This window comes from Centroberyx gerrardi, chromosome 7 (assembly GCF_048128805.1).
Source record: "Centroberyx gerrardi isolate f3 chromosome 7, fCenGer3.hap1.cur.20231027, whole genome shotgun sequence".
In the NCBI taxonomy this organism is placed as follows: domain Eukaryota; kingdom Metazoa; phylum Chordata; class Actinopteri; order Beryciformes; family Berycidae; genus Centroberyx; species Centroberyx gerrardi.
In genome coordinates, this window is record NC_136003.1 from 31,049,595 (window position 1) to 31,119,512 (window position 69,918).

The 69,918-nt window shown below is 42.3% G+C and overlaps 5 protein-coding genes and 1 long non-coding RNA gene across 7 annotated transcripts in view; all 6 read right to left on the bottom strand.

Annotated features, from left to right (window-relative positions):
- Nucleotides 1–3,206: 3,206 nt before the first annotated feature.
- On the bottom strand, nt 3,207–6,343 carry LOC144539481 (uncharacterized). The gene is made up of 3 exons (XR_013504981.1): nt 6,191–6,343; nt 4,306–4,398; nt 3,207–4,214 (listed from the first exon to the last, which is right to left on the bottom strand). It is a non-coding gene; the product is annotated as an uncharacterized LOC144539481 (long non-coding RNA).
- Nucleotides 6,344–11,586: 5,243 nt separating this feature from the next.
- LOC139917394 (keratin, type I cytoskeletal 50 kDa-like) lies at nt 11,587–16,390 on the bottom strand. Of its 2 annotated transcripts, XM_071906508.2 has the most exons (7): nt 15,977–16,390; nt 15,125–15,207; nt 14,665–14,821; nt 13,623–13,784; nt 12,813–12,938; nt 11,987–12,207; nt 11,587–11,656 (listed from the first exon to the last, which is right to left on the bottom strand). In XM_071906508.2, the coding sequence occupies exons 1-7, from the start codon at nt 16,388–16,390 to the stop codon at nt 11,587–11,589; spliced, it is 1,233 nt and encodes a 410-aa protein (XP_071762609.2). The 2 variants fall into 2 exon arrangements, with proteins under 2 accessions (XP_071762609.2, XP_071762611.2); XM_071906510.2 differs by lacking the exon at nt 11,587–11,656 and having other exon boundaries at nt 11,983–12,207.
- A 4,117-nt stretch (nt 16,391–20,507) lies between these two features.
- LOC139917395 (keratin, type I cytoskeletal 50 kDa-like) lies at nt 20,508–24,542 on the bottom strand. The gene is made up of 7 exons (XM_071906511.2): nt 24,114–24,542; nt 23,636–23,718; nt 22,867–23,023; nt 22,548–22,709; nt 21,782–21,907; nt 20,973–21,193; nt 20,508–20,580 (listed from the first exon to the last, which is right to left on the bottom strand). The coding sequence occupies exons 1-7, from the start codon at nt 24,540–24,542 to the stop codon at nt 20,523–20,525; spliced, it is 1,236 nt and encodes a 411-aa protein (XP_071762612.2). The 3' UTR covers nt 20,508–20,522.
- Nucleotides 24,543–28,631: 4,089 nt separating this feature from the next.
- Nucleotides 28,632–34,036, bottom strand: LOC139917393 (keratin, type I cytoskeletal 50 kDa-like). Its single transcript, XM_071906507.2, has 7 exons — nt 33,556–34,036; nt 32,189–32,271; nt 31,347–31,503; nt 31,073–31,234; nt 30,319–30,444; nt 29,290–29,510; nt 28,632–28,854 (listed from the first exon to the last, which is right to left on the bottom strand). Exons 1-7 carry the CDS (start codon nt 33,970–33,972, stop codon nt 28,755–28,757), a joined length of 1,266 nt encoding a protein of 421 aa, XP_071762608.2. The 5' UTR covers nt 33,973–34,036; the 3' UTR covers nt 28,632–28,754.
- Nucleotides 34,037–36,860: 2,824 nt separating this feature from the next.
- LOC139917404 (keratin, type I cytoskeletal 13-like) lies at nt 36,861–42,122 on the bottom strand. Its single transcript, XM_071906522.2, has 7 exons — nt 41,586–42,122; nt 40,160–40,242; nt 39,574–39,730; nt 38,827–38,988; nt 38,588–38,713; nt 37,842–38,065; nt 36,861–37,108 (listed from the first exon to the last, which is right to left on the bottom strand). The coding sequence occupies exons 1-7, from the start codon at nt 42,030–42,032 to the stop codon at nt 36,985–36,987; spliced, it is 1,323 nt and encodes a 440-aa protein (XP_071762623.1). The 5' UTR covers nt 42,033–42,122; the 3' UTR covers nt 36,861–36,984.
- Nucleotides 42,123–59,950: 17,828 nt separating this feature from the next.
- LOC139917398 (uncharacterized) overlaps nt 59,951–69,918 on the bottom strand; it is a 21,075-nt gene continuing 11,107 nt past the window's right edge. The window contains exons 7-11 of the mRNA XM_071906514.2: nt 68,754–68,974; nt 66,263–68,194; nt 63,714–65,329; nt 60,170–61,884; nt 59,951–60,096 (exon numbers count right to left, since the gene is read on the bottom strand). Coding sequence (XP_071762615.2) covers nt 61,793–61,884; nt 63,714–65,329; nt 66,263–68,194; nt 68,754–68,974 — 3,861 coding nt within the window. The 3' untranslated portion in view covers nt 59,951–60,096; nt 60,170–61,792. The remainder of the gene's footprint in view (nt 60,097–60,169; nt 61,885–63,713; nt 65,330–66,262; nt 68,195–68,753; nt 68,975–69,918) is intronic.

Genomic DNA, 69,918 nt, shown 5'->3' on the forward strand with positions numbered 1-69,918 from the left:
GATTCCCCCCTCTCCCCCCCCCCCCCCCCCCCCCAACCACGGGTGCAGCGGAGCCCAAAAACTTTGAGTCAACCCACGCATCACCGTCTCTCGCTGCCATGGAGACGCCAACATGCAGATTTGCCAAGTGCTGCTTTAAAATGAAAACTGTTTCAGTGACAGGATCCACAGTTCATGTTAAGAACAACTTAAAACATATTTTAGGGAAAACAATACTTTGATGTTATTTCATACAAATAAAATATTTGCACAGTAACAGGTCCGTAAATAAAATAGATTAATTATTGTCTTCTTAGAGGAAATTTGTTTTCACAGCCTGTACACATACAAAAATTGAAAACAACATCCAACAAAGACAAAGACAAGGAGGGGCACAGAGCCAGTCACAAAAACAGAACAAAGCCCTAAAAAAGGGTGGGACACAGGAAAAAAGAGCATAAATAAATCACAAGGGCACAAGTCCATTATAGCTTGAGGGCAGAGGGCACAAAGCTCTTGCTGAAGCGCCTTTTTGCAAATCAGGGATCTGTATTTGCGGCCAGATGGGAGTAAGGTGAAATTTAGGGGGTGGCTGGGGTCATCACCGTGTGCTGTAAGTGCTTTACGGGTGCTGACATGTCCCCTCCAATATTAAAAGATGATTAAAATGTCCCCCTCAAAAAATAAACCACAACATTGTGTTATTTTGCCTCCGCATTGAAAAATCAACCGCGGGACTTTTATTTTGAAAAGCCTTTGACTTCGTGCAATGTGGAATGAAGTTGAATGAAGAGAGTATCTCCATATGAAAAAAGTGCGCCACAAGAAATAGTCTTGATAGGGCTTCATATCAGTGAGGAGCAGACAGCAGCCAAGGCAGCCCTCCAAACTGCAGCCAAAAACAAAGCTGCATAGATCATGGGAAGAGGTGTCACTCTGGCCCTAAATTAAATAACTTGTAATTACGTGTTCTGTTCTGCAATATTAAAAGCATTCCACTGACATTTTGGCCCGCAAAGGCAGATTGTAAAGAATATAATGGCTTACATTCTGATGCAGGACTCTGTGGGCAAAACGACAATAGAATGATATTAACTGTGTAGAAAAAATAAATACATTTATATTGTGAGCAGAGTGATGCCTCTTCACTTGATCTGATGGAGCAGAGCAGTCAGCGAGCACAGGGCCGTTAAAGTGTCAATCATAATGAAGAAATTCATGGTAATCAAACGGCAAGATGTCCAATCAACACTACTGGTCAGGAGCCGATAGAGAGAGAAAAGAAAAAAAGAGGATGTGCAGCAAATGAAACATATGATATTGCGCCAAGGAGGAATAAATGTGTAAAAAGTTATATAAAGCTAGTTTTCATGACTGTCAACAACAAAAGGGCAATAGCTAAATGAGGAATAAATGAGGCAGTGGTTCTGGGTTTATTGTGGACATTGATGAGAAGTTCCTTTGCCTTGGAGACATTGAGGTGTAGGTGGTTATCTGTACACCGCTGCGTGAAGTGGGAGATGGTGTGTTGATAGGCAGTGACTGAGTTATTGTCCTTAAGGAGTGCAAGTATGGCTGTGTCGTCTGAATATTTGAAGTATTTTGTGATGGGGGAGGGGCTGAGACAGTCATTGGTGTAAAGGGTGTACAGAAAGGGGCTCAGAACACAGCACATGTGCAAATGTATCTAATATCCGTTTTACACCAAAATTAGTGCGTATATGCAGGTTTTTTAAACTTTGTAAACTCGCTAAAATAGGCGATTGACTCCTTTCCCATTGCCAGTAGACAAGTTTGCCTTTCTGTTTTTTTTTCTGGTGTGTCACGTTCGACGTCACGAACGCGCCGGAAAACAGGGTTAGCAAACAGTAGAAAGCAGCATGGAGGCCAGTGACAATGTTACGGTGGTTACTTTTTTATATCTTTTACTTCAGCCTCTCTTTCAAACTCAACGCTGACTGAACGATGTTGGATGGAATTTGTGGCTGAGTTACCGACGGAGGCGACAAGCCTTCATTGCCTCCATGATAGCTTTTGTAGGTAGTGGGGCCCCGACCGGTCGTCGTATGTGGGTCCGAGATCGAGCACACTGGTCAACTATAGAACGTTTTGACGACGATCAATGGAAAGCCCACTTTCGAATATCACGGGCAACATTTGACTATTTGGTCGAACCGCTTGCCCCCCGCTATAACACGGCAAACGACAAACTTTCAGAGTCCTATAGAACCACGGCAGAGACTCGCCGTAGTTCTGTGGTGGTTCGCAACACCGGGAGAATACCGCACGATTTCTTGTTTGTTTGGAGTTGGAATAGCAACTGTGTGCATGCTGGTGCATCAAGTTACAAATGCATTGGTGAATACCAACGTCCGGAACTTCAACCCACGTCATAGCATCGCGCCGGAAAAGGGGCGAAAATTAGCGTGTCCACCCGGGTGTCATGTTTCCATCACTGCCGATCAGAGCTGGAGCCGATAAATACCCGGGAATAAATGCCGATTGTACCCTTTCACACTGAAGACAAAAGCCAGATGTTAGTGGGTGTTAGTGGGTTTTTTGTCCAGTGTGAAAGAGGCTTAATTGACTCAGTTTACAGAAGACTGGTTCAGTTACACTACAAGAGAAATAGTTCACCTCTACTGTCCTCCCACAGCCTCTTGTATGCACAGTACTTTGATGTTTTAGGTTTAGTTAATTTTTAGTTTCATTTTCATTTTGAGGCATACGAATGATAAAACACTGCCCTTTTTCTGCCTTTTAACTTACTTTACACAATCTCAGAGACATTTGAGTGAGCCAGAGGTGAGAAAAGGTCCAGCACTCTGAAGCAGTTTGAAACTACAATAAGAAGCATTGGGCTAATCTAAAAATCATTTGTGAAATAGTTGCAGACAGGACAGTGAGGATGCCACAGCCTGCTCAGGTTCCTGAGAAACACTGTGCTACAAAGAGACGTTCAGTATGAGAAGTCGTCTCCTCAATATTTGAACTTATCTACCTTTTCTTACCTGGAATGGACACTTCTGGAGGACGGCTGCAAACTTCAACTATCAAATATGAAAGTACGCTCTTTAGTTGATGCAGGACACTGAGTCATTTCCTGCATTCAAAAGAGAACATTTGTGGGCTGAATCTCGTCCTGGAGGCCCTCCCTCCAGACAATCAGACCTAAAATCACTGTTTCTGTTTCTTCTCTCACACACACACACACGCATACAAAGAGACTGATTCTGTGGATTTATTGAGTGTTTGAGATTTTACTCTGAAACAAGGTTTGAAGCACAGCACTGATAGGAAAATCGTCTTGGCGCTCTAACAGTGTTTTACATCATTCAGTCTAAATAAAGCCACACAGCATCACAGATATCATTACAGGGAACATCAGAGAATAAGTATCAGGCTCAAACAGGTTTTGTCAGATACATCATCATGTGTCACATCAACTCATATTTTTCAGTTTCTGAGGAGGATCCTCTTGTGGGAATTCACTACAGAACGTAGAAGCAAGGAATAATACAGTAAAGCAGACAGAAGGTATATTCTTGATCGTTGGTACTAAATCTGTGAAAATACTTATATATGATGATATATAGAGGATATGATATACTATATAAGTATAAATGCAGGAAAAAACATCTGACAGCCCACAGCTTGTGAACATGTTTGAGAGCAACGTTTGGTTTCTCCAGATCACTGTGAAGCTCTGACATTATATTCTATCAGCCCAGACTGTTAGAATCTGAAATCATACATTCTTAAAAAAGCAAAGCAGGATCATGTTGGAAATATATTCAGCATTTCTGACTTTCTCATATCATTTGTTGCTCAATTGCACCTTCATGACAGGTTGGCAAGTATCTGTCATTGTGGCCGTGATGGTAATATCATGACTTCTATAAGTCAGATAGGGGCCTTTTGCTTCGCCTCTGATGAAAGACCTTTGCTCATTCTTATACATCTCATGGAAAAGTTTCTCATTACAGTCTTTGCTCATGTCAAAGATTCCCACTGCATAAGAGTTAGAGTAAAGGTTAAAGTCAAAGGGCACAGAGAACATGACAGCCATCTTCTGAGAGACCTCGTTTGTGCTATTATTGAGGAGATCGTAAGTGATGACGCCAACAGCTCCGGTCAGTCGGAAAGGCGCCTTGGCGAACACCGCGCTCTCTGTTTTGGACGGGCCAACAGCAAGCGGCAAGGGTTTGGTGCAGCTGCCGCTTCTGTAGAACTCCCTAGGCATAGAAACAGCAGGAGAATTTTAAGGAATTGAGGATATTTGGGGACAATTCATGTTAATGTGAGAGAGGAAACGTTTACAGCTACCTGGGGTTACAAAGGACGTAGTTAGAACATCCATTTTCGATCTCAATGGTGCACTGCCGATGTGTTGCCATGATGACTGTGCTGCGTGTCGACCTGTTCAGACAGATGGAGCACAGAGAATCCCTTGATTTGTGTTCATAAAACTTTCACTTATTTTCACAGATAGGCATCAAGAGTTACATTCAGATTTGTCTTATCAGCCTAAACCACAGTGTGGCTGCAGCAGAGCAGAGCGTCCCATCCCCACTAACTGAGACCTTGTAGGTTTGCCCAATTTGCACCAATGAAATTCTGGTGTCGTGTAAATACTCTTCCCTGAACCCATGAAGTGACAAATAGAAACTTAAGAGTGAAATCCAAACTGTCTCCTAAACAGTTCACAGGATTTCTGGGTATTGAAGCCATTTCCTGTCAGTGTAGTGGCAGGAAGTGGCACTTCCTGTTTGTTTGCTGTAAGCTGGCCCGGCTTCCCAGTTGGGTGGAGTTTTCAGTTTTTAAGCGCACTGTGATTGGCCTGAAGATCCAACCGCCCAGCCGGCAAACTTTGGTGTAAAAAGTAACTGAAGCAGTTGTTTAAGCACCCAAAACTGGTACACCCACAGGTCTCACAAAGCGAGCTTCGTGGGTTAGAGAGCTAACTTTGGGTTTAGGAGTGAAATCCAAACTGTCTCCTAAACAGCAGCGGAGAAAGCTGGACTCGCCAACATTAGATCTTTTCCTCTCTCGTCCCTTTGGTATAAAACATTACAGACCGTCCGGGTGGGGAAACGGGTTTAATGACTCACTTCACAGGATTTCTGAGTATTGAAGTTCAAAGTTTTCAAGAAGTTACCTCTTGCTAGTGATGCGTGGGTCAGCACTGGAGCAACCCGAACCCGCCTGCAGCTTTTATTAACCCGCCCGAAGCCCCGCTGTTCACTAATGGATGGCCAACCTGTTATTTCAGGCTAGGGTACCGGATTGGTTATTTGCTTATTTGCTTTTCTTTAGGCCTATATTGTTGAAACACAGAATAGACTATAGGCCAGTTGTGTGTGTTTTATAGAATAACCAGATAAGATACTAATTTGATAGACTATGGAATAAAGAGACAAACCCTACAATGAAAATGTGAAATTAGAAATGTTGATTGAAATCACTGGAACTGTTTAACTTTGTTGCTCTAAACAGCGGCTGGAGGCCCAGCGTTGCACTGTGCGCTCCGAAGTTCATCAACAAGATTTTTTCCCCAACAGTGCAGCGGAGCCCAAAAACTTTGAGTCAACCCACGCATCACCAGCTCTTGCTGCCAGTTGGTGCCACCGACATGCAGATTTACCTCATGCTGCTTTAAAATGAAAACTGTTTCAGTGACAGGATCCACAGTTTATGTTAAGAACAACTTAAAACATATTCTCGGGGAAAACCTTTTTTGAGCAATACTTTGAAGTAACAGGTCCATAAATAAAATGTATCGACTTGACTCAGTTTACAGATTTCCCCAAAGACTGGTTCAGTTACACTACAAGAGAAACAGTTCACTTCTGTCTACTGTCCTCCAGCAACCTCAAATATATACATATATACATTTATGTTTTAGGTTTAGTTCATTTTCACAGGCATATGAATGATAAAACATTATTTTCTGCCTTTTTAACTTACTTTACACAATCTCCGAAATGCTAGAGTGAGCCAGAGGTGAGTAAAGGTCCAGCACACTGAAACAGTTTGAATGTAAACAACAATAAGCATTGGGCTAATCTAAAAATCATTTGTGAAATAGTTGCAGACAGGACAGTGAGGATGCCACAGCCTGCTCAGGTTCCTGAGAAACACTGTGCTGCAAAGAGACGTTCAGGGTGAGAAGTTGTCTCCTCAGTATTTGAACTTATCTGCCTTTTCTTACCTGGAATGGACACTTCTGGAGGACGACTGCAAACTCCAACTGTCAGACTTGAAATTATTTAGTTGATGCAGGACATTGAGTCATTTCCTGCATTCAAAAGAAAACATTTGGGGCCTGAACCTCGTCCTGAAAGCCCCTCCCTCCGGATAATCAGATAATGAGATGCTGGTACAGCTTACAACCTAAAAACATGGTTTCTGTTTCTGTTTCCTCTACACACACACACACACACACACAGTCTTACTTAAGTCACTTTTGGGGTATTTACACAGACTTACATTAATTGCCTGGAGACTTACCCTAACCCTAACCATAACCACTACTTGCCTAAATCTAACCCTAACCCTAACCCTAACCTTAACCCTAACCTTAACCACTGACCCAAAAATCAGCTTTTTACCAATTGGGGACACGGCTTTTGTCCCCAATTCCACAAACCGTCCCTAATCAACTGGTCTTAAGTCTGGTGTGTGTCCCTGAAAGTGACACACACACACACACACATTAGTAGTGGGTGTATAGTATTTCCATTCTACAGTACTCAGTTCTACTTTATATGTTGTTCCACTGCACTGCCTGAATGCACAGTGGTACAATGCTTTTTTGCATAAACTCTATGAACCAGTAAATAACCATACATTTACAGTAATACACCCCATAATTCATGTAAAATCCCCTTAAAATTAGTTATTATTAATGGAGGAGAACGCATCAAAACCACCTTAAATGCCCCTTAATTATGCCCTCCTTACTTTCTAATATAATGAAAAATTCAAGGGAGACAGGAACTTTCCATTAATAAATCATTAATAACCTGTAAACCTGCACAAAAGGCATAAGAAATCCCTTAATTTCTAGTGTCTCCACAAATCAACCCATGAATAAATCCCTTAAAAACTCATGATACTTACCTTACTTTCTTAAACCTGTGTAATTTTTAATGGATAATTAATGGATGTTATGGAGAAATTAAGGACATTTCAGGGGTAAAATGAAGGGGTTTGGTTTTGTAGTGATATGATTCCCTGTGTCCCAAAAGGGTGGATAAGATAAGATAAGATAAGATAAGATAAGATAAGATAAGATAAGATAGATTCCCTGGAGGAAATTCAGGTGCCACAGCAGGGTTAGCGCTGGACAGATGATGATTAATGAGTTTTATTTATGTTCACCTCAGACATTCAAGGTGCAGAATTTCTTAGACTATATTTCACTGTCTGGCTCCAGTGAGAGTGACAGCAGCAGGTGTTTCTACCACACACAGCGACAGGAAGCATGATCTGTGGTCAAGGTGCTGTGGTTTTACTGTAGAAAAAACCTGCCCAAGTTTGCAAAGTTTGGTGCAGCTGCATGCTGCATGGAACGGATCAAAGACTTTGCTCTTATGCTACAATTTTCTCATTCTTTCTTGGAGTACTTATTGCTTGCTTGCTTCTCTAATTTAGACTTTTGATACATTTAAATATGTACATCTTGAATTATTATTAATATCTTGGCATTATTAATTCATGATTGTGATTTCTGGTATTTAGACAAAAGGTCAATGACTTTTAGGTTCCTCTGTTTTTGATGTGATACAGATTCTTGTTATCATCTTCTCAACACACAAACAATTGATTATTCTTCTTGTGACTAGCTACTGATTGATAAAGATTTCAGTTGATTATCACTGTAGTGATTGTTCAACATGATGATTTTTGACAATTTATTGACTTTTTCATTTTTCATTTTTTGACTTTTTCATCAATGTTTATGATGAATTTTAGACTTTTATTAAAAATTGTTAAATCCCCCAAGTTGGTTGTTTTGCCTGGATCAATTTCCCATCAATTTGAATGAATGGAATTGAAGCTGCAAACTTGTAATATATTTACTCAAATAGATGTTTTTCCTTGAATATATTGAGCATAAATCCCAACATGCAAGATCTCATCTCTTATTTTTCTATAGTCTTCTATCTAACAAGAATCTGCACCAATCCATCTATCCTGTGTACATTTATTATTTTGATTCATGCGGTCAGAAACCATGAATAGCTGGTTTATGAGTTTAATGAAAGCTTTTTCACAGACGGTGTGTGATTGTTCCTCTGTGGGTCTTTTGCGTCCTCTGCTGCTGAACATTACATGGTGCATATTATAAAGACTGATGCAGGGATGAGCTGCAGTTCTCTCTTATGGCAGAAGAGGGCAGTCTTCACTCACAGTGAGGAAAACTGGTCCCATCTCAGGCTTCTAGCTGCTTTCTCAATCCTCAACTTCTTTGGAGGTAAAGAGATTTGTATCTTCTTCTTTCATCTTTAATCTTGTTAGGGACTCAAGCTCATATGGCTGAAACCCTATTGTTTTTGTGATGGTCCCTATTGTATTTATTAGAATTCTTCTTCTTTCTTTTTCTCCGCTAAAAGTGTCTGCAGCTCAGAAACTGTAAGTCCTACAGTAACCATATTTGTAAGGTGGGCTCCTACGGCCCCCCACTACTCAACAAAAACTGTATCAATCGGCCGCATGGTGGCGCTGTAACAAGCAACTTTACATTTTGGTGCTTTGGTGCTTACCTTGTGTTTTTCACTATGTCCTACATAATTTTGTTCATCACTGATTGTGTTTAGTTAGATCTAGCTAGACACATTCTCTGTAAAGTCCTCTGAGACATGCTTGTGATAAAGGGCTATATAAATAAACTTGACTTGACTTTACATTTTATCACAGAGAGAAAATTCTTGTGTCCCTAGATTCTTTGGAAGGTGCTGAGTCCAACTCATACATCACTTTCAATGTCTGCCATATTGGATTTTCCACCATTTTTGATTACAAATCACTTTTTTCACGACTCCTCCTGGGCCGTTCATCTGACTCACATGAAACTTGATGTGGACCATCTTAAGACTGACTTGGAACACACAAAATTGCCCACAACGTATTGACTTTTCATCTAATCAAACCGGAATTTAAAACACATGTTGAGGAGTGTTGCTTGAGCACGCCCACGACAGCGTTATGCGTTCTGTCCCTAGTGGGCGCAACAAATGCAAAAGGTTTATATCTTATAATTGGCCACATAGATTTTTATGAAATTGTGTGTATATGCTCTAGGATCATGTCCAAGTCAACTTATGAAATTTGGTTGTGACTGATAAAAGTGGGCATGGCTAATTACATAATAACCAAATATCCATATATATTAAAATCAAAGCTTAAAAATTTCAAAAATCAGCTGTATGTCCTAGAAATCTGATTAATGGAGGAAACGAATACGGTTATAACATTCTTATACACAGTCCAAATAAATGCAGGTCAGGTGGATTGTCGACTCTAAATTGGCGTGAGTGTATATGATGTAGTATGGTATGTGTGTAGCAAAACTAGGACTCCACAACATAAAGTTTGTAAGTGTTTATAACCTGTTCCAAGCACAAAAATGGCCGTTCACCCCTCAGGTTGTAAAAGTGTCAAGATTGACACCAACCAAACCTGAGAAGCAGGTTCTTCCACCAGTCAGACACAAGCTCCGCTCACATATTCCTAAAGACAATTAACAACCGCTTATCTGCAAGCCACATCAGACTGTAACAGACCCAGAACCCCTCAGGCGGACACACACACACACACACACACACACACACACACACACACGCACTCATACAAATTAAATAGAGGAGTTGAAGTTGGACATTCATCAAATTAGAGACTAAAGTATACTTTCCTTTACCCTCTCCTTGACTCTCACTCCTGTTGTTAGTTCTCTTTCTACCTTGTATCTATTAATATCTTCAATGAATTTCCAAAACAGTGTGAATTATAAAGTGCTTAATCGTAAATACTGAAGTTCTTTAATCAATATTATCCTGTGTATGCTACAATCTCACTTACTTTTATCTGAGAAAATGCTAAACTGGCTTTCACAATTCCTTCCAAGCGCCACAAGAGGTTAAAGCCACTCGCTCCCATGGGACCACACTGCCACCTAGTGTCCGTTTATATCTGCACCTTTTTAATATACATCAGTAAAGTTTATACTTTATTTCATTGTTTTTCCCTGTATTACTGACCAAGTTACTGTGTGTTGTTTAATTGTGATTCAAGTATTAGGAGTATGATGATGATGAAATTGCTGGAAATTTGATACACATGCTCTGGGACCATGTACTAATCAAAATCTATAGTCATCCTTGGTAAAAGTGGGCGTGGTCTATGGCATAATAACCATGTAATAGCTTGTAGAGCAAAGTACATTTGAAAAATCAGTATCAAAATTTGCAGCTTTGTCTGGAAAGACATTTCAAACGTGTACCAAATTTCATTCAATTCGGACTGTCGTTTGTTCACTGAGCCGTTGAACCTTGTGTGTAAAAGGTTCAACAGCTCAAATAGGCCAGTAAGGGGCTCCACAAATGCCAGAAAAGTCAGAGGGCCTGGCATCAATTTTTGCAGATTCCTGTGAGATGGTAAGTGATACAGATATGACATTTTCCCCTATACTATGAAGTTGTATGCAAATGCTGCACAACAAATATTACCCCAATTGGCCTCATGGGGTGCTATAATTAATGGTCAAAAAGTCAAAATTTGAAAGGCCATAACTCCAATTTACACAAAACTTCTATCTTTATACTACAAATTTGAATCACTGACAAATCAGTCAGTATAGGCCTGAACCCCTTTGTTGGCTGCTTGCGGCTGTATTATTCAGTCTTGAGATTGTATTGGTCTTTAAAGAAATGAAACATTTCCCCTTAAAGGGTAACTTCAGTATTTTTCAACGTGGACCCTATTTTCCCATCTTTTTGTGTCTAAGTGACTAAAGGGGACAACAGTTTTTGAAATTGGTCCAGTATTGAGCGAGATCGCTTCAGCCGGCAGCTGCAAAACGAGCTGCAATGTAATCCGACGGGGCAAATCGCACCATCGATGTACGTCCTCTAAAAGTTCTTGTTGCCACTGACAGGCTCAGATTGTTATTATAAGTGTCTGACAACATTATGGAAAGGACCCTACAAAGAAATGAAACGTTTTTCTTTACCTTTCGCTTGATCCGGTCTGTTCAGCCAAGAGAATTATTATTATTATTATTATTATTGTTATTATTATCATGCACCATCCAGCTGCATAAATTACCAGGCACTTTCTGCCCCTTTGGGTACAAATAATATAAACAGCCAACACAGGCCGTCTCTCACACATTTACTGCTCAAATGTTCCCTACTTTATTCAGTAGAAACTTTCCCATCCATTTGAGTATCAGTCAAATAAAAACAGATGGAAGACAGCATCACTGTAGGACTTCATTTTTATTGAAGAATGTCAGTTAGGCCACCAAACAGGATTTGGGTGAAAGTTTTTGTTCAGTCGCAGCTGATCACTTTCAACTTCACTGATCAACTTCCTGCACGATGGTCACCACCCTGGTGGTCTTGGTGGTGAGGGTGCTGCAGAGACACAGGAAGACACAGAACAGTTAAGTTCACTGCTTTTTCACTTTACCTAGAATGAGTAGACATCCTTAAAGTGACGATTTTCATTACAAAATTAGATGGCAACCATTTGAAAAAAAAGTTATTAGCGAAACTAAAACATTTGCTTAGAAAACAACACTTTTGCGGTTGAAAGGATGTATTTTTTTACGTTATGAAATATTAAGTTGCATACATGTTTCATTTCATAGCTCACACCATGAAACGTCCTGGGTCGGACTCTGGCCCAGGACCTTTTCACATGTCATCCTTCTCCCTCACCCATCTTTCCTGTCTCTCTTCCTACTGTCAACCATCCAATGAACCAGAATGAAGTGCTCTACCTGTTGATCTCTCCGTCCAGCAGCCTCCTGTACTCAGCGATCTCCAGCTCCAGCCGGGTCTTGAGGTCCAGCAGCTCGGCGTACAGCGCCCTCTGGCGCTCCAGGTCGGCCCTCAGCTGGGCCAGCTGATCCTCCAGGCTGACCACCTGTCTCTGGTAGCCCGCCAGCATGCTGGAGTACCGGCTCTGGGTGTCGGCCAGAGTTCCCTCCAGAGACGCTTTCTGTTCGGGAGATGGGAGGAAGACTCGATCAGTCAAACTGTATTCTTGGAAAGTGAGAAATAACTTTGCTCCAGAGATGCTTTCTGTGTGGATAGCTTTGTTTGCTTCAGTGATGTGGTGGTAAATATAAAGCAGGGTGAACTATGACCTCTAGTAGGTGATCATCATAATGCAAACACCTACCAAAATAAACAAAAACTCAATCATATTTTCAGGAAAACATGAATTTCTACTTTTTCCCTCTTAAAAGACCCTATCCTCATTTATCTTACAATAGTTTGAGACGACTTATGTCAGATTTATGTCAGCCTAAAAATGTGAGTAAATTTGACTCTGCAAATAAAGAGGAGGGTAAGCTGGGTTTAGATGAGTTTACCGTCCACTACGATCCTTGATAAAATACTATTGCTCAAAGGAGTAATTAAACTGTCCATAGTTGTGAAAATTCTCATTTTGAGGTCAGCACACAAACCGTAAACACATCAGCACCTTATAAAATACATCCGGGCATGCAGATTGTACAAAAGCAAAGTTTATCATTTTCTACGTTAAACTGATATTTCATTCAATTTCAGAACCATTTTCCCTCTTTTTCGGCATCTTACCATGCTGAGTTGGGCCTGCAGCTCGATCTCCAGGCTCTGCAGGGTTCGTCTGACCTCGGTGATCTGAGACTTGGACGACTGGAGGGTCTCGGTGCTCACAGACACTTCCTTGGTCAGCTCGGCGGTCTGTGGATTAAAGCACATCAGAAGTCATTATCGTATTATACAAATCAGCAAAGTCTCTGGCACGTCCCAAAATTCAGCTACTTTCACTGTTTTGCCATCCAACTCGATTTTTAGAACAGAAAGATGCATGGTTAGCTGGTTTGGTAGAGAAATGTACTTGCCACAACTTTAATAGATTTTTAGGTCAAATGTGAGGAAAAGAAAAGCTGTGGTCTACCAACTTCCTTATTGTTACATTTGAAATAATAAAAATAAAAATGACCCATTTTTAATAGTAGGTTATTAAAACAATTGATCTTTCTTTGACTCGGTCTAGCACTAGGGGGCAGCAGTGGCCTAAAGGCTAAAGAAGCAGGCTTGACTGGAAAAATCTGGATGGGAAAAGTGAAGAAGTGTCAAGTTTTTTGGACCACCAGTGGTTATCAGGTCCATGAATCAATGGGGGAGAGAAACTTAAAAAAAAAAAAAAAAATTAATTTAAAAAAAGCATAAAACACAGAGACAGCGAGACCTCTGTCCACTAAAACTAGCACTATTACGACTACTACGTAAGTTAGTACTTTACACCTGGTTACTTACTGCTATTACAAAAAGGTTTAGACATGAAAAACAAGTTTCCCTCAGTAACGAACATGAAGTCGCCAGTGAGCAAGGCAGCAGTAGAGGGCAGTAACAGTAACGTACCTTAGCCTGGAACCAGGTCTCCAGCTCCCTGCGGTTCTTGGCGGCGACGGTCTCGTAGTGTTCTCTGATTCCAGCCATGACAGCAGACAGATCCTCCTGAGGAGCAGCGTCCACCTCCACATTCACCTGACCTCCCATCTGGGCGCGCAAGGCCAGCAGGTCCTGGAGGAACACACACACACACACACACACAAGGATGTAACAACAACTCTTCCATCACGGCTGACTGTGCTCGCTAAGCTTAGAACTGAACCAGTGTCATGTGATCAGAAGCATTACGTTTCGTCTCTTTAATGAGGCCAAACTGTAGGAATTGAAATTTTCCTCACCTATATTGATCAAAGATGGTTAATGAAGACATTGTTAAAATTAGATTTCGTTTGAGTGATTAAATTCAAAGTTATTGCATTTTCAGAAATCCATCCTTTTTTCCCCAGGCAATTTCAGACTACTCCAGGAAATGCGTCACAATTGGACTTGGTCCTGATTGGCTACCTCATCCGTCCAATCAGGCCAGTTTGCAGCATTTGAACTGGAAAGCCTCCACTCAGCAGGTTTACCTCATTTGAATTAGAGGTGCTGCTGCTGTCGGCCAATCAGAGTCCAGTATTATCAGGACTTAGTCCTCACATTCATTCATTTTAATTAATTAAATTAAACTTTTGACTAAACTACATGTATCTACCATGTATCTTATCCTGAGCCATAGTAGATATGAAAACAAAACTGAATAATATTTCAGGGCGGCCTGATGGTTACAGAGGCTGTTCTGTAACTGAATTATATTAATTTGTGTTCCTGTTTCCATAACATACATTTATTATGCAGATTAGTAAATTTTTCAGGTCATTTTTTTCATTTTCAATTTTTGAAGATGACTGTAATCTAAATTGTGTGTAATTTCCAAGATAACTGTAATATTTTGTATATTTCTTTTTGCATTTCTCTTTCTTCTGTCGTTTTTCAGTGTTATCATTTATGCAGATGAACCTCAATCTATATTGGTTCTCTAAGCCCCTGTTTGCAGGTGATTTGATCTCACTTCCTCGTGGTTCCTCTTCAGCATGATGAGCTCGTCCCTCAGCCCCTCGATCTGCGTCTCCAGGTCAGATCTGGTGAGCGTCAGCTCATCCAGAACTCTCTTCAGACCGGCGATGTCTCCCTCCACCGACTGACGCATGGCCAGCTCGTTCTCATACCTGCAGAGGCAGAAGGGTGACTTCCACTTAGAGGACAGACCATGGAAACTCAAACCCAAATGTCAAAATTAAAGAAAGCAACACAGAAGAGCCAGGACGCTCCAAACTCTGTAAATTTATTTAACAGTGTATGAGCAGATGAAATATTTTTGGAAATGCTGAACTAGAGCAAATTATCTTGAGTAGAAACAGCATTTGTGTTCAGTTAAGATGAACATGATGATGTAGGAATAGAAAGCTTCTCTAGGCAGAATGCTCCTTCCTGTCAGTTCAATGAAACGAGAAACACAGATTCACACTTACTTGACTCTGAAGTCATCAGTGGCCAGCTTAGCATTGTCAATAGCCAGGTAGGTGGCTGCGTTTATACGAGCAGCATCGTAGATCTGAGGGGGGATGAAGCAGAAATAATGTGTGAACCACAGGCAAAGAGTTTCACTACATGTCAAATTAGGAAATACCAAAATAAAACATGATCTTGAACAGTTAGGGTACAATGGTTTAACAGACAATCTAATTTGTTTCTTGTGTAATGTGAAATATCATTGGCACTGTTGTTTTACTGTGGAACATTTCAGGAGAAACCAGCACAAGATTCATTATCCTAAATCATCACTGTGTTCATTGTCATAAAGGTGGCTCTGCTTTGGGGAAGGTCTCAGGCTCGGGTGTGGCTCTGGAAAAGAGGCGCTACAGGCTTCTAACAACCTGTTGACTGAGCCTTTCAGCCAACATTCCTGTTTTTATGCAAATACACTGCAAAGTCTGAGATGAGATGCTCAGCCTGACATGTAGACCACGTCTGCATTGTTTCCAGGTTACATAAGACACACATAGCAAATACTGACATAACCATAAGGGCACTGGGCCTCTGATGTAACCTGTCCACTGAGAATAATTTAAATGCAGGGGGTTCAGTGTCTTGCTTAAGGACACTTCAGCAGGACAGATGCTTGCTAACACAGAGGCTTGAACCCCTCGCCTTTTTCACTGGACAGACAAATAGTTCTTTGACTACGCCCATTAAGATTTAACTCAACCAGCGAGATTTTTTCTGCCTCCAGAGCATCTGCCTCTGAGAAATGTTAGTATAATCTAATCTTTTGACCAAACACTATTCAGCATGATCCTAAAACTGATTATTTCTGCTCCCACCTGGTCCTGAAGTTGTCTGATTCTGACGCTGAAGGCAGTGTGGTCGTGGCCTTCAGGTGCCGTTCTCTTCTCCAGGAACTGCCTGATCTTCAGCTCCAGCTCGGCGTTGGCCTTCTCCAGGCTGCGGACCTTGTCCAGGTAGTTGGCCAGACGGTCATTCAGGTTCTGCATGGCGACCTTCTTGTTGTCGGCGATGTCGATGGCGTCGGCCAGGTTGAAGCCACCTGCACCGCCACCGGCGGCGGCGGCGGAGGAGAAGACGCCAGAGGCCTGGGAGACCCGGACGCCAGATCCTCCTGCTCCGCCGTAAACACTGCCGGCTCTCATGGCACTGATGCGGCGAGAGGAGCCGACGGAGGGCGCCATCATGATGGAGCTCCTCATGGAGCTGCTGCGGCTGGAGAAAGAGGCCATCGCTGGAGGTCAGGCGGGCTGGTCGGCTGGTCTTGCTGCTCTGGGTGGAGAGGAGAGAGCTGAGTGAAGACTTGCTGGGACAGGAGCTCCTTTTATACCACTAAATGAGGAAGGGGGAGGCGGGATGTTGGCCAGCTTAGAATACCAAACATCCTCGAGGGTTAGCCACACAGCCCAGGGCAGAGGGTAAATAGGTTTCTGCTAAACAGGAGAGGTCCAGCAGGTCCAATGGGTTTGGAAATGTAAGACACACTCAGTTATTATCAGCACTTTCTCCATTCTTGGTCGGTCAGATTCTGCTCAGTGGTTTGCCCCGTCCCCCTGGGCGATGCGGTTCTCTGTAGCTTCTTTACCTGACGGACTGGTCCTGTCAGCAGGAATGTCTGTCCACACTCACAGCCTGAGGCCTGAACATCCAGACACCCTCCTACATGACACTGATCTGTTCACAAGCGGCTCCAACATGTTTTAAAGAGTGAATGCTGAAGCTCAGAACGGCCTAAACCTTGATTAAAATGAGAGGCGCCAAAATTTCACACAAAAAAACTGGGGAAAAAAGCTTTTAAATTGTAAGCGACATTAGGACTTTTGCTTACCAAATGCTAACATTGTTGTGGATGGGATCATTTATATTTTTCATTAATAGCACATTATGCTATTAATGTTTTGCAAAGTTTAACTTGACAATCTTTGCTTACAAACTACTTTTTCAAGTGTTTTGAGAATGGAATCATCTGCTTTTGAAATAGTGTAATTGATGAATTTTAGGTAACAATTTTTTTCCTAAAAAGGATAATTTTGGAATTAAACTCCTCATAGTTGGTATTATATACTGTGCTGCTCAGTGTACACAAGGTAATGCATACTGTATACACAGACCTATTCACAGTAGTGTAAACACAAGGGCAGCGCTGCAACAGAGAGACAAAACATGAAGTTAGAGGCAGTTTTCTACCCTTTTAAACTCAATAACACTTATACAGACATACAGGTGACCTTCTCTGTCCAAGCAAGTCTCAAACCAACCTCCGCCCAGTCCAAAACGTCAGATCACCCCCCCCCCAAGATAGGAATGGCATAAAGTTTTGTTGGCAGTTCAATTAAAGATAATAACAAGACCATTTAAGAAATAACAAGGCATTTTTTATGTATCCAGGTACAAGTCATACACCTGGATTTCATTCTTACATGTAATGCTGCAAAACAATCATTTTAAACTCCCAATAAAGTACTGATTTACTGCAATGAATTATGAGATAATCGTTTTTTGGTGAGAAAGCAGATGGTTCTTTTATACCAAGCATACTTATACTTTAATACTCAGGTTCCTACTCCCCAAGAACCATTATGGACTGCAGGGAGGGAAGGCTGCTGTGTCTACATATGGGAATTATATTACAGAGTACATTGTATTAAACATAATAGTGAATTCATTTGCGTGTTAAAACAATCTCCCTGAATTGGCATTGATAGTATGGGGTGCAGTAATTGGCAAAATATCTCCATCTGCCTCTATGCACTCTATGCACTGCCTCTTGGTTTATTGTGATTGACGTAATTCTAGGTTTGTTTGTAACATTTGCTAGTGAAATAAATGACTGTTCTGGTATAGTCCATGATTTTAATGTTTCTTGACAGATTATTTTGTATTTGTCAGTTGGAAAATGAATAGAGATTTCCTCAGGAATGAACATGACCAGCAGGCCAGATGTAACTTTCCCTCCCTATGACCACAGGAAAGCTGCAGTATAAGTACTAGTATAATATATAAATACTATTGAATTGTTTTTGGACCCACTGATAACCGTGGCCATACTCTGGACCTGGTTTTTACTCTGGGCTTGCCTCTCTATTCCATTACTATGGGAAGGAATTTATTTCTGATCATTAATGCATTCTTTGTGACACAGTCTTCCATGTAGAAATCTCACCAAAAAAGCATACTTGTACTCTCTCACTCAATGAGCAATCAGCAGCATATTTCTCATTAGTTTTAAGATAAGATTTAACCCAATTGTCACCTGTTGATGGCCAGGTTAAGTATATTGATGAGATATGTTTATTGGCCTTAGATACTATCGCCCCTCTCAAAATAAAAACCCTTTCCTCTGTCAATCCCACTCCCTGGATTAATGAGGACATCCGTAGTTTGAGGCAGGAATGTAGGAGGGCTGAGCGTAGCTGGAAAAAAACTGGTCTACAGGTCCATTATTTGCTATCATTAACTCTAAAATTAAGGATGCAAGAACTGTGTGTTTTGTCAAACTGTATATCAGTTAATAAGCATAATCCCATGTTTCCCTTTTCCACCATTAACCATCTGGTCAGCGGTACACCCCTTGCTATTTCTAGCTCCTCTTCAGCTCTGTGTGAAAAATTCCTATCCTTTGTTAATAAGACTGACCTGGGCTCGATCCTTCATTACCACAGAACTACAGACCAATTTCTAAACAACCATTCTTGTCCAAAATCTTGGATTTGTAGTAAAGCAGCTTTTGGAGCTAGTTGAAGGAAATAATATATTTGATGAATTCCAATCCAATTTTTGCCAGCAGCACAGCACTGAAACGGCTCCTCTTGAATTTTTAAATTATATTATAATGCGTGCAGATGATGGTAAATGCTCGATAATAGTGCTGCTTGATTTAAGTGCAGCGTTCAACACAATTGGCCATGCCATTGTGATTGATAGGCTTAAGCATTGGGTGGGTATCTCTGGCTCAACCCTTGACTGTATCTCATACCTGCCAAACAGAAAATCCACTGTCTCTATTGGAGAGCATGTGTCCTCCAGTGCCCCATTGATTTGTGGAGTGCCCCAGGGATCAATTTTGGGGCCTATTTTATTCTCTTTATATATGCTTCCCCTGGTCCACATGATTTCTTACCATTGTTATGCAGACAACACTCAATTGTACTTATCAGTTAAGTCAAATAACCTCAATCTCATTTCACTGCAGGATTACTTCAAAGACTTATTCATTTATCTCCACTCTCCTTGACTATTGTTATGCCTTATTCACATGCCTTAGTCAAACTTCCAATGTCCACTTACAGTCAGAACCCTTGCAGCTGCATTTTGAACTAAGACAGCACGTCGCTCTCATATCGCTCTGTATTGGCCTCTCTGCATTGGTTACCCATTAAATATCAAATTTATTTTAAGAGTCCTTTAATTACTTACAAGGCTCTGCATGGTCTGGCTCCTAGTTATATTGGTGAACTACTGATCTCACTAACACCAGAAAGACCTCTTAGGTCTTCCAATCATGGGCTTCTTGCCGTCCCAAGGACCAAATTAAAATCCAGGGGTGACTGTGCATTTTCTGTTGTGGCCCCTAAACTCTGGAACAGTCTCCCCTTTATTGCCTTTATTGCCTTTATTGATAGATCAGTAGAGATGGGCAGGGAGAGGGGGGATGACATGCAGCAAAAGGCACAGACTGGATTCCAACCCATGCTGCTGTGATTAGGATTTAGCCATAATGGTATGCACTCCACCGGTTGAGCCACCAGGGCACCCCACAACTCATCTTTCATTTACTTACTTCCCACACCTCCTGGAGTCAAAGGCCATATTTATTGATAAAATCTACTACAACTGGAATAAAAGGGTTCCTTGTTCATTGATATGGCAATTGCAACACAATGATACGTGATAACATTTTATGATAAAGTCTCATTTTAAGTTTAATTTCATTTGGTTTTAAACACTTTACAGTAGTAAATTTTGGGAATATAAATACTAGTATGCTAGTGCAACCGTGCCGTTTCTCATTTACTCAGATGTCCAATCTCCATGTTATGAGATAGTATTTATGGATTTTAGTGAGGTTTTCACCATCCAGCTGCACAAATTACCAGGCACTTTCTGCCCCTTTGGGTACAAATAATATAAACAGCTAACACAGGCCGTCTCTCACACATTTACTGCTCAAATGTTCCCTACTTTATTCAGTAGAAACATTCCCATCCATTTGAGTATCAGTCAAATAAAAACAGATGGAAGACAGCATCACTGTAGGACTTCATTTTTATTGAAGAATGTCAGTTAGGCTACCAAAAGGCCACCAAACAGGATTTGGGTGAAAGTTTTTGCTCAGTCGCAGCTGATCACTTTCAACTTCACTGATCACTGCTCAACTTCCTGCACGATGGTCACCACCCTGGTGGTCTTGGTGGTGAGGGTGCTGCAGAGACACAGGAAGACACAGAACAGTTAAGTTCACTGCTTTTTCACTTTACCTAGAATGAGCTGAAATTACAACCTAGGCTGAGTAGACATCCTTAAAGTGACGATTCTCATTTCAAAATGAGATGGCAACCATTTGAAAAAAAAAGTTATTAGCAAAACTAAAACATTTGCTTAGAAAACAACACTTTTGCAGTTGAAATTATGTATTTTTTTACATTATTAAAAATTAAGTTGCATACATGTTTCATTTCATAGCTCACACCATGAAACGTCCTGGGTCGGACTCTGGCCCAGGACCTTTTCACATGTCATCCTTCTCCCTCACCCATCTTTCCTGTCTCTCTTCCTACTGTCAACCATCCAATGAACCAGAATGAAGTGCTCTACCTGTTGATCTCTCCGTCCAGCAGCCTCCTGTACTCAGCGATCTCCAGCTCCAGCCGGGTCTTGAGGTCCAGCAGCTCGGCGTACAGCGCCCTCTGGCGCTCCAGGTCGGCCCTCAGCTGGGCCAGCTGATCCTCCAGGCTGACCACCTGTCTCTGGTAGCCCGCCAGCATGCTGGAGTACCGGCTCTGGGTGTCGGCCAGAGTTCCCTCCAGAGACGCTTTCTGTTCGGGAGATGGGAGGAAGACTCGGTCAGTCAAACTGTATTCTTGGAAAGCAAGAAATTGTTTTGGGTTCATTGCTCCAGAGGTGCTTTCTGCATGGATAGTTTTGCTTGTTTCAGTGATGTGGTGGTAAATATAAAGCAGGGTGAACTATAACCATTAGGTGACCAAACAACCACCAAAATAAATAAAAATTAAATTACATTTTCAGGAAAATATTAATTAATACTGTTTCCCTCTTAAAAAGACCCTATACTCTTGCATCAGTTTGAGACGAGTTACCATGATAAAGAGCTTTGTCAGCCTAAAAATGGGTACATTTTATTCTGCGAATAAAGAGCAGGGTAAGTTGAGTTTACCATCCACTACATTGCTGGATAAAATACTATGGCTCAACCGAGTTATTTAACTGTGCATAGTTCGTAAAGTTATTATCTTGAGGTCAACACACAAACCAAAACCACCTGTAGTATAAAATACCTCCAGGCAAAAATGACAAAAAGTAGTGTCATTAAAGTGTCATTTTCTGCATTAAACTGATATTTCATTCAATTTCAGAACCATTTTCCCTCTTTTTCGGCATCTTACCATGCTGAGTTGGGACTGCAGCTCGATCTCCAGGCTCTGCAGGGTTCGTCTGACCTCAGTGATCTGAGACTTGGACGACTGGAGGGTCTCGGTGCTCACAGCCACTTCCTTGGTCAGCTCAGTGGTCTGTGGATTAAAGCACATCAGAAGTTATTATCATGTTATACAAATAAGCGGGCAACGAAACTGTCTTTTTGTCCATCAGCAAACATGTCTGGCACATCCCAAAATTCAGCTACTTTCACTGTTTTACTATCCAACTGTGCAATGATGCATGGTTACCTGACATGTAGCTGTTTTGGTAGAGAAACGTACTTGCCACAACTTTAAATCGATTTTTAGGGTAAAATCTCTAACTGTGATCTACCAACTTCCTCTATTGTTTCATGTGGAAAAAAACAATCACCCACTTTCTATAATGAGGTAATTTAAACAGTTGATCTTTCTTTGACTCGGCCTAGCACTAGGGGGCAGCAGTGGGCTAAAGGCTAAAGAAGCAGGCTTGACTGGAAAAATCTGGGTTTATTTTTTGAACCACCAGTGGTTATCAGGTCCAACAACAGGGGGAAAGAAGCTTACTGTAAAAAGGCAAAAACAACCAAACAAACAGAAAGACCTGGTTGCCTACTGCTATTATAAAAAGGGATAGACATGAATAACAAAACGTTTCCCTCAGTAACGACCTGCCGTTGAGATGTTGCCGTTGAGCAAGGCAGCAGTAGAGGGCAGTAACAGTGGCTGTTGAAAGCAGGACAGAGTAACGTACCTTAGCCTGGAACCAGGTCTCCAGCTCCCTGCGGTTCTTGGCGGCGACGGTCTCGTAGTGTTCTCTGATTCCAGCCATGACAGCAGACAGATCCTGCTGAGGAGCAGCGTCCACCTCCACATTCACCTGACCTCCCATCTGGGCGCGCATGGCCAGCAGGTCCTGGAAGAACACACACACACATTCACACAAGGATGTATAAGTAACTCCTCCATCATGGTTAACTGTGCTTTCATTTCACTGTGCTTATCATTTATGCAGATGAACCTCATTCTATATTGGTTCTCTAAGCCCCTGTTTGCAGGTGATTTGATCTCACCTCCTCGTGGTTCCTCTTCAGCATGATGAGCTCGTCCCTCAGCCCCTCGATCTGCATCTCCAGGTCGGATCTGGTGAGCGTCAGCTCACCCAGAACCCTCTTCAGACCAGCGATGTCTCCCTCCACCGACTGACGCATGGCCAGCTCGTTCTCATACCTGCAGAAGCAGAAGGGTGACTTCCACTTAGAGGACAGACCATGGAAACTCAAGAAAATCCAAATGTCAAAATGAAAGAAAGCAACACAGAAGAGCCAGGACGCTCCAAACTTTGTAAATATATTTAACAGTGTATGAGTAGATGAAATATTTTTGGAAATGCTAGATTACAGCAAATTATCTCAAGTAGAAACAGCATTTTTGTTTAGTTAAGATGAACAAGATGATGTTTTGGTGCAAAAGAAAGTCCTTTGAGTATTGCCAAATGTCTAAGAAATTATTTAAATGTCGTTAGTTGTGCATAGATTCAAAAAGACTATAAAATCTTCGGCACTCACGTATCTCATCTATGTTTATTCTTTCAACAAAACATGCGGTTTGCAAACAAAACATATGGGTAGAGTATATGGTAGTATATATAGGTAGAGTAGGGTTAGGGGTTTGAGTCCCAATAACAATGTAACCCATCATACTGTGAGGGGCTTTGGATGAACATTGCCCACAAAATGGTAAATGTTATGTTAAAGTATTTTACCCTGGTTGGTTTCTCCTGTAGGCAGAATGCTCCTTCCTGTCAGTTCAATGAAACGAGAAACACAGATTCACACTTACTTGACTCTGAAGTCATCGGTGGCCAGCTTAGCATTGTCAATAGCCAGGTAGGTGGCTGCGTTTATACGAGCAGCATCGTAGATCTGAGGGGGGGATGAAGCAGAAATAATGTGTGAACCACAGGCAAAGAGTTTCACTACATGACAAATTAGGAAATACCAAAATAAAACATGATCTTGAACAGTTAGGGTACAATGGTTTAACAGACGATCTAATTTGTTTCTTGTGTAATGTGAAGTATCATTGAACCCCTTGCCTTTTTCACTGGACAGAAAAACAGTTCTTTGGCTACGCCCATTCAGATCTAACACTGAGAATATTTCTGCCTCCAGAGCATCTGCCTCCGAAATGTTAGCATAATCTGATCCTTTGACCAAACATTATTCAGCATGATCCTAAAATTGATGCTTTTGACTTTCTCTTCAGTTCTGGAAACCAGTATGTGTCTGTTAGGTTGAAGACTAATTTCTGCTCCCACCTGGTCCTGAAGTTGTCTGATTCTGACGCTGAAGGCAGTGTGGTCGTGGCCTTCAGGTGCCGTTCTCTTCTCCAGGAACTGCCTGATCTTCAGCTCCAGCTCGGCGTTGGCCTTCTCCAGGCTGCGGACCTTGTCCAGGTAGGTGGCCAGACGGTCGTTCAGGTTCTGCATGGCGACCTTCTTGTTGTCGGCGATGTCGATGGCGTCAGCCAGGTTGAAGCCACCTGCACCGCCACCGGCGGCAGCGGAGGAGAAGACGCCGGAGGCCTGGGAGACCCGGACGCCAGATCCTCCTGCTCCGCCGTAAACACTGCCGGCTCTCATGGCACCGATGCGGCGAGAGGAGCCGACGGAGGGCGCCATCATGATGGAGCTCTTCATGGGGGAGCCGGTGGACATGTAGCTGCTGCGGCTGGAGAAAGAGGCCATCGCTGGAGGTCAGGCGGGCTGGTCGGCTGGTCTTGCTGCTCTGGGTGGAGAGGAGAGAGCTGAGTGAAGACTTGCTGGGACAGGAGCTCCTTTTATACCAGGGCAGAGGGTAAACAGGTTTCTGCTCAACAGGAGAGGTCCAGCAGGTCCGATGGGTTTGGAAATGTAAGACACACTCAGTAATTATCAGCACTTTCTCCATTCTTGGTTGGTCAGATTCTGCTCAGTGGTTTGCCCCCGTCCCCCTGGGCGATGCGGTTCTCTGTAGCTTCTTTACCTGACGGACTGGTCCTGTCAGCATGTCTGTCCACACTCACAGCCTGAGGCCTGAACATCCAGACACCCTCCTACATGACACTGATCTGTTCACAAGCGGCTCCAACATGTTTTAAAGAGTGAATGCTGAAGCTCAGAACGGCCTAAACCTTGATTAAAATGAGAGGGGCCAAAATTTCACACAGACTCTTACAAAATGATTGCTTGTATTCACCCTGGAAAAAAAAAACATTTAAGTTATAAGCGACTTTATGACCTTTGCTTATCAAATGCTAACATTGTTGTGGATGGGATCATTTGAATTTCACACATTCTTTCCTAAAATATCCTGAGTATATGAAAGGTTTCATTCCAAAATGAGATTTTCACCATTTTAAAAAATTGTCGCAGACTCTTAAGAAAGCAAAGCACAGTATGGGTTGCTTTTAATGTTTTGCCAATTTTAATTTGACGCTATCTTTGCTTGCAAACTATTTTATTAAATGTTTTGAGAATGGAATCATCTGTTTTTGAAATTGTGTAATTGATGAATTTCAGGTCACAAATTTTTCCCAAAAGGACGTACATCATTTTGGAATTAAACCCCATAGGAGGTATGATATACTGTACTGCTCAGTGTACACAAGGTAACGCATACTGCACATACACACATACCTATTCACAGTAGTGTAAACACAAGAGCAGCCCTGCAACAGAGAGACAAACCCTTTAAACTCAATAAAACTTATTGACCAAATAGGTGACCAAATTCTGTGCATGTGTGTGTGTGCGTGTATGTGTGTGTGTGCGTGTGTGTGCGTGCATACATGTGTGTGTGATTTATCTATATAATTGGGTAAAGGCAGTCATCTCTTTACTCTTTTGACTTGTCACACTGGTTCAGGCAAGTCTCAAACCAACCTCAGCCCAGTGCTAAAGGTCAGGTCAACCTTCCCACACACACACACACACACACACACACACACACACACACACTGCATTCCACTCTTCACATGCTCTAATGCATTGCATTTAGTTGCTTCATACAATTCAAAAAATGAAAAAGCTATTACAAATGTAGGGTTAGGGTTAGGGTTAGGGTTTTTCTTAGCTGCAAGATAAGAATGGCATAAAATAAGTTTTGTTGCCATTTCAATTAAAGATAACAAGACCATTAAAGAAATAACAAGGGATGAAAATTCCTCTTGGGATGTTTTATGTAACCAGGTAAAAGTCATACACCTGGATTTCATTCCTAAGTGTAATGCTGCAAAACAATCACTTAAAACTAAAAAACTTTTTTAGTTTTAGATTTTTATAAAAACTAAATCTATCTACTTGCATATTGCATTCTTTGCAATCCAGATATTGTCTTCTTTCATGTTGTGAATATGAATTCATTATATTCTTCAGCCCTGGCTTTATAAAAGCTTGCTGCCCTGACAGACTGGTTCAGGTCGGATCAGGTCACTCAGGTCACTCCATTTAACTGGAATTTTAAGTGCTCTAATCTGACCAGCCTCACCTGTGACTAACCAGGAAACTTGGATGGTGGATAAATCTTAGCTATATGAAAATAACTAAATAGATTGTATTTTGCGACTTTGTAATATTACGAGTGCTGGTTTGCTCTGTGAGGCTCGACTGAACTGTTGTTCCCTCTAAAGGAAGTTCGGGAGTAGAAGGTAATCAGAGATCTAAAACAAAACAGTAACAGTAACGTTGATTGCAATCCAAAGATATAGGATAAAATTAACGTTAAAAAACAAAGAAGTTAATGTATGATAAATCCAATTTCAGCTGTGCCTGACACGTGTTTAAGTGTTTAGGTGGACTGCTTTAGGTCTGCTAATTGAATAAATATGGAAATAAATGTCTATGATCGCAGTTTGATCCCACTCCTTCAAACCAGTATTTTAGGATTAAGCTACAGTCTGAACACTTTCCTGCAGTATGGAATAGGGGGGGGGGGGGGGGCTGCCTCCATCAATGAGTCCACCTTGAAAAATTGCATCAGTATTGGTTTCCGTGGAGAGTTTCACTGTCAGGTGGTCTTTAACCCCACCAGGACTCATTTCTTGTGAAAACATGTTTTTAAAGCCATTATTTAGCTGCTGAACACTTTCAGCCTCGCCCTGCTTCACATTCCTGCATTTCCACACATTCACACCTCGGAGCTACAGTTGAAATAAACTCAAACACTAATTTACACATTGACATAATGCATTGAAATTAATCAAGCAATAGCGTTTATACTATTTATTATCTAAAAAAAAGAAAAGGAAAAAGAGCTAATGTTTAGTTACTAAAATTGAAACAAAAATACTGTGCAGAGCATCCACAGCACATCGCCCATCCACTCAGTTATGTCGGACAGTATCTATGAGACGTGTCGGTGAATAGGTTAAGGTTAAGGTTTACTTTACTTAATTTGTCTTGATGATGGGCTTGCATCCAGCTCCCTCTCATTCACCATGCAAATTCAAAAAGTGAAAAGTGAAAATGTGATTCATGTGGGCTGAACACCAGACAAAGCAAAAGTTGCTTTGTATAGAAAAATAATCAATTACATTTTAATTGATGCTTTTTATTTATTTATTTATTTTAATTGAATTTCCCCACCGTTACAAGCTTGGCTCAGGCTTGTAACAAATGAGAGAGTCCACACACAAACTTCCAAAGTTCAAATTAATAATAAAGTCAAAAATTCTGGGGATTTGGAGAATCAGTAGTGTAATGCATGTGTGGATGAATGGAAAGTGGAGTGTAAGTGTTGTATAACGTGAAAACCAACGAGTCAACCAAGAGATAAAGTGGTAACCATGAAGAGCCTCGCCATCGAGGGAAATAACTTCACGTTTCTTCATAAAGCTCATTTTCCAAAACAAGTTCATCACAAAATGCTTTACAGAGCAACACAAACAGCTCTGAGGAAGCAAAGAAGGGAATGACAGTCATTTAGCTTTCACAGGAGAAAAAAACCCCTCATTTCCAGTTCTAATGAGGCTCGCCAAAGTCAACAGTCTTTAATCATGTGGCATCTTGGCATGTGTTGTTCTGGTTTCTCTCCAGTTGAGTTTGTTTTGACAGGAATCCAACCGGAGGACTGACACCTATCTGCTTTGCTACCGCAGTGCTAGCTAGCTTATTACACAATGTACTGTTAGCTCAAAGCAGCTGGATAATGTTGAGTCCAATTTATTCATAAAGCACATTTGAATAAAAACAGGTTTATCATCTTCATGTGTTATTTACAGGTCAGGAGTTGGAAAGTGGGGGATTTTAGAGTTTCCCCTCCTGGTTTTCAACTCTGTCAAATACTAGTTGTCACGCTTTCCTCCATCTTTTAAAGAAGGGGAGGAGCTTCCAGCAATCATGGCTCCATCAACTCAATGGCTAACACCTGTCACTGTACAGCATGATTGACAGGCCAACCCAAAAACAAACAGACATGATTGCCATTGGTCATCTAACAGAAAATGTCTGACACTTTCACCAGCAGACTATCCTACCCCACTTCCACAGAAAATCTCTAAATTAAAGTCCTTCAGCTGAGTATTAGGAAGTTAATGTGCTTTGGAAATACTATTAATTTGGTGTTGATGTCTTTTATTATCTCAATAAAATTGGCACTAGTTGTTTTATTAACAGACTTTGCCATCATATATGTCCCTCAGTTACATTCCTGTGCATTTATTCATGTACTTGGTGAGTAAAGAAATAGAGAAAAGAAGTCTGTGTTCAATTTGAATGCTACCGGCTGAGTGTTGCCTGCTTTATAGAGAGCAGAAATGCCAACACAGAAATACTGAACACACACACACACACAACAAATTTGTCTCAGTTCATCAGAAGTTTTTTATTTCTTTATTTCTGAGAACGGTTGGCAGCATATGTAAATGGGAAGATGTTCTGTGCTGTGACATTTCTTCAGACGTGTTCAGTCCCGGATGTGTTTCAGTCAGTTTCGTTGGCAGCCTCGGAGCTGTCCTCCTCTTCGTCCTCGATTTCCTTGGTGACAATCAACACCTTACGGGTTGTAGTGGAGGCAGAGGGACTGAGGGAAACACAGAAACAATAGCCAGACTCTCATATTAGCCTTGCTTTCTCTGCAAAACCAGTGGATACCCAAATGCAGCTACATTTTTACATTTTCATACAAAAAAACTACAAGGATTTATTCTTGTCAGGGTAGAAAAGCCTCTGAAACAGCATTTAGACCATCATGGGACACTAAAATTCTCCATTGAAACCCAGACTGACCCAGACTACTTTTAGGGTTAGCAGCTCCTTAAGGCAGGGTGACCCACCCATCTATTCAAGGGAAAAATAACTTAAATGAAGAATTAATTTAATTTTAATTTTGCAGGTTTTTCAGGCTGTTTTTCTGTAGCTGTGGTCAAGGAGGAACCTCCGTCATCGGATTACACTGTCTGGCCAATATCTGATATTTAATAAAAGTCCTGTATCGGCCCGGTCGAACCCTACTCACCTGTAGAGCTCTCCGTCCAGCAGCCTCCTGTACTCGGCGATCTCCAGCTCCAGCCGGGTCTTGAGGTCCAGCAGCATCTGGTACTCGTGTCCCTGGCGCTCCATGTTGGCCCTCAGCTGGGCCAGCTGCTCCTCCAGGTTGCTCACCTGTTTCTGGTAGCCCGCCAGCTGCATGGCGTACCTGTTCTGGGTGTCTGCGAGGGTTCCTTCAAGAGAAGCTTTCTGCAACGGGAGAGCAGGGAGAAGATGGGGTGATTACAGATTCTCTTGGCCTGATTATGAAACCTGCGATAACGAGGTTTAGTGCAGAATACAGGGCTTGCAGGTGACAACGGACCCTCTGGGGGCCATAGTGCCGGTCCAGCTGATTGCGTTTCCAAACATACATTTTGACCATCTCAGCAGAATAATTGATAATTTCACCACTGATATATCTGATGGATTTTGTTTAGATAATGTTAGTACTAGGATCTGGTCAGCTACCCATCACTGCCTTGTAAACATCTGATTTGAACCCTAGCTAACGTATCCAGTAGAAGCTAGTGTACGTTAGTAGTGGCTATTAGTCGCATGTTAACATCAGTTGCTTTGCTAAATTAGCCTGCTAGCTAGCTAATAGATAGCTAACAAAGCCAAAGAACCAACAGTTTGTTCAGGTTAACTGAGCTGACTCTTCTCAAGCTACAACTCAGAGTGTTTTGGAGTAGAGACTAGGGCTAAAGACAAGACAGTTTACTGTGTCACAGTAACCAAATCCACCTTATCACACCATTCACTTTTACTGAGAACGTTACTGAATGGATCTACAGCCACACCACAACAAGCTGACTCAGCTGCTCTCTGTTTCTAGCTGGTTGTTATAGATTTAGCAGTAGCTGCTACAGCCAATTCTCCACCTCCACGATGGAGCCAGTCATGGCTACTCAGAGATTTGTGATTCAACTGCAAAGCCTCTATAAATGTAATTCAAGTTGTATATCCATTCAGATGTCTTTCACCAGAAATCTAGAGGAGAACAAGAATGACCCACCATGCTGAGCTGCGCTTGGAGCTCGATCTCCAGGCTCTGCAGTGAGCGTTTGACCTCTGTGATCTCGGAGCGCGATGTCTGGAGCGTCTCGGTGCTCACAGCAACCTCCTTGTTCAGCTCGTCTGTCTGTAAGAGGAAAGTCAACCAGAGACAGAATGTAAGAAATCACCTCTATGGAAGATGCAAGTTGTAGGAGGGAGCATCAAGGACGTGCATCAAAAAGTAAATGGGTGATACTGGAGGGTGAGTGCAGATTACGGTATCATGATGTTAAACACCCAGCTTTATTCTACTGTTTATTCTATGCTGACTGCACTGAACCAACCATTTACCTTTAGGGGTAATAAAGTCTAGCCTGAGAATTGATGTTCAATTTGACCATGGACAAATCATGTTATAACAATGTAATATCTGCTTAATAAATGCTTACTCTGGATTGTTTTCAAGTGTGTTTTCTATGATTTTATTATTTTTTGCCTTTCTTCTGTCCTTATGTGTAACAGAGTTAGTTTTGTCTCCACTTGCCACTGTTTAATTCTATCAAAACGCGTCTTATTTTTTGTCAAATGATTGCATGCTTGCAGATATGGGGAGGTGGTGTCCTTTGCTTCTTAACAGTCTGTTTTTTGGGGGGGTTTTTTTGCTTGCAAATGGTAAGTCATGTTGTAGATGTTCTGTAAAATTATTTTCCCAAAGTTGTTAAAAGCATTTTAAAGAGTAGCTAAACCCCAAACCAAACATTTCATAGCCTTACCTTAGCCTGGAACCAGGTCTCCAGCTCCCTGCGGTTCTTGGCGGCGACGGTCTCGTAGTGTTCTCTGATTCCAGCCATGACAGCAGACAGATCCTGCTGAGGAGCAGCGTCCACCTCCACGTTCACCTGACCTCCCATCTGGGAGCGCAAGGCCAGCAGGTCCTGGAGGAACACATATTGTAAGGTATAGGTTATGTATCTTATGTGATACTTGATAATGAACGTCATCATCCATGCCTCATTTGTAGATGTTAGATTGTCATTTCATTCCCACCTCCTCATGGTTCTTCTTCAGATGGATGAGCTCGTCCCTCAGACCTTCGATCTGCATCTCCAGGTCGGATCTTCCAAGGGTCAGCTCATCCAGAACCCTCTTCAGCCCGGCGATGTCTCCCTCCACGCCCTGACGCATGGCCAGCTCGTTCTCATACCTGTGCAACATCAGACCATCAATCAGCATGAATCACATCAGCTGCTTTATCAAATCAAATAATAACTGCCTCCTCCTGTAACAGTATGCTGGCCTTAGGCAGCTGAGAAAGTTTTTTTTTTAATTGTAGTAGTGCATTGTAGTTTTTATTCTACAAACATTTCTTGGAGGCAGAGCTGCTCTGGAGGCAGAATTAATCATTATTGGTTGAAGTAAACCTCAGTGGGCGGAGCCAAAGAACCATTTTTTTGCCATTCAAGTTAGCTAGTTTGAATTGGAAAGAAGGAACTCTTTGCAGTGGCATTGACTTTTTTATTCATTCATGATGTTGGAAGGTCAGCAGCTAGCTAACTAGCTTACCTAGATAGCTCTAGGCTAGTTTGGCTAGTTTGAACTTGAAGCTCAGCTAGCTAACTAGCTAACCTAGATAACTCAGTATGGATAGATTGTATTTTTTCAGTTAGCAGCAGAGCGCTAGGCTTCATAATATTAGCATCCTCCTCTCTTACCTCTTGTCTTTTTCACTGGGCTTCAGTCTAACGTTACTTAGCTAGAAAAAATGTGATTATTTGGCTCCGCCCATTTAGGTTTAAGTCAACCATTGAGATTATTTCTGTCTCCAAATGCTTTGCAACAAAAACTCCAATCTGAGCCGATGTAACTATTGTAACTCTTCATTTACTCACTTGACCCTGAAGTCATCTGCAGCCAGTTTAGCGTTGTCAATAGCCAGGTAGAGCGCTCCATTTGTGCGGGTGGCATCAAAGATCTGAAACGATGCACAACACAGCGGGTCACACAGATGTCAGGGAGGGTGTGTTTCCTCCAGCTCTACCTTTAAGTACTTCTGATCCAGTAGAGCAGTCAGAGTATACCAACCTTGTTCTGAGGGTTAAGGAGTTTGTAGCACTTAAGTATTATTTACAAACTATTTTTCTATTGAAACTACAGTATATTCTATTTCAGCTAATGCTCCAGGAGGGAAGTTAACACCAGACACCGCTAAACAGGGGTAAATATCGGGTGTGGCTGGCAAATTTGTCTACTTTACCACTTTGGCAGGCCATCATGCCGACATTTTACTCAATTGTATTATAAAAATATATTACAGAAATGTAGCTGAATAGTAAAATAGTATAAATGGCTTCTTAATTTTGAGATTTATCAGTGACTGTGCACTGTTGACAAGAGTACAAAGTCTCCTGCTCTGATTTCATGGATTAATTTGCTTTTTCCACTATGAACATTGTGAAAAACTTGTGTATTCCTGACAAAGGTCTCTTCCCTGAGCACACAGCTTCACTAAACCATTCAAATTCAGGTTATAGCTGACCTTTGCTTTTATGTGTCACAATGTGTAATTATTTTGATTCCTTTATAACCTCTCTGTAACCTCTTATTAAGAAAGTAAAAAAACAAAACGTTGTGAATATATTAAAGTGTACACCAACTTCAAAGGTTTGTGAGGCACAGCATGTAAATGTGGGCTACACAATCAATTGAAAGATAAAGAACATATGCAAAATTTCCCTTCGTAGTTGTAGTGTTTTTTATTCGTATCTGCATATTATGCAAACCCGGAGTGCATGGCGCCTCGGCGTAGCTGGATCAGTTTACAGGTGAGTGTATGTTGGGTGTGGCTCCACCTGTATCGAGCCCGCAGGACAAATTATTATGTCTGGCAGTCAGTCTGCCTCTTTGACTGTACCACAACTGAATTTGGCTCAGGGGATATTATGTTTCTGACCTAAATTTTGCTGAGGTCTTTCTCAGCAGATGAACACTATTGTTCAGCAGACTAAGCTTTTGTTCAGGCGAAGCTTTTTCTTTTTTTTTTAAATCAAAATAAAGGCTCTGTGTACAGATTAATGGGACGTCTTCATTTTCAGACTGCATTCTTGTTTTCTCCTCTGATGAAGTTATCACATCACCTCGCATTTCGAATCTTTCTTTTGTGCCCTTTGAAATCGTATTACTACAGAGTGACAAAGCGATCTAAATCAGTGTTGACTCTGACATTGATTATTGCCCGGTCTTTGACCAGCGGCCTCACCTGGTCCTGAAGGTCGCTGATCACAGCCTTGAAGGCGGTGCAGTCGTGTCCCTCAGGCTTGGTCTTGTTCTCCAGGAACTGCCTGATCTTCAGCTCCAGCTCGGCGTTGGCCTGCTCCAGGCTGCGGACCTTGTCCAGGTAGGTGGCCAGACGGTCGTTCAGGTTCTGCATGGCGGCCTTCTTGTTGTCAGACACGTCGATGGCATCAGACAGGTTGAAGCCAGCCCCGGCACCGGCACCGGCACCGGCGGCGAACCCTGACCCGGCAGAGAACCCTGACCGGGAAGAGAAGGATCTAGGGACACTGGAGCTGGAGATGCGAACCCCAGTGCCGTCGGCGCCGCCGTACACGCTACGGGCCCTCATGCCACTGATATGGTTTCCCCCAGAGACGTAAGAACGTGAGAAGGAGGACATGATGGAGGTCTGCGGTCTGTCTGTCTGCTCTGGATGGAGAGGAGAAGAGAAGACTGAATGTGGAAAAGGTTCAGGCACAGCTCCTATTTATGCCACCACAGAGTGAGGGAGGGGAGACGAGGGTTTCGGCGGTACGGCCCCCACCGCCTGGAGGCAAGAGCTTTGGAAAACACAGACGTAATCAGACCGCGAACGGGACGGGTCCTCGCACAAAGAGACAAGCCACAGTCATATCAGAGGAGGAATCTTAAGTATACCCCGTTGCACAATGATATCACTACAGGAACACCGCAGCATGCAATAAGTTGACTGGGCCTCTCTATTTGTTGTGTTGCCTCTATCTAAAAAATGTGACTCAGAGGTGTTGTTTGCTCAGGTGTATCTATTCTACTCTGTTGGAATTAGTCATTTTATCCATTTTAGATTGACTTTTTTTTAAAGACCACAACTCTGACCCCCCTCTTCTCTACCTGGATTCCTTTCTACCTGTCTGTACCTGTCTGTTGTTCGAGTCTGATGTCTGTTCTGGGACGTGCGGAGCGACAGCCGCACAGCAACAGCTTCTCTCTGTCTGCTGCTGTTGTGTAAGGAAACAATGAAGTCCTTTGTGTCTGTTCTTCATTCAGTCTTTATTCACGTGGACAGAAAAAGACAAGCCTTGCAGGAAATTGGCAGTAATTTATCTTGCCACAGGTTTACGGTGACAGAATATCATGTGGAGTAATAAAGTTTGCTGTAGATTTACTAATGGCAAATGTTGGCAAAGTTTTTGCCCTTTTGTGGCAAACTATTTAGTTTATTCAACTAATAAGCCACATCAGCAGTTTTCCTCCAATTTACCATCTTTGACAGTGTGATATCAATACAACTATGCAAGGTTTATTTCCTGTAGACTGGCATGTTAATGTGACATATTATTGTTGGTACGTATTGTATAAACCTTCAATATAGTGAATCTTGCATCATCATATGTAGGCTGTCAGTGATTGATGGTCAGAAAGCATTTTTTTTTATCTGTCGCATCATTCAGTATGAATCTTCTTCCTCTTACATTAAAAACGGTGAGTGTGTTTTTGTGAGCTACTGTTTCGACCTGGGATTGGCATAAAGATCAAAGGGAAATCTTCAAAGGGAGTTGCCAGGATTACCTGGCTTCTTTTAACATTGACCTACTAGGAAATTAGTGTCTTGTTTGGCCCATTGTTACATTAAAGTGGAAGATTAACGCGCTGACTCCAAGCCGACCTGCAGTCTCGACTTTCTGACTTTTTTCTCTGTCTGTGTGTGTGTTTATGTGTGTTTGTGTGTGTGTGTGTGTGTGTGCGTGTGTGTGCATGTATGAATGAGCGTGTATGTGCATGTCCTCTACTATGAACTGTCTCAATAAAGTCAAAAATACTCACTGGAGCTGGCTGCTACCTCTTTCTTTCTTTCTTTCTTTCTTTCTTTCGTTCTTTCTTTCTCATAATAAAGGCTTACCGGTTCAAATCTGGTCCAATTTCTGTGTGAGCCTTGCCTCACTGCAATCTGAATGGAGTGTTTTGTTCAGTGGAACCATTTAGAATAGCCAACAGCCTCTCCCTTAGGAAGCAGGATTTTAATATTGTTTGCATACAGTCAGGGTTGGTTTGTTTTTGTTGGAACTGTGACAGTCCAGCCTCGTAACTGCCAACTAAATAGCTAACTAACTAACTAATTGAGCTGTTAAGATCCCTGCAGTTGCCGAGTCGAAGGTTTCCTGGTCTTATTAACTGTTGTTTCAATAACTGCTGTATTATTAACTAGAGGGATGCTTTTCCCCTGCATCCTCTTTCAAACCCCCCCCCCCCCCCCCCCCCCCCGATTGTAGGCAGAGTCTTCCAAAGATGGCGATGGGTGACGACGTGTTTAGTTTTTACCCCAAGACAGTGATCCAAATAAATCAAAAGGACTTATCACCCTTTTCTACTGGTTTTTTTTCTGAGATATTCTATTGAGTCTTTTTGCTTGCATCAGGTTTACACAGCTTCAGCTCCAGAGCAGCAGCCTGCAGCTGGTAGGGATTCAGCGTCAATTCAATGTTGCTCTTCAGCAGGGAGGATGCTTGCTGTCCCGGAGGCTCGAACCCGACCTGCTGCCCCTTCACACATCAGCGTGGATGGATGTACAGAGTGCGTATGGTTTTTGCTCTTGGATTTTGCATCTATATCATGTGTGAATTTGCGCTGATAAATGTAGATACAGTATGCAATTTAGTGGACATTTTTATCCAGTGCACCTTATAGTAACCTGTGTGCAAACATTTACACACATTTAGGTACATTTAGCATCAGAAGTCCTACTATGACTTGAACCCCTTGCAGTGTTAGTGCCATTGAACCACACAGGACCGCTGGTTATACTCAGGTCCAAATTCATTAAGATTGCAGTTTTTATATCGACCCGGAGCGCTTTCTGATCTGATGAAAACCCTCTTGTCTTGCTTGTCTGACTTGTTGGTGAAAATGTTTGTGTCTTGCAGCGAAGGTAACAGCCGTTCTGATCGGCCAAACTCTTAAGTCTTTACGCCTCCTTTCAAAAGATGTTATACTGTACTGTGCTGCAATAAATTGGGGAAGTTGGTGTTGTGAAGTGTTAGTGAATTTGGCGCAATCTTGATTTACATGACCTCACCTAAAAATAGGTATACATAAAATTTACATATGCATGCCCATGATGGACACAAAGAGGCTTTATTTTTTGATCAGCGCTATTAGGCAGCTTTCCACTGAGAGTGCAGTTAGAGAATAGCATAAACCTTTAGTGAATCTGGGCCTCTTGGTCTCTAACACTGAAACCGAATGCGAACCACTGCAGTCAGTTTCTCTGACTCTGAATGAGCGTTTGGACAGAAGACACAGCAGACGATGTTAGACGTTTCAGCACCTCAGAACACTTTTATTTGCCCTTTTTCTCTGTGTAAGAGTTGTTGGCGTCTCGGGTCGGGCATCATCAGCTGGACAGCGTTGAGAGGAGCGCTAATCCCGCAGGTTCTTACAAGGTCTGGTCGATGACGTCTGAGGAGGAGCTGACCACCCTGCCGTCCACCACTTCCTCCACGATGGTCACCACTTTGCGTGTTGTGCTGGTGGTGGTGGAGGAGGAGGAGCTGGACAAGCTGAGGGAGACAAACAGCACAGTCAGCGTTTAGCGTTCTAGGCGGTGCTTTGTTCTTTTACTTCTAAATACAATCACATAATCGCAACAGCAAGATGGAAGTCAGCAGTAAGTCAAACGTGCAAGACACAGCAATGTAACACTAAGGTTTCTATCACATGGTGTCAGAATGCTAATGTATGGGTAATGACAAGGGTTCGACCGATACCGGTTTTTGAAGGCCGATATCGATGTTTTTGTACTGAAACTGCTGATAACCGATATTTTATACCGATATTCAATATCTTTAAATCTTTCCATTTTCATGCTGAATAATTGCAATTACTCAATATTCTTGTCAAGGTGGAAGACCCTATTAAACAGCACTTAGACCATCACGGGAGACTAAAACTCTTCATTGAAACCCAGACTAATAAAATTATTTTAGTGTTAGCAGCTCTTTAAGGCAGGGTGACCCACCACATCTATTCAGTAGTAGAGAAACTCTCATTACTGCCTTTAAATGAAGAAATAATTTCGGTCGATTTTTGGTCAGGGAAGAACCTCCTTCATATCGGCAGCGGACAACATGGCCAAGTGCCGATATTGAATAAATCGGTCAATATCAACCCTTTATATCGGTCTAATCCTGCTGCTCACTGTTGTAGTTCTTGCACTGAATATGCCGTCCTGTACATTTGTTGTACTTAAAATAAAGTTATTCTGACTCTGAGAAGGCTAAAACTACGTCTCACCTGCTGCTCGCCTCTCCGTCCAGCAGCCTCCTGTACTCGGCGATCTCCATCTCCAGCCTGGTCTTGATGTCCAGCAGCATCTGGTACTCGTGTCCCTGGCGCTCCAGGTCGGCCCTGAGCTGCACCAGCTGCTCCTCCAGGCTGGTCACCTGCATCTGGTAGCTGGCCAACTGCATGGCGTAGCGGTTCTGCGTCTCAGCCAGGGTTCCCTCCAAAGACGCTTTCTGCAGGAGAGAGACGGAACAACCGAGGGACCAGTTGGGACAGTCGTTAGCAGGGCTGGGTTCAGTTTGATTTGAATTCAGTCAAGTCATGAAGTAGATATTCTTCAGGATTAGAAACTTATTACAACATATTGTGAAATAATGGAGTGAGTTCCCTATTAAGAGCAAATGGATTGCAGTTTCTGTTCCTAAGACGACTGAATCAAAGGTGAGCTGGCCCACCCAGCAAGCATTTGACGGACGGCAACGTGCAGGAGGACATTTAATTTATTCATTTTATATTAAGCTTTGGAAACTGTTTTGAACTGATATCAGAAAGATAGTTAGGTCCTGATTTCACTTAACGATGCAGGTAGTACCTACAGACGACTACAGACTTTGTCTCAACTTTTATTTTGTTTACACAGGTTTCCAATGTTGGTGCAGGCCGTCGTATCAACATCTGTTCAACGTCAAAATGTTTGCTGGGAAAGGCCTGTATGATTTCCTCTAAAACAAGCAGCTCAGTGGCGTGTGGATTACCATGCTCATCTGGGACTGCAGTTCAATCTCAAGGCTTTGGAGTGTGCGCTTGACCTCTGTGATCTCTGAGCGGGACGTCTGGAGAGTTTCTGTGCTGATTGCAACCTCCTTGTTCAGCGTCTCGGTCTGTTGGGAAGAAAAACCCAAAAAAACCATCATGGTTAAAACTTGTAAACGGTAAATTAAACAACTGGGATTTGTTGGAGTAGAACCCAAGTAAACCACATGGTTTAGCTTACCTTGGCCTGGAACCAGCTTTCCAGATCTCTGCGGTTCTTGCCGGCGACGGCTTCGTAATGCTCCCTGATTTCTGCCATGACCTTGGTGAGGTCCTCCTGAGGAGCGGCGTCCACCTCCACATGGACCTGGCCGCTCATCTGGGCTCGCATGGCCAGCAGCTCCTACAAAAACACACACAGAGGACGTGTTAACCGTGTTAACCAGGTTTCACTGCCTGCTAAACCTGCTGGCGGCCGCAACAAACTGAAGGGAAAATAGTTTGGTTGTCTAATAAGGAAAAGGTTAGGATTCCAAAGAGACCACAAGGGATATTTTGTATGTCTATTTTGTATAAGTAGTTAGCTTAGCTATACGGTTTAGCAGTTTAGTTCTCAAACTGGGGTCCAGGCACCTTTAGTGGTCCTTGAGGGGGCTCCAGGCGGTCCCCAACAAAGTGAGGAATTGTTAATTTCCAATTACCAAGGTCATGGTCCCAATTACAGACTGTAAATGGCTTTTCTAGTCATAGATTTCACTATCACAACTATTATTCCCCCATGTAAAGTTTAGACAGTTCAATACAAAATCATCAACAATCCCCTATGAGGGTCCCTAGGACAAAATCTTGTTAAATGGGGTCCACATCTAATGTTATATGAAAATTTAAGAAGACCTGGTTTAGCACATGGTCTCAATACAATGACTTAGGGTTAGGGTTAGGGTTAGTGTTACGTTAGGTTAGGGTTAGGGTATTGTGTTACACTGACCTCCTCATGGTTCTTCTTGAGGAAGACCAGCTCCTCCTTCAGGCCCTCGATCTGCATCTCCAGGTCGGTTCTGGTGAGCGTCAGCTCGTCCAGAACCCTCCTCAGCCCGGCGATGTCGGCCTCCACCGACTGACGCATGGCCAGCTCGTTCTCATACCTGCGCACAGGGAAGACTTTTAGTTTTGAACGGGTTTTACCTGCGATTAAACCGATTGAGAATGTGGTTTTTGAAGGAGAAAGCCTGGAGACAATCTTGTATGAGGAGAGGAGAGAAAAGGAAAGGAGACGAAAAGAGAGGAGAGAGGAGAAAAATCATATGAACAGATTTGACTGAAGTCTATGGAAAGAAATCTATTTAAAAAATCTCGTCAAGGCTAATCCAGTCAGGTAATAGTAGCCTGATGAAGCCATTTGTGAGTTAGTCCTGGATTATGGCACAAAGGACTTTAACATCAAATCCTGTGTTTTCGTACACACAAATTCTCATTTTTGCGGCATTTCTGCTCTCTCAGATATCGCACCCTGACCCCCTGGATGTTCCCTCATTAACAAACATGAATCAACGGTCAAAAATAATTTCACTCACTTGACCCTGAAGTCATCGGCGGCCAGCTTGGCGTTGTCGATGGCCAGGTAGATGCCGCCGCTGAAGCTGGTAGCATCCTGGATCTGCAAGAAAAAGTTTTACTCTTCATCAACTGTCAGTACACTGTATTTTGTGAATTTCGACCCATGTTTAGAGAGCAGTGATAGTAAGGGTTGAAGGTCTTGAGACTCAATATGCATCAGTAGATAGATTTGGACTTGCTCACTGTAGCCTGTGATGTATTTCAACATACAGATGCTGCTGAAGTGTTGACTGGTGTTTATGTTACGCTCAAGGCCAAACCCTTACTCTGTCACCGCTCTATTGACAGAAAACAATAGCCAGCAGAGACATAAAAAGGCAGCGTGGGTCAGCATCAGGTGACACATAGTGGAAAATCACTATCATCACATCACATCATCAATTGTGATCTAGCTTTGCCCACAATTTCCCCCCCAATTTTTCTTTTGCATCATGATTTTTTTTACATAATCAGTGGAGCTGGTGTTTCCCAAAAGCATCTTCAGAGTTAATCGCTGCTCCTTTCACTTACAATGGAACAAATATAAAACTTTATAAAACTTTTTTTTTTTTTTTTATAAAACTAGAAATCCTTTTTTCAGTCTTGTACTGCCGTTTCCTCACGGCCCCTGCCGCACTCATCATGCTTTGAGACTGAACTGTGCAGGTGCAATCGGCTCTGTACACCATGACCGCCACCTGCAGTGCTTCTCAGTCAGTGTGATGAGAAAAATGCTCATGAGGAAAGAAAGAAAAAAAAAAGGCTCGGTGTCAGAGGAATGTCTGCTGTCAGTCAGTCTTGTAAAAAATGAGCGTCAGGTTATCGGCGGCGATAAAGTATTATTTCTTTTGATTTGGGAATGCAGGCAAGTCTCATTCCAGTGACATGAGCGAACACATTTTAGGTATAGATGTCTCAGTGCGAGTCGAACCCCTAACACCTGCGGTACTGTCACTCCTTTCCCTCCAAAATTTGGATTTCCATCAAAAGTTTTTTAACTTCAGCATGTTGTTATTGGAGCTGTTCTCTTATTCTTTTTCAGCCATGTGATACCATTGGCCGCCTCTGACCATATCACTGTCATGTGAACATTTTTCGGGTGATTTTCATGCTTTAACTTTAACTTTCCAACCCCTTGGGCTGATGAAACCCACTCAGAACTCATTGGTTAAACTCAAAAATGCATGGTGGCCAAGCAAAGATCAGGGCTGTTTTTCTTACTGCCTGTAAAGTTGACATTTTAGAGACAAAAGGTTTTCACGTGTCATACATTTAGACTGATAGGAAGAGCGTGGCATGTCACATAGTCTGTGCACACCATCCTCCTGCTGTTATCTGATGTTAATGTGAAACGTGCTGAGAGTCATGGGACAAAACGTCATCATCGTGACGGGGGTGACCTACCTTGCCCTGGAGCTCGCTGATGGTGACCTGGAAGGCGGTGTAGTCCCTGGTAGCCGGGCCGACCTTGCTCTCCAGGAACTGCCTGATCTTCAGCTCCAGCTCGGCGTTGGCCTTCTCCAGGCTGCGGACCTTCTCCAGGTAGGTGGCCAGACGGTCGTTCAGGTTCTGCATGGTGGCCTTCTCGTTGGCAGAAACATTGACGCTCTCGGACATGTTGAACCCGGCGCCCCCGCCGTAACCGCCTCCTGCACCGCCACCGAAGCCGTAGCCGGCCCCCGCGCCGCCACCACCGCCGGCGGCGAAGGACCTGTAGGAGCTGGCGCTGGACACTCGAACCCCACCGCTTACGGCTCCACCGTACACGCTGCTGGATGACATGCGGCCGCCACCACCGCTTGTCATGGACAGACGGGAGCCGCCCATGGAGCTTCTGCCGATGAGGCTCATGTTGTCAGTGTGATGGTGGTGGTGATGATGATGTTGATGATGATGCAGGAGGCTGTGTTTCTGCTCTGGCTGGAGAGGAGAGAGTGAAGAGCTGAGGACAGAGCTGTTTTTTATACAACTCAATGACTTTGGGGGGGGGGGGGGGGGGGGGTTATAGAGAAGGAGGGACGGAGGGAGAGATTGTGCCAAGCGTGGGAGGAGACACCTGTCCTTGTTCAACTCGTAAAAAGCCTTTCTGAGTTATAGAGCGAAGGTAACAGGCTGTGGGTGTGGCAGAGAAATGTCATATCCATCCATCTCCCGTACTTCTTCACCCACTGCTTTGCATCAATAGAGGGATCGGTCACGCCAATTCTCATTTAACATCAAAAGAGCAAAAGAGTAGAGTAGAATCCACATGAAGCGCTGGGGGACAAGCCCGGGCCTGGCTGACATTTATGTAAAGCCTGTAATTTGAATTGAGCTTGTTAAAGTTCACTCCCAGCATGTAAATCCCCATCAAATCGATCAGCAGCTGCAAAAGAGCGACCTCCCTCAGCTTTACCACAAACTGTTTTTTTTTTTTTATTGCAGCATTGGGCAACTCTTGACAATGTTTTTTTTTTTTTTTCCCGCTGTGACGCAAGTGCAAAACTGGTTTAAAGAGTAAACCACTTGTTTGACTAAGACGGGTCCCGGTCGCCTGCTGCTGCAGATTTAAAGCTCTGCCTAATCTTGAGTAAACAGCGCTGACAATAAGCAGCGATCTCACAGACCGAGGAGCGGCGCGTCACGCTCGTTAAGATCGATAAAAGAGATAGCGTTAAATCACATAGTACCAAAGATCTACTGACAAATCACTAGCATAGTATTCTGTAAACATTGATTAGGTGTGGAGGATTTTAATCGCTCTGAATTGTTGACTAAGCCCAATAGCTCAAGTGAGATTATAACACTTAAAGGTGCTTTGTGCAGAATTGAAACATCAATAAATCATTATCACATACATTTTGATACATTAGTAGAATTACCATAAACAAACAAAACCATCGCTTTTGAATATATTGATGTTTAAAAATGCTAGATTGTATATTGCATTGCCAAATGAATTGCAATGATAATTGATAACTAAGTGATGATTGATATTGCATATATCAATTTTGCATATACTGATATTCTCATCTTCAATGCCCACTGTGAGCTATTTTCTATCTGCATGGTTCACTTTTTTAAACTTCTCCCCTTGTGCAACTCTCTCTCTCTCTCACACCACAGATTTTTGGGAGCTGCTGTTTGCAAGTGTGAGAATGTGCACTGCATAAATGAGAAATTCCTACAGCTATCATATTTAAATGTACTGCCATTTGATCAAACTGTTTGACTGGTTCATTTTCTTCATCAGTTACAGAGAACCAAAGTCAAACCTCTCCCTGACCAAGGCTCAGTCAAGCTGCACTGAAAAAAATAATCCTAGCTTTTACTCAAAAATTGATCTGCATCAGTATTTTCACGTATGTCTAACACGTATCTTAAGGTATGACTATACAAAATAGAAAATATCGGATATATCATGCTGTAATCATTCTATCATTCTGGCTACCAGTTCCTAGATGTGTACATATATTCATTCTGGAGCCATTTGAGTAATTTAGTCTCCTCCTAAAGTGTTTTACAGTGTGTGTTGTAGGTGCAGCAGGTTAGTTGGATGAGACCAGTGTGGTATTTTGCTGGAGGCGTTCTCATAATCTGCTGCCGCTCTCCTCAAGCCGGAGGGATAACAACCAAGTTCACACAGAACCCTACGGTTTATAACCTCAACTCATTAAAGGCGAACCTTTGTTTTAACCTGATTCAAGGTGATGTCGAGCATGTTCTCCTGAGAGGCTTGTAAACTTCTGTCACTGGATGCCAAAGGTATTAAAAATCCAGCTACTGTTGGAGAAGCGTCGACAAGGCTTGAAAAGCAAATGAGTTTCGGCTGCAGCAAGCTATATTCAGTGACATCCAAACTGGCCACTTCAGGGCCCACAGACCAATCAGATGCCAGTATTTTTAGGTCGTAGGAGTGAGTGTGCAGGAGGAGTGTGTGTCATCACATTACATGACTTCTGGGCATCACAGTGTCACAGTTCAGTTCTTATATCAAGTTTGTAGTGTAGAGTAATGGAAAGTAATGCACCTTAATTTGTTTTTTTATATTCTACAAATCAAGTATCCTGGTTCCAGACTCTCCAGAATCTCGTACCACGCCTATATTGTCTTTGCAAAGATAATATTTTTGTCAAAAACGACATTATTGGTGAAGTTAGTAAATACTCCCAGCATCAGATACGTCAGTCACTAGTGATTGGTTTGGGGAAAATCAACCCCCCCACCCCCACAGAAAACAGCTAATAAGGAGGAAATCTCAGGCTAAATAATGGAGTGGAAACCAGATGGACGTTCTGGGTGGAGACATCTGCCTTTGACTCCAGAAACCTGGGTTGCAAAGGTTTCTGTAATGAGTGAGTGATGTTTTCATTAATAAGTGTTTCTTTTTTATGACCAAACCTTACCCTAATCTTAACCAAACTGTTTTAGTTGTATAAACTTAAAGAAGTAGTTCACCCAAAAATGATTTTTTTTTTTGTCATTATCTACTACCCTCATGTCAGTTGAAACACTGGTGAAGTTTGTATGTCAGTATAACTAACAGTGAGTTTGCTGATGCAGCTTTGTAGCAGCCTTCTCCAAAACAACTGGAGCGAATGGAGACCGTTTCTTTAGAGTCCCAAAAAGGGCAGAAAATGACCATAAAATGACAGCGAAATCCAAACAGGACATAAGCAGCGTAATCCAAGTGTTCTGAAGCCAAACGATTGCACTGTGGGTCCAAAAGTCTAAAATTAACTTTTAACAGAAGTAGTTTGATTTTGGTGCATGCAGAGATAGGTTAAGCAGCTGGCCATGCATAGGTATAGTACAAATCAATGGTGCATAACTTTTTGGAGACAAATATCATAGGACCGATTGAACACATTGGAAACAGTTACCTCTTGCTGCCACTTTGTGCCGCCAACGTACAAAACTGCCTTCTGCAGCTTTAAAAAATGACTGCTTGGAGAGGCTGTCATAAATAAGACTCGCTAATAGATTTTTTGATTAAATAGGTGGTGAAACAAGTTTGGTAAACGTATGTATCTTTAAAATGGAGTTTAAACAGGAATCTTGGACCGGTGGCCCTGCAGGACGGACCGTGATCACCTGACTCCTCCTCTGCTGCTGAGCAACACACACAACAGCCTCCTCTGCTGTTACCAGTAAACAGGACGAGTGTTTACCTCCACAGTGACTCACCCTTTGTATTCTGTTCTGAAGAACTGAGCTTCTTATCTACAGAGATTTGTCACTAACACTCCTGCAGCTTCATTTTCTCAGCTCTCATCTGAGGATTTGGATCTTATCTTTGCACGGACCGATTACTGCCTCAACATTTTTAGCTCTGAACATCTCCTACTCCTAGGAACCTTATCAATGCTGTTCTGTCATGGTCTTGTTAACGCAAAAACACTCCAATGCTAAGGAATCTTATCAGTGTGGGCACTGATTCAACCTAGTATTGTCACATTTTTGTTAACACAAACAAAAGTCCTACTCTATGGAGCTTTTCATTTTATTAATTTCTCACCAACTAAATATTGGCATGAAGTCGTTAACACAAAAGCGACTCCTAAATGTAGCTTTTATGTTGTCAGATGTGCAGAAATGTGGGCGTGTGCATTACTAGATGGAGGAAACCAACATACATACAGGACAATGTGCAATGCAGTACATACATTATACTGAAGACATACAGTATGACCAGTGTAAGCAGCGCTGTACAGATGAGTCCAGAGTTTGGTAGTCCAGGTAATTTGCACAAAAGAGCACCCAAAGGTCTCAGGCACTCATAGTACTAGGTGCTTTGGGAGAGTGTCCACCACATGGCGTGTGTTGTGTCACATCTATCTTTCTGTTTGCCACCCAAAGGCTCCTAAAAGCCGCAGCTCACTAACACTGAACCGCTGTGACGTTCATGCCATGCAGCTGGCGTTGGCTCTCCTGCCTGACTGACAATTATTGTCTCTGTGCCCTGCGGCCCTGCAGCAACCCTCCCCCCCACTATCACCCCCCCCCCCCACCCCCACCCCCACCCGACCCCCCTCCACCTGCCCCGCGGCAGCCTGCCCTACCCAGAAAACCTGCTCCAGCTAGCCCACCATTCATTAACCTGTCAGGCATGTTGACATTCAGTCCTTCAGCGCATAATTCAGTGACCTGAATTATACTGCCTACCTGACAAGGTGAAGTTAAATAACCAGCAGGGTGGAGACTCCGCCCCCTCTCCCCAGGTAAAAGAGCCTCTGCACATGCTGCTTACCCTATAGGCACACAGGTGTGTTTAGCACAGTCTGTGGGGCCTGGTTAAAAAATAAGTTAAATAATTGAAACTAGTTTAAATGACATCAGGTACTTACAGACAGCTGGCTCTTCTCTATGAGAGGACACACACACTATTCAAGTATAAACACTAATATGTTCTACGTTAATAATACACCTTTCACTCCTGGCATTAATGCTAACTTGGATTTAGGGTTATATTCAGATAAAAATCCAGGTGTAAATGCAATCTGGCTAAAGACACAAGTTGATGCCACTTGCCACTGATTTACCAACTTTTCCTCAACAGTATCCAGACATGATATTTAACATGTTGAGTGTGACACTGCTTACTATGCTGATCAACGCCTAACAGGATGCTGGAACTTTTTTTTTTTTGCACCTCCAGTGATGACATTTTTTACATCCTGGGGTTAAATTTTCTCTCCCGCTGATGTCAATGGCTTCTGTTTTTCTAGATGTTTTCTAGATGTCTACGGTGCCGACTGTAAGTGATGAGCCTGTGGAGGCGAAGGGCCGTGAACGCAGGCAAAGGTCCGAACTATGACGACCACACACCGAGAGACCCGTAGCCGAAAGGTCACAGATTTAATCCCCACAATAGCCAGTGTGTGTTCTCGCCACCAACCATGTGTCCTGTTTAAATGAACCGCACCGTAAACCGCTCTGGATGCAAATGTCAGCTACAAGCCTGAACTGCGATCTAAAATGCCTGGTTTGACACTTGAAATGTGAGCGGTGGAGCTGTGTGCCTGGAGGTGATATAGGGGTTTAAACACAGCAAAGGTCCTGACTAGGGAGCGGTCTTACACTGTCAGGGTGAAGACCGAGGCAGGCTGACTGACATAATGCAGACTCACAGGTCCCACTAAGCAATACATTTCAACGCTGCGTCTCTGCTTCAACTCGCATAAAGCCCAGGATCTTTTTTATGTACGACCCATTTTTAGACCAAGCAGTAAACGCATTATTACATATTTAAACAATACAGAAACAGCTGTAAATACCAAAAATATGCACCAGAGAAGTCCATAGTACAAGACAATGCTGTATTTTTGTCATTTACCCCAGAAGACGCAGTCTAAGATGCAGACATCGACTAAACTTTCACTTTTAAACCCTATGTAGCCTCATTTTAGCCTAGACATCAATTAAATCGATCAAAAAATGCTCAGTAGGGTAAAAACCAGGGTACATTTTACTAGTTTATGATACAATAAGATACAATAGAACTTAATTGTCAGATTTCTTTGAAATTTGTTATGCATCATAGCAGCTCCGTTAAAAAAAACAGAGTTTAGCCTGTAAAACAGCCTGCAAAATCAGTACAGTCACAGGAATTCAAAATTGAGAAAATGTGGGTCTTCAGGTAAAATGTTTGACAATTTATTTATTTTTTTTACCGTTTATAAGGTTTACTGAGCATGCATTCTGTTTTTCAGCCCCACCCTGCTTCGCCTTTATGTGTGTAACTTCCTACAGTTTTACACATTCACAGCTGGGAGCTAGAGGATAAACTTTTGAAGTACAATTTCCAGACAGGTACATGTGTTGTGGTCCCTGATCCTGATAATCTACCTTTGGATAGTGAATTCTGACTTTGCATGAGCCGTTTCATGTGATTTTGATTCTGCTTTTTGCACATGTACTTGGTTGTATGTTGTTTTCTGGCAGCTGCTGTGACTGTGTCTGTCATGATGCTGCTTTCTTGGCCAGATCTCTTGAAAAATGAATATGATGAGATGCTGAAACCAGGAAAGTGTTAAAGTTAAAGTGTTCATAAAACAGATCGTAAGAGAAGCACTAGTTAAATAATAACCACAAAAGTCGCGTCTGTATTCCCTCCTCCTCCTCCTCCTCCACACTTCCCTCCTCCTCCTCCTCCTCCACACCTCCCTCCTCCTCCTCTTCCTCCTCCTCCTCCTCCTCAGGGTGTGACATCTGCTGACTTCTCTGGAATGCTCTCTCATTATCATAAATCTCTCTCTCTCTCACTCTCTCTCTCTCACTATCCATCCATCAATCATTCGCTCATCCATCATCCCGTGTTCCTCGTGAAACTGTCCCTCAGTGCCTCACACTCGCAGCCCGGCAGTCTGACTTCATATCAAATCCCGCCCTGCATGCCTTGCTGCACCGAGTCGTCGTCGCCGCCGCACCGTGTTTGCGTTGGAAGCTCCCCTCTGCTGCACGGCATGCTGGGTGATCGGGCAGCAATCGATGCATGATAAACAGCTTCTATCTGGAAAAGAGGCCTCTCTCTTTTTTTAACCTTTTTATTTGTCCTGGGAAGGTTTTGTTGAGCACACACACGCTCTTTCACAACACCGTCTTTCACGTTCATAAAGGGCCACAGATTCACACCTGACTTGACATGTTAAGCAGACTGTATGGAAAGGATATGGGAAATATGGATTACTTACATGTATGAGTTTACTTGCAGTTGTTACTTACAGCATCGATTTCTTACTTAGGCCTATATAACTTCAATTGCAATTTCTTTCACTGGAGAATGTTGTTTTTCACCTTCTCAACTGAAGAGAAGACGGGTTTTGTTCCAACTCGCCCACTCCTCTATTTGACAGGTTGTGCTGCACTTGGGAAATCACACGTTTCTTTTTTTCCATATTAGGAAATGTCATGGTGATAATCCTGGTCTTTCTTCATCTCGCTGTCTGAAATGTCGGAGTAGATTAGAGTAGTGCTTTTTAGGGTGCGATCTCAGCTACAGTTGGTCTTCTTTAGTCTGAACTGTAGTAGAAAAGTTGATTTTGTTGCTTTTTTGAACATGCCATTTAACTGTGAAGCACAAAATGGGTCACAGGACAGTTTTTGGTCCATTCCCACATGACAAGAGTGTTATCTTTTCATGGGTTTGGATAGAAAAGTTAGACTTAACTGAAGGGTTTCATTCTAAAATGCTATCCATCCACTTTGGAAGAAGTTTGCTGCCTGTAATTAACCAGTTAATATTTCAAAAACGCAGATGATTCAATCATTAAAACAAAACTATTTTGTAAGAAAAGAGTCTTCAGATGACTGTAATGTGCTTTCCTTGCGTGACAACAAGCATTTTCTATGAGTTGGCACCACATTTGTCAAATTGTTGATATCTCATTTTGGAGTTAAACTTCTCTTCAGGCTGCAGATCTGTGACACAGTGAGCAGTGATTCAGTGCATTGTAAGCAGCACAAAGACTGACTTAGTTTCCTATTTCTGTAATGCTGACAATGTTCCCACTTTGTTTAATTATAGGTAATTATAGGTCGTTTGACGGTAGTCAGTTAACGACATTGGCCACAGCCCATGTGCGACAAGCAAGAACATGATGTAATGGAGCGCTTGGTGTGGTGAGAGACGACAAGTGAAAAAGGATAGGAGGAGGAGAAGGAGAGGAAGGGAGGAAAGGAGGAAAGAGGAGGAACCCGAAGAGGAAGGGGAGAGGAGAGGCTCAGATAGTCGGGAGTGAAAGCATCTTTAAACATCAGTATGTTATTGTTAAATTAATTGTGATTCCTTGATATAATGACTGTAAACCAATGAGAGCATTTTGGAGTCGATTGGTCTCCTCTGTTTCTCCACATTAAGACTACATTTCCCATCAGCCCCGTTGCTTCCTGCCCCCCCCCTCCCCCTCCCTGAAGAGGATCAAACATGTTGGAAGTGATTTCTCCATCTTCCTTTCCCTCCTTCCACCATCTGCTGCCAGAAACTCTTTCAGCTTTAGCTCCGTTTGCTCTGGAAGAACAGAACCTCTTCCTGTTTTGTGCCGTAAAGCGATCCATCAGATTTCCCTCCAGATCCACCAGGTGGAGAAACTATGGAGGATGCAGAGTAGAGACTGGTAGAGGCTGACAGTCTTCTTGTTTGTTTATTGGAATTATATACTAATGTCTCAAAATGAATGTGTAATGACTTGTTATGACTTGTTAAAATGCTACATATAGCACCTTTAATAAAGGTGTCAGGCAAGCTGGATAATAAAACTCTCATTATTGTTATACTATGTGGCAATGATTCATTGATTCAAACTCTACTTCCTCACACACACAGACACACAAAACCCAGCACAGCACAAGAATGAGGACAGGACTGGTTCTATTCATCCACTGCCAAGTTTCTACTCTTTTAAGTTGATGGTAATCAGCTGTGTTACGCTGTGAGCCTTTGATTAGATCGTCACAGCAGGCCGAGACGGGCTCGTCCTGCAGGTATGAGCTCATTATCAAATCCAAGAAGGCCGAGTCGATCCTCGTGACCTTGTGGAGAAAGTTCTTCCCGAGCGGAGAGAACGATCTTCTCATGAAAGTGAACAGAGAAGCTTCCTGACAGTTTCAGATGGACTGTGTGCTTCACATTAATTAAAACACAGCTGTTCTCTTTCCAAGCTGTTATTTTATGTTAGGTTATGTTGCACCTATCTACATTTTACCTATGGGCGAGTGAACACAATTATCTAGTTTTGCAAATTTTTCCACAACTCAAGTTGTACCGTGAAGAACATTAATGTGTCATATAGGAGACTTATGTCACTTTTTGTTGAGAGTGTTGTGTCCTGCAGCCAAACAGAAGCTTCAGTAACACTTTACAATAAGGGTACACTAAGTTAAGGGTTAGTTAATGCTTAATAAGGGTTAGTTAATGCTTAATAAGCATTAACTAACTCTTAATTAACAGTTAACTAATGTGTAATTTACTAATGGTGTTCATGTTAACTAAGGTATTAATTTATACATTATTTAATAGTTTATAAAGATGACTATTAAATAATGTATAAATTAATACCTTAGTTAACATGAACACCATTAGTAAATGATTACCAGACACATTAGTTAACTGTTAATTAAGGGTTAGTTAATGCTTATTAAGCATTAACTAACCCTTAATTAATGTACCCTTATTGTAAAGTGTTACCGAAGCTTCTCAGCAGCTCCTTAGACAACCTCATCTCTAACCTCTACAACAAGTGACATTGGTTCATTATATTGTTAAGTGACATGGTGATAAATGACTATACTAATCAAAATCTTGCCATTCATATACATTTATACGGCTGAAATACGCAACAAACTGCTGCATGGTCAGACAGAAATAGAAGCCATGTGTCTCTCCTCTGTTAAATAATATCGACCCTTCAGACACAAACAGACAGAACAGAAACAGAAACACAGCCGGAGTAGTAGACACTGAATATCTACAGACTGCTTTTCACACTACCTGAACCTCAGTAGACTTTTTAGTGTCACATTATAGTTGCTTGATAGTAAGTTGAGTATCAGCATTGAAGTATTAAAACAAAAGCTGCATGCATTGGTAATACTGTGCCAGTTCATTCAGTCGGCCGAACGAACTGTCACACAGGAGAAGAACCATCAGATCCAGGCTGTCGGTGTGTGTGAGGCCGCAGACTGCCAGCTGTCCTTGGCCTCCTGCCTCCATCACAGCATCTATTATGTGGAAAGGATTAAAAGGAAATGAGTTATAGTGACTGAAATGGAACCAAGCCTGGATTAGTTCTCACACTGAGAGATTAGGGCCTGCGTTAGATCATTTCACGCTATGAATAATGGTAGCGTGTGTGTGTGTGTGTGTGTGTGTGTATCTGCGTATGTCGTGTTAAGAAGAATATTTTTCTCACTCCGCCTGACATAGAGCAGGCTCTGTTCCAGCAGGCCTGTTTCCAAAGCCCTCTGGGAAATACCAGTCATACAGTCAGTCAGGTCCAGACACGCATGATGGTTATCACACTCTGTCACTTTCTCCTCATTCCCTGTCATTTCCTCAGGTCTGCAGCTCACGAACCAATGTGCTTATTCATTTATTGATCATTATGTTTTATCGTTTGTGTTTGATTGATCGGTTGTTCATTCATAAATCATTTAGTTCATTTACATGTGAATTAACCAATCAGTTCGTTCATTTAGTCATTAATTTATTCACTTTGTGCACACGTGACTTATTTCATTCATTTGTTCAGTCATTCATTCATTCAAGCTTGTGTCTGTGCTTAACACTGCAACAGTGTGAAAATGTAAATCTGGGTTTTCTTGGCTTATTAAACTCGTACACTGTCCGCTGAATTATTTTTTCTGACTACCGGAGGAAAAATGTGAAATAACCTCCAAACCTTCAAGATGTAATGCAAAGGATTTTGAATTGTAGAGGCAGAAGTTATTTGAGAGAACGACAGTTGTGTGTCTTTCTGATGCATGTGGCCTCTGCAGGCTGTGTGAAAGTCTTCAGCCTCTCATCCTCATGCGAAACCAACCTTACTGGCAGCGTGCCACCCTGAGCCTTTCATAACGAACTACTAACCAATCAAAACGTCCGTAGAGGCTGCATCGTCCACATCATCGCCGCTGCGTTACGAAACACTCAGACGACGACTGACAGCTTCTCATTAGCTGTCAGGGTTTGGAAGCAGCCTGGAGGTTAGAGAGGCGGGACTGTGACCAGAAAGCTGCCGGTTCATAACCTGGACTGCTATGGGGAAAGTCTGCGAAAGTGAATGAGAAACGCTCTGCCCTTCCCTCTCTTGAGCAAGGCACACCCCCCCCCCCCCAGCTGCGTTAGTGGAAGGCTGTGGTTGGACTGGGAAGCTCCCAGGTGTGAATGTGAAGCAGGACGGTGCAGACAAAGCCAGGCAAAAAAATTGGATGTCGACCTAAAATTGAAAACCTGTGTTAATACAGCGCCAAAATGAAAGTTGAGACGACTACCTGCACTGTTTGTTGAAATCGGGATCTAAATATCTTCCTGATATCAGTTTCAGAAACAGTTTCCAACGCTGTTTTAATATGAATTGTGAATTTCATTATGAATGCAATCGAGAACATTCTGTGCTTGTTTCGGCTGATGTTGAACTTTGCCACCTGCTGCATGATCACTCAATTTTCCCTCGATAACTAAAGGTTAAAAAATCTCTTGGATGTAGACAGTGGTGGAAAAAGTATATCATAAAGGAAAAATACATTAAAAGTAAAAGTCCTGCATTCGAAAGTTTACTTCAGTAAAAGTATAGAAGTTTTATCAGTAAAATGTATCAAAAGTATGATGCATTAACCTGTAAGAAGTATTTTAATGTTGTCGGTCTAACTGCTCCATATACTGTTGGGGAGTTTAATCTCTAACAATGCAACATATTTTATGAGCTTATCGTATGTTTTGCATGTAAAACTTTATTCTGCAGAGTAACTAGTGGCTCCAGCTGTCAGATGAATGTAGTGGAGGAAAAGTAGAAAGTCTCACAAAGTGGAAACACTCAAGTAAAGTGCCAGTACCTCAAAGTTGTACTTAAGCACAGTACTTGAAAGAGAGTGAAGGTACAGGTAATCCAGACGGACGAGTTTCAGGCGCCTCCACCTGTTGTCACGGTGATGTGAATGTCGTGCCGCTCTGACAGCCGGACGTTTCTCCAGAACTTTCTCTGCCGTCGGCTGCCAAGCTGCTGTCAGTCGAGCCACACCTAGCTGCTGTTAATCACCGCTGTGCTGCTGCTGCTGCTGAGATAAATCATTCCTCATTCCTGCAAACCATTATGACCAACTGCATTTTTTCATTTATTTTCACTTTGTTTCCTCTTGCCTCACTGCGTAAGTCTGCCTACACTCACAAGGATGAGTACAAGAGTGCATAAATTAATAAATATTAGTAGAATATGAATATAGTCACTCTCCACATCACCTCTGCACGTGTGTGTGTGTGTGTGTGTGTGTGTGTGTGTGTGTGTGTGTGTGTGTTGTTTCGCTGCATTGTAACTATTGTCTTTGTCCTTTTATTAGTGTTGGCATGATTTCTTTGTAACATGAAATTAGGAAAATCGATCAGTAAGAAAGAGCTGCAGCCACACTTTAAATTATTCCACACAAGGTTCATGGCTGAATATACTGTAAGCAAAAGCACTTTTTTGTGCCTCAAAGGTCAAAGGCCATGACTAGATTTCATACCAATAACAATTATACCCAGAAATACTACTAAGTTATATATCCACTTGTGTAGCCTACCAACACTACTTTTGTGGGTGCAGCAGATATACTGTGAGGTCATTTTTCTCAGTTTCATGACTCATGCAGATTGTTCTGGCTGCTGTTCTTCTGCACAATTAAAATAAACTCTGGTGACAAGTGTGCAAGGTGCAAGTCAAAAAGGCGAATCTTCCCACGCTTGGTTTGTGTGAGCTGTACAACATTCCCGCGCTGGTGAAATGTTTATTACTGTTGTAATACGATGACATGCTGGCAAAGATGCAAGTTGCGTGGGAGCGTTTTTGACATGAATGTTGCTTCACTTTGCGACTGATTAAAATGCTCATTAAGGATCTGTGTTGTTGTTGGCATACAGTATCTGTTGAAAAGAAAAACATTTGTGTTGTCCCACGCTAGACATAATGGCAATGTTTATCACTTTTTTAAAGTTGTATGCAGGCTTTGCATTTGTGTAATAAATCTTCTTGCAAACATGTCTGGTGCCATCTTGGAGATCCACTGGAGACTTGGTTGAAAATATTGGCTAAATCTCCACCAAGCAGCTAGAAACAGAGAGCAGCTGAGTCAGCTTGTTGTGGTGTGGCTGTAGATCCATTCAGTAACGTTCTCAGTAAAAGTGAATAGTGTGATAAGGTGGATTTGGTTACTGTGACACAGTAAACTGTCTTGTCTTTAGCCCTAGTCTCTACTCCAAAACACTCTGAGTTGTAGCTTGAGAAGAGTCAGCTCAGTTAACCTGAACAAACTGTTAGCTAGCTAACTAGTCAGAAAGCTAATTTAGCAATTAAACCAATAAATGTGTTTTAAGATTTATTTTTGGCATTTGATGCTTTATTTGATAACTGACAGTGGAAAGCCACAGGAAGGATGGGAAAACAAGATGCATGACAAAGAGCCCAGATTCAAACCCAAGATACGTGTTTTAGCCACCAGGATGCCTCCAATCACAACTAATGTTAACGTACATGCGACAACATGACACTACTAACGCTAGCTGCTACTAGCTACGTTAGCTAGTGTGCTAATCAGATGTGTTAACAACAAGACAGTGATGTTAGCTGACCAGATACTATGGTTAGCTAGCTAACAAGCTGACATTATCTAAACACTAAATCAATCAGATGGATCAGTGATGAAATGATCAGTAACAGACAGACAGAAATTAACCGTCTGTTCAATTCTGACCTCCAATATGGCCGCCAGAAGAGTGTTATGTCACCCGAAAGCCCTCAATAGGCCGATCACAATAGACTATAGTATAGTATAGTAGGCTTTATGCAACATCTTCACACAGTCAGAAGCTAAGTTTGCAGTGACTCTAAAAAGGCTGCATTCACAGTTAATTCCTACACACACACACACATACACACACACACACACACCTCACTCTTGTTCAGCTCTCAGGGTTATGAGCAAGGGAGTGTTTTGGTATGTGTGTGTGTGTGTGTGTGTGTGTGTGTGTGACCTTCCGACCCTAACAAACATTACATAGAAACAGCTAGGAGAGGCTGCCGTGAAGGGTCGTAAATCACTGATCAGCTGATTGATTGATCAGTGACTGCATTGTCCACCTCTCCCATAACTAACATGCAACACGACAGGAGCGGCGCTGGTCTAAAGGTTAGAGGGAGGGGCTTGTGGAGGTTGATGTTTAAATCCTGGCTGGAAAAAGAGCAAAGAACTTTACAGAGCGATAAAGGAAAGAAATAGACCAAATATCAAACATGTTTCCACTTTTAAGATAGGAGGCTCTGTAAGTGATAATGTAACAACTGACAGATAATGAAATAGTCAGTATGTAATAAAATGTCCCTTTAAATGGCTTTAAAGAATAATAAAACATTAATATAATAAATTACCAGATAATGTAATGAAATAATATTGTTGTGATTATTACTTCATAAGGGGTGTAACATTTGTAACTATTGTAATAATACTATGGACTAATAAGTTATTAGATTGTTCTTATGCTTACAAGTTATTAGTCAAATGTATGCATGAGTGTGTACAGCAATACAGACCCGTCCAAACCAATGGTAACCAATTCTGTAAATCCAAAAATGGGTTTGAAACCCATATTTTGTCTTGCATGTTGTGATTTCAAATCACTATTACAGTGATTTGGGTTTGAAAATCTTAATTTTACGATGGAGATATTTCATAATTATTATTCATTATTTTAGACAGAAACTGATGCAGATTGGAGTTTTAGTTCTACAAACATTTCTCAGGGGCAGAAATAATCTGATTGGTTGAGTTAAACCTCAGTGGGCGGAGCCAAAGAGACAGTTTTCCTGGCTCAGTAACATTAGACTGAAGCTCAGTGAAAAAGACAAGAGGTAAGAGAGGAGGAAGCTAATATTATGAAGCCTAGCGCTCTGCTGCTAACTGAAAAACACAATCTAGAGTTATCTAGGTAAGCTAGTTAGCTAGCTGTCCTTCCAACATCATGAATGAATGAAAAGTCATTGTCATGTATATTTTTTATTTGTATTTTGACCAGACTTCCTACTTTGTCATTCCAGTCCGTCAGTTAGCGAACTTGCGCTCTGAAAAACTGTGGTTCTTTGGCTCCGCCCACTCAGGTTCAACTCCACCAATGAGATTGCTTCTGCCTCCAGAGTCTGCAAAATGTTTCTCCTGTGTGTGTTTTCTCCTGAGTCTCCCTCTCAGCCTTCCTGTTGTCTCAACACAGAATAAAATGCTAACAGGATCTTACTGCCAACTCCTTTAAAAAAACAAAAAGCGCATTAGACTCTGGTAATCAGTTTCCCAGGCAGCGAGAAATCCTATTCAGAAGATTAGTGTCCAAATATAAAGGAGTCGATGGATTATTGATCCTGATGGCTTTAATCTATTTTCCTCTTCATTCTCTTTCTGCAGCAGTGGGCAGCCGCTGCTTCGTATTTAATTTAATGTCATTGTTTTTTCTTTCTTTTTCATGGTTTGAGCTGAGTTGTTTTTTTTTATAGGCACCTTAGGGTGTTTTTTTTTTTTTTTAAATCTCACCTCCACAAATTAGCTTTTTGTTCTGTTTTTTATCATCACATTTTATCACTGTGTTTTTAATCACTTCAGTGTTCATCACAGCGCAAACTAAACTTCACTTTACTTTTACTTTACTTCTACTTCTACCTTTACTTATTTCACTTCACTAACATTGCCTCCCACTGTAGAAGAAACAAAAAAAAAAAAGATCATCTGGCCTTATTGTTCAGCTGAGTGATTATGGAGCTTTTAGTCCATACATCATGATGTGAGGATCCAAATAAAGGCCTTTTTTTAACTGCAGCAGAGTGGAGTTTGTAATTGAAGTGGAATCTGGAGCAAGAGTCCGTTCAACATTTCTGAGTAATCAATACCTGCTGTAGGTGAGTCCTGGGGCTTCACTGCAGCAGAGGTTCACAACAGTCCACAAGATGATTTATGGAAGGTGAAAATAATATTACTAATGTACAAATTATGTTTGTTATCTTTCTGATAATTGCCTTTTTCTTGTGAATTAAAGCTTTGAACTTTGTTGCATGTCATCCCCCTCTCTCTCTACCCCAGTCTTTCCTGTTTCTCTCTACTCTCAATTCAATTCAGTCTAATGGCCACACAGCCAGTCAGTGTAGCAGGTCAGTTCTGTCATTGAACAACATAGGACCAACATCAGCATACAATAAACACCAGATATATTGCACAATTATCAAATAGACACAATAATAAATACATTATATCACATACACACAGTAATATCAGCATTACAGTGGGAGACATTTGCAATGAGGGAGCAGTAAGTGCAGGATTCAACTGGGGGGTTAGCAGGATGAATTCAGGATCTGTATTGCAGTGGGTGGGCAGTGACCTATAGTGATCTATAGTGACCTATAGTGATCTATAGTGATCTATAGTGACCTATAGTGATCTATAGTGACCTATAGTGATCTATAGTGATCTATAGCAGAGGTGGGGACTCGTGTCACATGACTTGGACTCGAGTCAGACTTGAGTCTCAATTGCTTGAGACTTGACTTGGGTTCTGGTGACTGATTGAAAGTGATGAGATTTATTCCAGCAGACGACTGAATTTAAATTCTGTTTTCTACCATATTGCATTGAAAAGTCCTAGATATTTAGTTTTCTTTAAGATATTAAATTGATACTGGACTCTTGATTTGTTCTGACTTGACTTGCTGTTCTACATTTAGACTTGAGACTTGACATTAATGACTTGATTTGGACTTGACTTGGTAATCTACATTTAGACTTGGGACTTGACTTGAGACTTGTGCCTCAAGACTTGAGACTGACTTGGGACTCGAGCAAAGTTGACTTGCTCACACCTCTGATCTATAATGATCTGTAGTGATCTATAGTGCCTCCCAGAGGGCTGGAAAGCGTGGTGTGCTGGGTTGGGAGATGATTTTTCTTGCCCTTTTCACGGTTCGTTTTTATGTAAAGTGACTCAGTTGATAACTCAAATTTCAACTCTCTAATAAAGGCAAAAAAATGCCCAAAAATGTATTTGCATGTTGGCGGGTTCAAATTGCAGCAAAGGGCTAACTGTTTGGAGACTTTGAACTTCAATGTCCAGAAATCCTTTTACATGAGGTCAGTAAACGTCACCCAGCAGCTCATGTTCACCAACCGGCCGCTCTGTGATGCTTTAGACCAAAGAAACCAAAGAAACCACAGAGACGAGAGAGGAGAAGATCTAACGCTGGTGAGTCCGGCTTTCTCTGCTCCTGGTTAGGAGACAGTTTGGATTTGACTCTTCAGTTTGGATCGGCCTCTTCCTGTGTGGAGACGATTTCCCACCAGAATCTACAGCGTCTCAGTTGGTGGGGAAGGGACGCTCTGTTCTGCTGCACACACACTTTATGTTTTACAATGATAAGACAGGTGTACTTCTACATAAACATCTTGCCTAGTGCAGCTTTAATGAATATTCTACTTCCAAGAATGGTGAAATAAATAGCCAAAAACAGAGAGAATAAATATTTTCCATTTGGAGTCAAAGTTCACTGTTTACTATGTTTATGCCTGCAGGTAGACATCACTGTGTTTTTATAAACTGAGCAACAACAAATCTATCTATCTATCTATCTATCTATCTATCTATCTATCTATCTTTCTCTCTCTCTCTCTCTCTCTCTCTCTGTAGGCAGCTCTCTCAGTAGATCAGTGTGACTCTGCTGCCATCCAGTGGTCTGATTGGCCCAGCAGTTCAGTGACATCACTGCCTCATTACATCCCTCATTACAGCCCAAATTGTCCTAACCAGCCTCCTTCCTCTGTTTGAACACAGGAAAAGTTGTTGACACCTCACTGCCCAATAACTGCCACTGTTTGAATTCATTTATTATTTACAATTCCATTACTAAAGTTATATATTATTTATTTGAATCCATCTATTATTTACCAACCAATTACCCATACCACTCCTGTTTTTTTCCGCCGAGTCTGTTTGGCACCAGATCAAACTCTGATCCGGTCTGGACTTCAGCAAGAAGAAGCGTCTAACCTGACTCACTGCCATCAGGTATATGAGCTTTATTTGTCAGAATAGAATATACAAAGCAGATATTAAGGCCGGACACCAGCCAGACAATAAGATGAGAGGCAGAGGTTTAAATCCCAACAGTGTATACAGAGATAGAAACCGTCAAACAGTGTTAGATAATGTTAGCAGCCACTCCTGTTGAGAATTCACTGATTATGGGAGATTTATTTTTGCAAGGAAAGAATGTACAAACTGAGACCAACACAGATAAAAAATGAGAAATAGTCAAGTGGAAATATTCAGTAACAGAGTCCCAGGAACAGAGAGCAAATCTCAAACAAACAGAGCTGCTGGTTTGCAGGGTAACACCACACAATGTATGAATCCACATATAATATGAGGGAGATTTGATTATGGGAGCACAACACACAGTGTGACAGTGTTATCAAGGGAAATAACACTAAACAATTGTTATCAACCAGCTTTAAAGCTACTGGTATTTAAAGGGCGATACCACACAATTTAAGAATTTTACATATGATTATGTGAGATTTGATTATAGGAGTGTTACGTACAGTAGGGTAATCAGCCAGCTAAAGGAGACACCACTCAATTTTAAAAAATCCCATATGATTAGGACAAAACATCAAAAATGCATAAAAGTTAAACAAAAAGTTCAAAAATAGAGTGCAAATCACAGAGAGCATGTCTCACACAATGAGAGTGTCATCACACAGCCAGAGGGAGATGCTGCTCAATTTATAGAATTCACATATAATAATCCGTGAGCTTTATTTGTCAGAATCGAGTGTACAAACTTTGGAGAAGACAGAGTTAGAGTAGAAATTTCAGAATATACGTCATCGACTAACACACAGCATCCGATCAGATCTAAACTACCGTATTTCCTCTAATATTGGCCTTTATTTACCTCAACTGCAGAGGGTACCAGGCCTTTATTGGAAGCAGGCTTATATTAGAGACAGGCCTTTATTTCTGATTCCCTCTGTTTGATAAGTATATTTGCTCATATTTTAGTACGAAGCCTCCTTGTTTTCTGATCTGCATCTGTTGGGGTACGTTAGCACCCGCTTCGGATGTTATCAGCCGATTAAATGGCCGTTATCAGTTGTCATCGGGACCATAGATTTGAGGTAGTAGGTAGATGATAACAGCCTACTGAGCCAATTAGGAGGTAGAGTAGGGCGACACTACCTCAAATCTATGGTCCCGATGACAACTGATAACGATAACAGCCATTTAATCGGCTGATAACATCCGAAGCGGGTGACGTTAGGTAGCCGTTTTTTTGTTACTGCAATGCATTACCGATGATTACGGTAATCGACGACGGCATGCTCCAGAGACTTCTGCCGGCCGAGCCATCTTGTGGCACTTGTATGTTACTACAAACTACAGTTACATTATATAACAGGCAGCAGGAGTTTACCGGTATCCAGCGTTGTTTTTCCTTTGTTTTTTTCCCCGGTCTGTATTTGGGGCCAGCCGTTATTTGTTCGTGTCGACCACGGCCCCGGCCGTTATCGGAGACCCGGCTTTTAATTGACTACAGGCCACTATTAGAGGAAATACGGTAGGCTGTCTATGTAGAAACCTTGGCTTGGATGGGGGATGCTTGCAATATTATTAACAGCCACAGTCAAAATAAGTAAAACTCCCAAAGGATTGCTATTATTATTCACCGTAAGACATTTTAGATTCTATCATCAGAAGAGATATATCATGTTTGGAATGAAACCATTTTTCTTTTCTTTTTTTCTTCCTTTGTGTGTGTGTGTGGGTGTGTTCAGGGAAGTGCTGACTATCATGTGAACGTGACGGCCTGAAAGCACAACGTGGGTCGCCGACCAGTTCCTCCGTTAGCCAATCAGAGGCGAATGATGTCATCAAGGCCATCAAGGTCGTCGCCTGTGACTCCCACACCCGTGGTCAGCCAGCGCTGGACATGAGGACTGGAGGCTGGAGGGAGAGAGAGAGAGAGAGAGAGACACAGTGAGAGAGAGAGAGAGAGAGAGAGAGAGAGAGACACAGTGAGAGAGAGAGAGAGAGAGAGAGAGAGAGAGAAAATAAATTGGGAGGCAGAAAACAGAGGATATGATTTGGCGATGATAAACTATGGGAAAAGAACAAGTTGCACACACCTCTTCACCTTGCTGTCCAAAATTGTTGTATTTCTTTTATTCATACTTTTTAGCATATGAACAGGAATGACAAGTAGAACATTTGGAAAACGATGCAGAAAGAAGGGAAGCAGAGGGCAGAGAGAGAAACAGGTAGAGAGAGCAGCACATTCTCGACAGTCATGACAGTCATTGCAGTATCACTGTGTCAGAACTGGGCAATACATCTACTTGAAAACTTTCCAGTTTCATTTACTACACTGTATTTAACCAAGTAGGTCAATGAAAGCGTTACTACTCACTAAGCTCTCTTCATTCCAGTTGAAAATCTGAAATGCCTCAGTCGTGTTCCAAATCCTGACATTGCTGAGCATTACAGATAGTTCAGTACCACCACAGAACATCACAGCGTGTTACTCTTTTTAGTTGCAGTTCAAATCTCCTTTTGGCAATGACACAGTGACTTTCTGTGCAGGATAATAATGACTGTGGAGAGGACTGTGCACAAGCAACCAGAGGGACTTTTGTACGCCTCTTGATATTTTGTGGTATGATAGTATTTTTTTATTTTTATTTCTTCTTAACCGTTTTACTTTGTTCCATTTGTTGTTGTTTGTATTTTATTACTGTTAATTGCTTAGCTTTGTATGTCTACCATTTTGCTGATTGAGACTAACAAACACTTTCCCTCCTATAGTATCTATCCCCAAATCATCCTGTGTGTGGCTGTATGTGTGTGTGCATGTATACATATGTGACTTTGTGTGGTTTCATTCATGATGCATGCATTTCTATGTGTGTTTGTGTGTGTGTGTGTGTGTGTGTGTGTGTGTGTGTGTGTGTGTGTGTAAACAGTTGCATATAGCAGTGGGATTATTTTAACCGACTTGATTCTTTCAGGCCGTCTGACAGTAATGAATCAATTCACGACCGATCATTTGATTCACCTTTGGGAAAATTGTCAATTTCGGTCCGCAATTTGCACAGTTTCCTAGAAAGGAACAGTTCATTTCTCAGGAATTTTCCTGGAAAGAACCATTACATTATATATTAATTATAGTGAAAATAGAGAAAGAGTTCCATGGCAGTTGGTAATTGGTAAATTCCTGGTAATTTCTTTTGGAGTTTCCAAGACAACCATGAAATGATGTAGCAGTTATATAGAAAATTAGAAATTAGAGGAAGGAATTCTACCAATAACTATATTATATAATTATATGAATAATGACTTGGGTTACCAAATTGATCTCTGCCTATGTATCCTACCTATTATTTTTCCAATAAATAGTTTATCGTTATGCAGTTCTTTCCAGGAAACTCTTTTAGAAATGTTCAGTATCTTATTGACTCCACCAAACGGACTGCTTACATTTTCTAAATAACTACTACATCAATTCATGGTTCTTTCCTGGAAACTTACAGACACAAATTAACAGTTCATTTCTAGGAAATTATTAGGAAATTGTGGACCCAGAAAAAAGGTGCCAATTTTCGTAGCCAAAAGCAGTTTGATGATAATAAATGAATTAACTTTTGTTAATTTAAGTGAAAGTCAAATTTTGATTCTGTTTGTTCATCGATTCAACTTGTTCACTTTAAAGTTTTTGTTCAAATGAGCGAAGATGGTATTAATGTAAATGTAAACCAGCTGAATGTGAAGTCTCTTACCTGCAGCCTTCTGCTGTTGGGACCTGAGAGCTTGTCTCTCCTTGCTTCTCTCCCTCCCCGCTGCTGACATCGACAGGGCCGCCATCTTACACACACTGATTCTTTCCTTATTGACTCCGGCTCCGCTGCCCGTGTTCCTGATTGGCCGATCACTGCTGGTAATCACCCTTCCCCCCGTGCTATTGGTCCTCCCTGAACCAGAGGAGCTGCTGATCCTTCCCCCTGCTGGGCTGCTTAGTCTGTCGCTGCTGCCTGCACTGCTGAGTTTAGCCCCGCTTCCACTTCCAGTGCTACTAACTCGATTCCCGCTAACTGTAGCGCTGCTCAGCCGCCCGCCGCTACCACCAGTGATGCTAAGCCTCCCTCCGGGGCTAGGGGCTCTGTGACCGCTAGTCGTGCCGCTTGGTCGCCCTCCGCTCCCTGTGCTGCTCCTGCGTCCGCTAGCCCCGCTGTAAACCGGCTTCCACTCTCCGCTGCCTGTACTGCTGAATCTCCCAGAGCTGCTTATTCTATGGGTACCGGCTGAACCGCTGAGCCTGCCGCCACTACCAGAGCTACTTAACCTACCACCACTACCTACACTAGTACTACGTCTACCACCACCACTTGCGCTACTTAATCTACCACCTATGCTAGTACTAAGTCTGCCACCACTACCAGCGCTGTTGAGTCTTCCCCCACTGCCAGCACTACTACTCCTGTGACTACTCACTCTACTGCCACTAGCACCGCTACTGAGTATGCCGCCACTGCCAGCACTACTCACACGTACAGTACTTCCACCATAAACTCTCCACTCCCCACTCCCTCCACTGCTGAACCTCCCTCCTCCAGCGGGGCTTGCTGCTCGGTGCGTGGCCATTGATCCGTTTACCGCGTCTCCACTTCCTGTGCTGGTTAAGCCACCACTGCCAGTCAGGCTGCTCACACGTCCAGGACTGCTACCATAAACTATCCACTCTCCACTGCTGTGCCTGATTCTTCCTTGTACCCCAGTGGCAGTTTCTGCATTACCACCTTTACCAGCAATCATACCTGCTGAGTTAGAAGCCGCACTAACAAAGCTAGCTGAAATATTGCTAGCCGTTCCACCACTGTTAGCAACAACACCACCAAATCTTCCAAAGCTAGTGGCAATATTACTAGCCGTACCACCACCGTTAGCAGTTGTACCACCTAAGCCTCTGTTGCGATCCACACCACTTATTTTACCTCCTGCATTACTAGCCATACCACCAAAGGTAATTCCTCCAGTAGCAGGGACACTTCCAAAGCTAGCTGATTTACCAAACACCCTGCCATTGTTAGCTGTCGCGCTGGCAACCAACCAACTGCTGTTTTTTGGCTCGGCTCTACTCTTGGTTGCAGCCTCCACCCTGTCTCCCAGGCTGAGCTTCCTGTACCTGCCCTCTGGACTGCCAACTGGACTGAAGACCCCGTCACCGTCCACATTAGTGTCTTTGTACCTCCCTCCTGGAATTGTCACCTCCTCTCTGTCTCCTACACTTCTCCTATACAGACCTCCAAAACCGAGCACTTCCTCTTTGTCTCCTGCGCTGGTCCCACGATAGCGGCCGCCCTGACTGACTACCTCCTCTTGAGCTCCTACACTGCTCCTGAGGAAGCCACTGCCAAGAGTGCTGGTCTTTTTAACACTGCTTCCTAGACTGGTTAGTCTAGAGCCAATGTTTGTGCTGCTCAGACTAACTCCACTTCCTGCATGACCTCTGATTGATCCAAAACTCAAACTGTTCATATCTCTCGCTGGACTTGTGACCTTGGCAGCTCTGTCGTCTTCTGACCATTTACGATCTCCGCTAAATGATAAAGACTGGCACTCTTCTTTTGTCGACAGAATGTACCTCTCGACTGGTCTCACATGTGCATTTACCTCTGTCAGACTCTGGCATGCTTCTTCGTCAGCAGGGCTCATACATTCTCTGTCATTTGGGCTAAAGCACGTTTCTGGGTCATTTGGACTAAGACACGTGTCTGGGTCATTTGGACTCAAACACGTTTCTGGGTCATTTGGGCTAAGACATGTTTCTGGGTCATTTGGACTAAAGCACATTTCTGGGTCATTTGGACTAAAACACCTTTCTGGGTCATTTGGGCTAAAACACGTTTCAGGGTCATTTGGACTAAAACACGTTTCTGGGTCATTTGGACTCAAACAGGTTTCTGGGTCATTTGGGCTAAAGCATGTTTCTGGGTCATTTGGACTAAAGCATGTTTCTGGGTCATTTGGGCTAAAACAGGTTTCTGGGTCATTTGGACTCAAACAGGTTTCTGGGTCATTTGGACTAAAACACGTTTCTGGGTCATTTGGACTAAAACACGTTTCTGGGTCATTTGGACTCAAAAATGAATCATGGCTTCTCGGGCTTACTACATATTTTTCTGGATCAACTAGACATAATTCTTGATTTGCTGGGTTCAAAAATGCTTCTGCCTCGACTGGACTGGACTGGACGCATATTTCTAGGTCTGTGGGACTCAAACATGCGACTGGGTTTGTTGGGCTCAAAAATACTTCAGCCTCTGAAGACTCTCCCATGTCTGCCTTTTCTTGCTCTTCTTGCTCCCTCTCTTCCCTTCCTACTCCTCCCTCTCTTACTCCTTTCTTCTCTTCCTTCTCCCCATCCCTCAAAATCACTCTACTTGCAACTACACTGTCTGCAAAAAGAGTCTTGTCACTATTGGGGATATAAGGTTCAGCTGTTGGGATGCAGGACTGGGTATCTGCATCCTTTATAAGATCCTCATTGTGTTTACTGTTGGAAGTATGGCACAAGGACAGACTCTGCTCTAACTTGGGGATAAGAGAAGCACCCTCCTCTTGTCTCATCTCTGTTTTGTCTCCTTCCTCTTCTACCTTCTTTCCTTGTTCCTCCTTTTCTCCCTCCTCAAGCCTTTCTCCCTCCTTCTCGTCTATCTGGGTCACCTCACTGAAGATTTCACCCTCACTCTGTTCAGATTCATGGACATTAGATGTGGATACGCTTAGTCCAGTACTGGGACTATGGGACACTGCACCTGCATCCTTGACAGCTCCTTCGGTGTGTTCAATACTGGAAATATTTGCTGTCATTAGGCTTTGTTCAGCTTTGGGGATATGGGACACTGCATTTGAATCTTCTACACCCTTGTCACTGTATTTAGGAGAATTATAGGTTGTCGATATACTCTGTTCAATATTGGGGATATGGCTGACTGTTTCCGCCTTTACACTCTTTTCAGTATTTCCGGTATTGGCTGTATGAGATATGCTGTTGATTTTGTCCAGTTCAACAGTAACAGTTTCAACAGTAACCTCTTTCCCACCAACTGTACTAACCTGACTTTGTTTCTGCACAATCCACCAAACTTGCCCTTTGGTGTGATTGTCAACATGGATATCAGCTTCTCTTTGTTCCCTTGTTTCTGTCATTTCAACTACATTAGCCTCACTCTTCTCAATCCACTGTGTCTTTCCTGTTATATCTGTGTTATCTGTCTCGGTGACTCTTGGACTCTCTATCCCCAAAGATACCACCTGTTCAATAATAATCTCTGGATCTTTACCCTTACTTATACCCTGGGTGTGGCCCTCAGCGCAATCCGTTTGAGTTGAAATTACAGCATCTTTCTCTACCTCTGCAGCAGTTTTTGTGCCAGGATTTATGCTGGTCATCTCTCTTACAACATTTATCTCTTCTTCACTAGCCTTTACATCATCTTCCTTGGTAATTTGTGTGCCAAGAACTGTTTTGGTGATCTCTGTTACAGTATTCATCTCTGTTTTAGTAGCCTGCATACCAGTTTCCTTGGTAGTTTGTGTGTGAATAAAAGCACTGGTCATCCCCGTTACATTTATCTCTGGTTTAGTTGCCTGGAGAGCAGCTTCCTTGATAGCTGGTGTGTCAACAGCTATCCTGGTGATTTCTATTACAGTATTTATCTCTGGTTTAGAAGCCTGGATAACAACTTCCTCATCCACATCCTGGCTAATCTGAGCGCCAACAATCACAGTGTTGTTCAAATTAGGTGCTTTAGTGTGGACTTTGTCTACCAAAGGGCTGCTCTGCTTGTCGATCATTGTACTGACTGTCTTGGATTCCCTCTCTGTGCAGTTGAGAAGAGTTCCTACGCTTGTTCTAGTGGGGTATCCTCTAACCTCACCCTGCCTCTGGCTTTCGCTGGATGTGAGAGAAGAGCCAGTCAGACTTCTAGTGTTAATCGATGATGATGAACTCTCTGGACGTTTGCGATGAACTTCTCTAGTTTCCACCGTTTGTGACAGCGGCTTAACTACAGCTGCATGGCGTACAGGGCTGATGTGGTCTTCAGTGAGTGTTTGAACTGCCCTAACTGCCTCAAGATTTCCTCTCTCAACATGGGCGGTTTTATCTAGCATGGCTTTGCTTTGGAAGGCAGCACCGTTGGTTTTAGTGCAGAAAGACGTGACACCAGCCATGGAGTCAGAGCTGGAGCTTGAGACCCTGTCGAAGATGAGACACATAATGTTGATAATAGGAATGTCAACAAAAGAGCTAAGGTTACTGTTCAAGGTACAAAGGTGCAGAAAAATCAAGATTTCCACGTGTATCATATAGTAATGGATTATTGGACATACCATAGGACTGAATCAAAGCCCCTTAAAACACCTGTACTGAAATATCTGAAAACTATACAATCAATGTTTCAAAAACGTAAATGTTGAATTTTTCTATTCCTTCAGAAACAATTTTGTAAGGGAGTTGCCGGGAGTTAAGAGAAATGTTGCAAAACGGTTAGGGTTAGATTACGATTGCCATCTTGGATGTGGCCAACAAATTAAACATGTGAACGCTTCAAAGTTGTAGCAACAAGATGTCATCTTGTTCTTTCGCTTGTTCCAGGCAACTTACAATGAGTGAACAGGTGTTCAGTGTCTTGCTCAAGGACACTTTGTCAGTGGTTGTTACTTGGATTGAACCTATGATGTTTTGGATTGGTTTTGGGTTTGGGATGGTCAGTCTAACTAATAGGCCGCCCTGCTACCCTGCTATAAGCTCATACCTATTGCTCTGTCCATCCAGCAGCCTCCTGTAGTTTTGTATCTCTGTCTCCAGCCTGGTCTTGATGTCCAGCAGGGTCTGGTAGTCTGTAGCCTGCCGACCCGTAGCCTCCAGCACTGAATCCAGTTCGCTCCCCAGACTGTCGGCTCTCTGCTGCAGACCGGCCAGCTGCAGACTGAAGCCCTCTCTCAGCTCCAACTCACTGTTTTCCAGCAACACATTCTAGACAGACAGACAGACAGACAGACGTGTGTTGTCACCAAGAGGAAGCATGTTTTCAAAAGATTCACATATTTCAAGACAGTGATATTTTGGGGTTTGAATTCTGGTGGCTGCAAGTAGTTAAGATGTCCGGATTGAAATGCACTGGGGTTTCCGCGTGGTTTGAAGCTCACAGTTCTGTCATGGCAAATGCAAAGCCACTTATTGTTATCCTAAATCTATCTATCAATCTCCAACCTTGTCTCGTGTTATACTGTAACCACACCCTCCATTTTAGTTCTTATTTAGCGCTGTGCTGTCAGGTATTGGCCTAGTGGGAACACATACAACGCTGCATGTTAATGTTGTGTGGAAGAAGCAAGGTGCTAACAGCCATAATGAGATCCCATTTGTTCGTCCATGTTAGACAGCAATGAAAAGATGAGGGCCTTCATTTAAAAATGTTCCAAATGTGATCTTACATTTGTATAATCAAATGTGAGCATTCATGAAAAAAAAAACATGAAAAGTATTTATTGATAGCATTCATACTTGACAGAATGATAGAAATTAGTCTTAGCTTTTGATATATCACTGAAGTGGAGAAAACTGATTTTAGTATAAAGATGAATTTTCATTAATCACAACTCGGGCTTGGATTTAAGAACAACAGAATAAAGTTATTCACCATAACATTGTTCAACAGTTGGTGACGCTGGCTAGCACACAGCGCTGTGAGCAGAACCTGCACGGGGAAACCTCATTGGATTTCAAATACACGCCTTAACCACTCGGCCATCACAGCTCTTCTTTATGATAAAGGTCACATTTTCGCAGCAACAGGAAACTTTGTAAACTTTTTGAAGCAGATCTGTTCTTTTTATAGCTGCCTAAACAGAACACTGTGATCTGTGAAGAGAGAAACCATCAGATGTCCATCGCTACTGTATTTGGCTGTACTGCAC

What these genes read in the sequence shown, in the direction of transcription:
- LOC139917395 (XM_071906511.2), bottom strand. Translation starts at nt 24,542, where the DNA reads ATGGCCTCTTTCTCCAGCCGCAGCAGCTACATGTCCACCGGCTCCCCC. An exon ending in TCAGACAACTTCAGGACCAG is followed by an intron (nt 23,719 to 24,113) that starts GTGGGAGCAGAA and finishes TCCCCCCCTCAG; the next exon opens with ATCTACGATGCTGCTCGTAT. An exon ending in ACCGATGACTTCAGAGTCAA is followed by an intron (nt 23,024 to 23,635) that starts GTAAGTGTGAAT and finishes CTGCTTCTGCAG; the next exon opens with GTATGAGAACGAGCTGGCCA.
- LOC139917404 (XM_071906522.2), bottom strand. Translation starts at nt 42,032, where the DNA reads ATGAGCCTCATCGGCAGAAGCTCCATGGGCGGCTCCCGTCTGTCCATG. An exon ending in TCAAGAAGAACCATGAGGAG is followed by an intron (nt 38,989 to 39,573) that starts GTCAGTGTAACA and finishes GTGTTTTTGTAG; the next exon opens with GAGCTGCTGGCCATGCGAGC. An exon ending in TGCAGTCCCAGATGAGCATG is followed by an intron (nt 38,066 to 38,587) that starts GTAATCCACACG and finishes TCTCTCCTGCAG; the next exon opens with AAAGCGTCTTTGGAGGGAAC.
- LOC139917394 (XM_071906508.2), bottom strand. Translation starts at nt 16,390, where the DNA reads ATGGCCTCTTTCTCCAGCCGCAGCAGCTCCATGAGGAGCTCCATCATG. An exon ending in TGAAGAGGAACCACGAGGAA is followed by an intron (nt 13,785 to 14,664) that starts GTGAGATCAAAT and finishes GTGTTCCTCCAG; the next exon opens with GACCTGCTGGCCTTGCGCGC. An exon ending in AGACCTGGTTCCAGGCTAAG is followed by an intron (nt 12,939 to 13,622) that starts GTACGTTACTGT and finishes TTTAATCCACAG; the next exon opens with ACCGCCGAGCTGACCAAGGA.
- LOC139917393 (XM_071906507.2), bottom strand. Translation starts at nt 33,972, where the DNA reads ATGTCCTCCTTCTCACGTTCTTACGTCTCTGGGGGAAACCATATCAGT. An exon ending in TCAGCGACCTTCAGGACCAG is followed by an intron (nt 32,272 to 33,555) that starts GTGAGGCCGCTG and finishes GCATCGTTTCAG; the next exon opens with ATCTTTGATGCCACCCGCAC. An exon ending in GCAGATGACTTCAGGGTCAA is followed by an intron (nt 31,504 to 32,188) that starts GTGAGTAAATGA and finishes GATGTTGCACAG; the next exon opens with GTATGAGAACGAGCTGGCCA.